General features: G+C 50.3%; 3 protein-coding genes across 6 annotated transcripts; 2 read left to right on the top strand and 1 right to left on the bottom strand.

Annotated features, from left to right (window-relative positions):
* Positions 1-101: 101 nt before the first annotated feature.
* Positions 102-3,750, top strand: FGF19 (fibroblast growth factor 19). Its single transcript, XM_084772025.1, has 3 exons — positions 102-417; positions 612-715; positions 3,406-3,750. The coding sequence occupies exons 1-3, from the start codon at positions 171-173 to the stop codon at positions 3,700-3,702; spliced, it is 648 nt and encodes a 215-aa protein (XP_084628151.1). The 5' UTR covers positions 102-170; the 3' UTR covers positions 3,703-3,750.
* A 17,750-nt stretch (positions 3,751-21,500) lies between these two features.
* Positions 21,501-28,620, top strand: LTO1 (LTO1 maturation factor of ABCE1). 3 transcript variants are annotated; one of them, XM_084773131.1, is made up of 5 exons: positions 21,501-21,696; positions 22,756-22,861; positions 24,187-24,257; positions 26,308-26,421; positions 26,755-28,620. In XM_084773131.1, exons 1-5 carry the CDS (start codon positions 21,605-21,607, stop codon positions 26,792-26,794), a joined length of 423 nt encoding a protein of 140 aa, XP_084629257.1. In that variant the 5' UTR covers positions 21,501-21,604; the 3' UTR covers positions 26,795-28,620. The 3 variants fall into 3 exon arrangements, with proteins under 3 accessions (XP_084629257.1, XP_084629256.1, XP_084629255.1); XM_084773130.1 differs by having other exon boundaries at positions 21,502-21,696; positions 26,311-26,425; XM_084773129.1 differs by having other exon boundaries at positions 21,503-21,696; positions 26,308-26,425.
* Positions 28,621-37,785: 9,165 nt separating this feature from the next.
* Positions 37,786-48,151, bottom strand: CCND1 (cyclin D1). 2 transcript variants are annotated; one of them, XM_084757150.1, is made up of 5 exons: positions 47,762-48,151; positions 46,131-46,346; positions 45,520-45,679; positions 42,010-42,158; positions 37,786-40,729 (listed from the first exon to the last, which is right to left on the bottom strand). In XM_084757150.1, the coding sequence occupies exons 1-5, from the start codon at positions 47,957-47,959 to the stop codon at positions 40,517-40,519; spliced, it is 936 nt and encodes a 311-aa protein (XP_084613276.1). In that variant the 5' UTR covers positions 47,960-48,151; the 3' UTR covers positions 37,786-40,516. The 2 variants fall into 2 exon arrangements, with proteins under 2 accessions (XP_084613276.1, XP_084613277.1); XM_084757151.1 differs by having other exon boundaries at positions 37,786-40,663; positions 47,762-48,146.
* Positions 48,152-69,223: the final 21,072 nt, after the last annotated feature.

Here is a 69,223-nt window from a genome sequence, read left to right as displayed (position 1 = left end):
AGCCATCACGCCGTCGGAGCAGCAGCGCTGCGCGCCCCGCGCCGCAAGCGCCCAGCTAACTGGTAGGCTACTGCTACTCCGCGCCGGCCCTACGCCTGCCACTCGCGTCCCCGCTGCATCGCGTTCTCCGCGCCCCCTTTGTAGCCGCGCCTCACACCTCCCGAGGTACCATGTGGAGGACGCAGAAAGGACGTGCGGTGGCCCGAGCCGTGGTCTTGGCCACTATGTGCCTGGCCGTGGCTGGGCGTCCCCTGATCCGGCGATCTCTGTCCGATGAAGGGCCGCTCTATATCTACGGCTGGAGCAAAACCATCCGCGTGCAGTACCTGTATGTGGCTGGTCCCCACATCTCCAACTGCTTCCTGTATGTCCGGAGCGATGGATTTGTGGGCTGCGAGGACGACCAGAATAAAAGAAGTGAGTGTCCGCCAGCGCGTCCCCTTGGGTCGCTCAAGCCCCCAGGAACTCGCGGGCGTGCCTTATGGGGGGTGGTTAACACCCCAACATCCGGACTCCCAGACTGGAGTTGGGGAGGGGCCAGGCAATGTGGCCCTGCGGTACCCACGTGTTGCGGGGTCCGGGCTACAGATTTTTCCTTCTCTTGCTCACAGGTTTGCTGGAGTTTCGCTCTGTGTCTCTGAAGACGATTGCCATCAAGGACGTCAGCAGCGTGCGGCACCTCTGCATGGGCCCGGACGGCAAGATACGGGGACTGGTGAGTGTCTTCCACGAGGCGGGATGCTCCCGGGCCGCGCTGGGTCTGTGTTGGGTCTTTTCACCTCTTATTTAAGCCAAAAGGAACTTCGAGGGCAAGGTAGCCAGTGCTTGTTAAGTTAATGTTACTCGGCGCTCTCCGTGCGGAAAGTGATGGCCCCAGGCTGCAAGCGGGAGAATGGGGCCAGCGGAGCGTACCTAATCCTTCCAAAGGCTGGCTCCGCTAGCTGCTGAGTCTCTTTCAGCTTTCGGCCCCTTTGATACTGAACAGGAAAACCCACCTCCGCCCTTTTCATCTCCAACCTTTGCGTGTGTGGTCCTCTATTTCCCTTCTCTCCCTCAAGTAAAAGAAAGAAAAGAAAGGTAGTGTTTTCGGTCAGTTTCTATGTCCTGGAACACGGTGTGATGTAATATTAGGTACGTTAGAACCTCCCCAATAGTTCTCACCAGCTTGGGAGCTGGGGGAATGGGGGTGAGGCAGACTGGCCAGGTTCGGGTAACCCTGAAATCGGTAGGCTGGACAAAGGCTGGGAGTTCAAAGAAGCCTTCATCCCTCCCTCCAGCAATACAAGCGTAGGCTGTGTGAGGTCCTTTGGCCATGGCCTCCCATGCAGGCCTGGGCTCCTGTGAGGAGCCCGGCGCTGGGGACAGGGGGTGTTCCTTGTGGGGAAGGATGGCTGCCGGGCTCAAGTTTTTTTGTTTTGTTTTGTTTTTTGTTTTGTTTTCTTTAAGAGTCTCAAAATTGCTTTGTGTCTCTGAAGACGATTTATCTACAAAGAAATGGGGTTCAGAGAAAGGAGGGGGCTGCAGAGGAACCAGTTTACAAAGAAGGGGGTCCGGTCCTCTGCCTGTCTGAAAGCTGATACCTTAGGTCGGAGCAGCTCTCCTGCCACAGTGTGTGGGAGGGAGAGCCCCAGCCCCATTCTAACCTAATTGAAGGCCTACAGGAGCTTTGCCGCTCAATTCCAGTGCTGCCCCGGATCTAGTGAGCACAGTCTATCATAAACTATTCCTGACTTTTTTTTTTTTTTAAATAGAAGCTCCATAGCCTACCTTTCCTATATGAAGAAAGGGTGACCAGTTCTCCCTAAGAATTCTCCCAGAGAAATACATCCTGTGTTTATGTACAGTTCACATTTTTCAGGGAGCATGGGCCCTGGTGGCTGTGTCCCAGTGCCATCAGCCAAGCCAGGAGCTGTGGGTTCTTGGAATTGGCCTGTTATCAGAGCCTTATCTGCCATCACTCTTCTACCTGCGGTTCAGTGACCTCTGCCGGCTTAGGCAGAAACAAGGCTGTGTCTACTGAACCACGCAGGCTTTCCCAAAGGGATGTACCTCGAGTTTAGGGGCTAGGAATGTTTTGTTACTGGGGATGGGGATCAGGGACATCTCCCTGCAGCACACATTTCCGGCCACCCACAGGGTGCGGTATTGGTCCTGGGCGTGGGGGAGGGGCTGCGGATTATCTGGAGGATCCCGGCCGGCTGCCCTCGAGGGGGCTTCTCTTCTCACAATAGTAGGAGACTAAACCACCTCAGCATTAGAAAAGCTTCTTGTGCGGGTTCTGGTGACCCAGGCCTGTAGGATTTGTAGCAGGAGGATCTGGAGTTCGAGGCCAGCCTGGGGTACACAGTTGAAAGAAAGAAAGAAAGGAAGGAAGGAAGGAAGAAAGAAAGAAAGAAAGAAAGAAAGAAAGAAAGAAAAGCTTCTTGTGCTGGCCATCCAGACAGGAACCGATCTCTTTACCCCCAAGGCTGCAGTTACTACCTGGAAAATGAAATCTAACTGGGAGCAGAGTTTGGAAAGCTGATAAATAACGATCAGAATTTGTTTTTGTTTTTTTGAGACACGGTTTCTCTATGTTATCGTGGCTGTCCTGGAGTCACTTTGTAGACCAGGCTGGCCTCGAACTCACAGCGATCTGCCTGCCTCTGCCTCCCGAGTGCTAGGATTAAAGGTGTGTGCCACCACGCCCGGCTAATGATCAGATTTTATTGTCACTTGAAAAAGCGAAGGAGACTCGCACGTTGCCAGTGGCTGCATGGATATTGCTCAGCCTAACTGGGGTGGATAATTGGTACAAACTAGTCATGTTGGCATACACCTGCCAGCCCAACCCTCTGGTAGTTGAGGCAGGAGGATTGCTGTGGTTGTCAAGGGAACAATAGTTGCCTAGCATGCTCAGGGCCCTGGGTTCAACTGAGCACTGTGTAAAACTAGCACAGGGGTGCTGCTTGTCACCACCCCACACTTGGGACTGGAGGGCGGGAGGGATCGGGAGTTCAACGTCAGCGTAGAATACATGAGACTGATTCAAAATAGAGATCTGGGCCTGACGTGGTTATGGGTGGCATTAAGCTCTGCACTCAGGAGGCAGAGGCAGGTGGATCTTTGAGTTCGAGGCCAGCCTAGTCTAGGCTAGCCAGGGATACATATAGTCAGATTGTCTCAAGAGAAAATGCTGGGATGCTTCTGGGGTGAGCTAACAGAGACCGTCCCATGTAGCCCAGGCTGGCCTCAAATTCCTGATCTCTTGCCTCCACCTCTCAAGTTATGGGATAGTTGCGCACCACCACGCCTGGCTTTCTATGTGCTTAACGGCCATTGATAGGAAAGCACACTGCTGGCAGCCACGGGCGTGGGACATACCACAGCGCTCACGCTCACAGCCTCTTGTTTCTTTCTCCAAAGGTTCGTTACTCGGAGGAAGACTGTACCTTCAGCGAGGAACTGGACTGTTTAGGCTTCAATCAGTACAAGTCCCCGAAGCACCACCTCCATGTCGTCCTCATCAGGGACGAGGCCGGCCAGCAGCGCCAGGACCAGAAGCCCTCAAACTTTATTCCTGTGCTTCCCCAGTACTTCCACGAAGCCAAGGCCCAGCTGGAGTCTCAGTTGCTCTCTTGGAACCTGAAAACTGACAACATGGATCCGTTTGGGATGATGGGCGGCTCAGAGGTGGTGAAGAGCCCCAGCTTCCAGAGTTAAATGGGTTCTGATAGTATGGAGAAAACCCCAAGATCCCATGAACTTCCCATTAGAAACTTGTACATATTCTTTTTTTTTTTTTTTTCTTCATTTTTTGAGACAGGATTTTTCTTGTATCCCTGGCTGTCTTAGACCAGGCTGGCCTGGAACTCAACAGAGATCTGCCTGCCTCTGCCTCTGCCTCCCAAACGCTGGGATTACAGGCGTGTGCCACCACCACCCGGCTGCCTTGTATATATTCTTAGGTCTCCTATGGACCACATATGTTTTTAGTGGGTAGGCTTGACCCTGAACCCAAGTTGACCACCTGCCTGGCTGCCAGCCCAGCCCCATTGACTTTGGAGGCTGCCGACATGTGGCTAGGTTACCCCACTTCTGTTCCAATACCTCTACTAATGGGGAACTCACGCCTGTGAAACATTCTTAATTTTGAGTCAAATGGCAAATTTCATCTACAGGAGGTGGGCTCTGAGGTATACGTTGACTGTCAGGACTTTATGGGGGCTCTCAATTTGTCCCCCAAGTGCCTCCTGGCCAGAACTGATGGGGCTATAAACTTGGAAAAAGGGCAGCCCAGAAAACCTTGGGAGCCTTGCAGGATAGTTTTGGGATTAAGAATTCCAGGTGACAATTTAGCTACCCCAACTCCCCCAATCCCCATTACGGATGTCAGATACTAGGCTCATGAGTGGACTGATTCCTCAGCTGAGTGGGTAGCCAAGGAGCCGTTTGTGCCCCAGCAGCTTATTTTAGTCACGTGACTCCAGAATTCGAGGGTCTGAATCCACCTACTTCACACTCTTCCCAGAGTTCACCCGGCCTCTCTAAGCCCAGAGCAAGTAGCTCATGGGCCACCCACTTGTGTCCCGCTGCCAGTGTCAACCTGCACCCCTCATTTGCAAGCATGCAACAAGATTAGGAAACCCCAAATTTGGCAGTGACAGCAAGGGAAAAGAATCCTTTTCCCTGGCACTTCTTGGCAGCGTGATATTTATAAGTAATTTATTTTGTATACATCTCTTATTTTCTTACTTTATTTATGCCCCAGATCATATTTATGTACAGGACATTTGTTTTCTACATTAAAAAAGGAGTTGGGTTTGTATCAAAACTTGTTGTGTTCCAAGTGAGATGCAGAAGCTTCCACAGGACTATCCTAGACAGGGGGTCTGGTGCCTTTGTTATCATTTAAGTCAGAAAAGCTCCACCATCAGTTTTTGCCATTTGGGGACATGCAGGTTGGTGAGGGGAGAAGGTGGGAAAGGGCTTGTTCAGAAATTACTCCCTTCTCCCTTTTGTATGTCTTTATGCGGCCAAGTTTCTCTTATTACACAGCTCTGGCCACTGAGGCGGCTTCGAACACACAGAGCTCCACCTGCCTCTGTCCCCTTAGTGCTGGGATTAGAGGCATGCGCCACTAGGCCCACATTCAAAAAAAAAAAAAAAAAAAAAAGATCTTATGTCTTGAAGAATGAGGATGTCACCAGAATGCAAAATTCTCAGCATCTAGTATCCAATGCAGGGGTAGCCTGGCTTTTCGGATGTGTCCTGATGCCTGTCTGTTCTGCCTCTCTGGGAAAGCCAAAGCTTGCTTAAACTTTTGGGTGAATTCCTCTGTAATGTAGGAACCAGGACTTTACCAGCTATCCATTGCCCCCAGCAGCCGGGCAGGCTAAGAAAATAAGTGTGACTGGCTGTGGTCAAATGGATCAAGGGCGCAGCTCTGGGGGAGGGGGGCGGGAGGGGACACGATTTGGCCATGTGTCCTAGGCTGGTGGATCCAAGAACAATGGCTGTCAGAGTCAATTCAGATTGCTGGAGGAGGGGCAGGAGCAGGGGGGCTCGGGGAGGGGGGCAGCCAAGGGTCTTGGCCAACACTGACCATTAGGGACTGTGAGAAGATGGGGGTGGGTGGGTGAGGGGCTTCCCCAAAAGAAACAAGGGCTCAGACCTTTTCCCTCTTACCTCTTTTGGATTAGGAACTGACTTTGGAAAAGTTTCCAAGACCAGAAAGGAGAAAGGGGAGGCGCGGGGTGGGGGTAGGGACTGAGTGCCCTGTGGAATTGGAATCAGATGGAAATGGGCCTGGCTGTGACATTGCTGAGGTGTGTGTCTTGCCCTGGTCCCCATTTCCTGCCAGACGGCGTCTGATATCCCCGGAGTCCCACAGTAGATGTGCCTTTTGGTATGCTAATATCTTTCTGAGCTGCAGTCCCCCCAACCCCTAAGCCTGGATGAGCGCCACCCACCCAGACTTCAGGGAGGCCTGAAGGTCCGGTGTTGATTTGATCAGCAGCGCCAAGGCCTGTGACCTGATATGTCATACCTAGTCCTTGAAGTCTCCATTAGCACCAGGCTCAGAAAGACTTCTGAACCTGCAGAGAAGCACAGAGCCCTCCCCAGCCTGACCCCCTGCATCTGCCCTTCCGCCTGCCCCTCCTTTGCAGCTGGAGCCCAGGTAGAGCATGCCTCGATCCCAGCCCTTGGGAGGTAGGTGTAGGCAGAGCTCTTGAGTCTGAGACCAGCCTGGTCTACAAAGTGAGCTCCAGGACAGCCAAAGATATGTAGAGAAACCCTATTTCAAACAAACAAATAAAAATAAACACACTGTCTGCTGGTCGGTAGATCAAATTAGTGGCAACCCAGGAAGAGGAGTCATGGTTGGGTACCGGAACTTGTAGTCAGTGGGGCCAAAGCCTAGGAGGAATACAGGGATACAGAGAGCCTCAGCAGCAGCTGCTGCCCAGGGCAGGTGTGGCAGAACTGAGGTGGGGTCCCTGCTGCGGTCATCGGCACAGTAAATAGACAGGGAAAACCGAGGCTGTGCCTTTTTCTCACTCAGACTTCGACTCCCCTCTCCGACAGTCAAGGCCATGTTAATAGGGACCTGGGCCGTGTGTGTGTGTGTGTGTGTGTGTGTGTGTGTGTGTGTGTGTGTGTGTGTGTGTGTGTGTGTGCGCGCGCGCCAAGATGTGAGTGACCGACACTGTCTCCTGTGTGTAGCCATGGATGTCCTGGAATTAGCTCGATAGACCAGGCTTGCCTTGAACCCAGAGAGATCCACCTACCTAATGAGTATGCCACCACCGCTCGGCATCTTGGTGCTTGCTTATGACTTTCTTCACAGAGATTTTTCACGTTTCCATTTGTTTGAAGGGATTTCATCACTGCTTATCAGGCATCCCTGTTGCGAATACTCATATTCCTTGGTTGTTTTTCTGAGATAGGGACCTTCTTCCCGGGCCTCCTGAGTGCTGGGATGACAGCTGTGTGCCACCAGGCAACACTGTGTCGTTCCCCTTTTCCTTCCCCCCCAGCTTCCCCCACCACTTCACACTTGCTCACTTGCTCTCGGCCCCAGCCCTCCCCCCACGCTTCCACGAAGAACCACAGGATGGGGTCTGCAGATAGCAGTACATGGGTTGTGTTTGGTGTCCAGCTTGATAAAACAGACTTGAAGAGGGGGGGGCGGAGGTAGTTTTAAAGTTTTTTGGGGGGGGGTGGGATGAAAATTGAGATAGGGTCTCATTGTAACTCAAGCTGACCTGGAACTTGCTGTGTACCCTAGAACTGACTGTCACCCTCCTGCCTCATTCTCCCAAGCTGGGATTATCTCAGATACCATGTCTGGATTTAAATACTTTAAAACAGAAAGACTCATTTACTTTTATTTTATGTATATGGGTGTTTTGCCTGCAGCACACCACATGCACATGGTGGGGTGCCTACGGAAGCCAGAAGCGGCCATCAGATCCCCTAAAGTTATAGATGGTTGAGAGCCATTCTGTGGGTGCTGGGAATTGAACCTGGGTTCCCTGCAAAAGCAGCAAGTGCTTTTAAGCATGGAGCCATGTCTTTAGTGCCTGGATTTAAACTTTTTTTTTTTTAAATTATCTATTTATTTGTATACAGTGCTCTGCCTGTGTGTATACCTGCATGCCGAAAGAGGGCATCAGATCACATTATAGATGGTTGTGAGCCACCATGTGGTTGCTGGGAATTGAACTCAGGACCTCTGGAAGAGGAGGTAGTGTTCTTAATCTCTCCAGCCCCTGGATTTAAACTTTTAAAGTTGATGTTAGTGATAGGACCCAGGACCTCGGGAAGCTCTCTTCAGACAAGCTCCGCCTCATGCTGGCCTCCACTCTCTAGCCATCTGCTACAACAGAAGCATTGCAGCGACGGACAGCACTGCCTGTCCTCAGCCTCAGGAGATGTGCTGTGTAGAGACTAGGACATGGACATGGACACTATGTGATGTTAGTTTGGTGAGCCGGTAAGGTCATATTTACTTATTTATTTAAACGAAACAAAATCTCGGGACTGCAGAGATGCCCCAGCAGTTAAGAGCATTGGTTGCTTTTGCAGAGAGCAAGTTATATTCCCAGTATCCGAACTCCAGTTCCAGAGGACTAGAGGCCTCTGGCTCACTCAAAACAACTGCACATAAATGCGCATACCTACACACACACACACACACACACACACACACACACACAGAGTAAAAATAAATGCAATAAATAAACAAATTTTGTGGTTGTGTTGGGGAATCAAACCTGGGACCTCAAGGGCTTTGCTTCCGAGCTGCAGTGCCCACCTAAGAGAGCAAGATCTGTCTCTGTCAGTACCATACAGAGAAGTATTTGAGGCTGAGGAACCAAAGCAGGGGGCATTCGCATCTTAGCCATGGAGGATTCAGTCTCCACACCTACGAGTCTGCCTACAGACACAGAGGAGTGAGTTGCTTTCGTCTGGAGACAGCTCACTCACTGTGCAGCCCTGGCTGTCCTGGAGATCACTTGTGTAGACCAGGCTGGTCTAGCACTCACAGAGAACTGCCTGCCTCTGTCTCCTGAGTGCTGGGATTATAGACATGCAGGACGGGATGCGGGTTTTTGATGTTGCTGTCTGGGCTGGAGATGGAACCTAGATCCTCATGAGCCTGTATGTGCTCATGGCTGAGCTGTGAGTTGTAGCCGCTGCCGCCGGCACGCCTTCTTCCTGCCTGCCTCCTGGAGGATGCTGCAAAGGCTGGCTGCACCTGTAGCCCTCCCCTGGGTTCGTGCGTGGCAATGTGGAGCAGAACCTTAAGACCTGGAGTGGGTACAGGAAGTGGGAGTGGCTTGGGAGCAAAGCTCAGCTCCTTGGGGACACAGAAGTTCAAGGCTAGCCTCTCATGGTGGGCGTCCAGCCTCACAGGTACAGTCTCCGAGCAGGAAGAGCAGAGCAGATCATGTCTACATGAAAGGATGGCCGTAAACATCCATCATATGCACCATCCAGCGCAGAGAACATTGTCAAGATAAGGCGTAAGATACAGAGCAGGCACGGACAGGGTCAACGGTGGACCACGAGCTGAGCGAGCAAGAGGCTTTGGGCTCCATTGGGGTACCTTGTTAAAAAAGAAAGGAAGGAAGGAAGGCGGGTGGTGGCGCAATGCCTTTAATCCCAGCACTCAGGAGGCAGAGGCAAGCAGAACTCTGTGAGTTCGAGGCCAGCCTGGAGTGAGCTAGATCAGCCAAGGCTACACAGAACAGCCCTGTCTCAAAAAACCAAAAAAAAAAAAAAAAAAAGAAAGAGAAAAAAGAAAAAGAAAAAAAGGAAGGAAAGAAGAAGCAAGTAGTTGCCTCTATAACCCTGTTTTGCAATTCTTTTTTCAAAACCTCATTTATGTATTTATTTTTGGTTTTTCGAGCCAGGGTCTTTCTGCGCTAGCCTTGGCTGTTCTGGACTCACTTTGTAGATCAGGCTGCCCTCAAACTCAGTGATCCACCTGCCTCTGCCTCTGAGTGCTGGGATTAAAGGCCTGTGCCACCACGCCTGGTTATTTATTTATTTTTATACACTACTCTGTCGGCATGTGAGCCAGCAGGCCAGAAGAGGGCATCAGATCACAGATGGTTATGAGCCACCATGTACTTGCTGGGAATTGAACTCCGGACTTTCAGAAGAACAGCCAATGCTCTTAACCTCTGAGCCATCTTTTCAGCCCTCAAAAACCTTCTCAAAGGAGCTGGGGAGGGGGTATTGTAGGAAAAGGAGCCAAGTGGAGAGCATCATGTTAAATGAAACAAGACAGACTGGCTAGTAAGATGGCACCAAGAGTAAAGGGCTGGTCACCAGCCAGACAACAGTTCTATCCTTGGCCTTCACAGGGTGGAAGAGGAGGACCTGGTTCTTGAAAGCGGTCCTCTGACTTCCGTGTGTGCACACATACAAAATACATACATATAACGTTTAAGAACAGAACCAGACTCAGAAAGGCAAACACTGTGGGTCCTCTCTCATGCACAAAATTTAGATTTAAATGTGTGTATGTGGAGGCTGGAGAGACGGCTCAGCAGTTAAGAGCACTGGCTGTTCTCCCAGAGGACCCAGGTTCAGTTTCTGGGATCCACATGGCAGCTTATAACATTAACTCCAATTCTAGGGGATCTTATAATCTCTTTTGGTCTCCCCAGGCATTGCATGCATAGGATGGACATACAAACATGCAGGCAAAACACCCGTACACTTACTTTTTAAAAAAATATTTTAAAGAAATAAGAAAGATTTTGTGTATGTATTTATGAGGGTATATGTCTGTGTGTCAAAAAGCTAGACATGGGTCATGAGAGGAGAGGAAAAGACCTCAGAGGAGCAGGAGAAAGAAGGAAATTGAGTTCATGTGACCTGAAAAAGGGAGAGAGCTGGCTGGGGCGATGGCTAACACCATCGTTAGTGGTTAAAGCACTTGTCTGGGGCACGGGGACTCGATCTCAGTACCCACATAACTGGGGTAAGTGTGGCACCTGCCTGTAATCCCAGTCTCTGAAGAAAGAGACAGAGAACTCCTCAGAACAAGGCAACAGTTAGGGAGGCCATCCACTTGGTGAGCCAGAGTTTAAGTAAGAGACTGACCCAAAAAGTAAGTGGAAGAATAGTGAACGCTCCCAACATCAGCCTTAGGTCTTCATATCACATGTACACACACACACACACACATACACACACACACACACACACACACACACACACACACACACACACACGAGACAGACAGACAAAGACAGACAGAAACAGACACACACACATACACATGGGAGAGAGAGAGAGAGAGAGAGAGAGAGAGAGAGAGAGACAGACAGACAGACAGACAGACAGACAGACAGACAGACAGAGACAGACAGACAGAAACACACATGAGAGAGAGACAGAGAGAGAGAGAGAGAGAGAGAGAGAGAGAGAGACAAAGAGAGAGAAATGGAGAGACAGACAGACAGAGACAGAAACTGAAGGAGGGACTAAATGGGAACCAGCCAGAGAGAGTGCTGGAAGAGCATCGGGGGAGGAGTAACAACGAGCAGACTAGAAAGACAAATATATATGAAAATGCAGTATAATAAAGTGGCCAGGAGTGGTGACACAAGCTTTAATGCCAGGCCTGGGAGGCACAGGCAGGTGGATCTCTCTGTGAGTTCTATACCAGGCTGGGCTCTATCTCAAAACGAATTAAAAAATAAGTAGGACATAATAAAGAAATACCTCTGGTGTGACATAATTTTGTTTTTCGAGACAGGGTCTCTCTGTGTAGCCTTGGCTGTCCTGGACTCACTGTGTAGACCAGGCTGGCCTCGAACTCACAGCAATCTGCCTGCCTCTGCCTCCCAAGTGCTGGGAATAAAGGCGTGCACCACTAAATAAAAGAGGGGAGCTGGAGCGTAGCTAAGTAGCAAAGTCATAGGAAAGAGTGGTCAGTATTCCTAAGGCCTTGGGATGGATTCCCAGAAGTGTCCCCCAAAACATATGTGTAGAAGTGGGCTGAGTTGTGTTCCACCAAAACTCCTCTGCAGTGTGTGAGTTAAATCTAGTACAGCTTAGGCTGTGCTGTGCCGGGGACAAGCAGGCAAGCAGGCAGGAAGAGGGAGAATGCCTGCATGAAGCCCTGTGTCCAACCCCAGCACCACACAACCCAGCATGGTGGCAATCCTAGCACTGACTCAGGGCAGTTCAAGGTCACCCTTGGCTATGTAAAGAGTTAAGGCCTGAAGGAAAGCGTGTGTGTGTGTGTGTGTGTGTGTGTGTGTGTGTGTGTGTGTGTGTGTGTGAGAGAGAGAGAGAGAGAGAGAGAGAGAGAGAGAGAGAGAGAGAGAGAGAGAGAGACAGAGAGAGACAGAGAGAGACAGAGAGACAGAGAGACAGAGAGACAGAGAGAGACAGAGACAGAGAGAGACAGAGACAGAGAGAGACAGAGACGAGGTGGATCACATAGAGTGTAATGGTAAAGATAATTGCTGCCCCACAAATCTGATGAACTGAGCTCAATCCTAGGAATGCACATGGCAGAAGGACAGAACAAATTGTCCTCTGACCGACACATACATGCATGCATGCACCATGACACATGCACTCACACAGCCAATAAATAAATGTAATTTAGATGCTGAAGAGATGGCTCAGAAGTTGAGTTCATATTGCCCTGACAGAGGACCACAGTTCAGATCTCAGCAGGGAGCTCACAGTGGTCTGTAACTGGAGCTCCGGGGGATTCCATGCCTCTGGCCTTTGTTGGCACCTACACTCATGTGAACACACACACACACACACACACACACACACACACACACACACACACTTTTTTTCACACACACACACTTAAAAATAAAAATACCTTCAATGCCAGCACCAAAGAGGCAGTGGTAGACGGAGATACGTGTGAAAGTGGCCTGTTCAGATCTGTATAGTGACTTCCAGGCCAGCCAAGGCCACATGATGAGAGCCTGCCCCGCCCTCCTCCCCAGCAGCCATAGAAAGAACCTGGTGTGGTGGCACATGCCTTTAATTCCAGTACTTAGACTACAGAGGCAGGAGGATGTCTGTAACTTCAAGCCCTGCCTGTTGTTAATTATTGTCAGGCCTATAATTATTATTATGGCAGTATAACCCACTAGCAATCAATCAAGACACAGACATTTGTTATATTTTAAAATTGCCTTAGTTAACCTGGAAGAGGGCAGATATTAATACTCTAAACTACTTCCCATAGTGCGCAAGTATTGGATTCCTGCCCCAATCCCATGCCATCTGCTTCCAATAATTTCTATCAAGCTACCTCCCAGCCATAATCCCAAATACTTACTAGTGTTCTTCATCTGGGCCAAATCCTCCATCCATGCTGGCCATGTGCTTCTCCTACACCTAACCCATGGCTGCCTTCGTTCTTCTCTTTTCCTCCCCTCCAGACTCTCTTCTTCTCCAGATTCTCTCTGTCCCGCCCCCCCCAGCCACGCCTATCTCATTTGCCCTGCCCAAATGTGAAGGCCTTTTATTGGTCAAACAGGTTAGGCTTTCAGGCAAGGTGGGTCACAGAGACAGCAAGTAGTAATTAGCATCAAAATACATCAAATCAACCTCCAACAATTCTCCTTTTCTAAGTAAAAAGAAAAGGTCATTCTTTTTTATATACAGTAAGAACAATTATAAAAATTATAAAAACCAATAGGTAAGACTTACATACATAATGTCTAATCAAAAGGTATTTGGCAACCTTGAAGAAAATATTACCTGTTTTATCTTGGTGAGTCTAAAGTTTTGAACTAAATCAACATATACCAAAGTTCAAATCTATTAACCTAAAAGTATCTATCTAGACCTAAAAGTATCTTCTTAACTCTTAAAAAAACTAAGCTTAATTTTAAAACTATCTGGTCTTCAATCCCATCAGAGACTTGAGAAGGAATAAAGTTAACTACCTGAGTAAACAGGAAGTGCTTCCAAAATGGGAAAAAAAAAAGTGTGCTGCCTGAACAGTCACCCAAAACTCTCTACAACCTTGGAGCATCATCTTCAGCATAACGTCCAAAGCGCAAGCGCGCCCTCTGGTGGTCATGATCAGAACTCACCCCACGAGACAGAAGAGCGGCATATGAGGACTTGCCTTGAAAGGTCAAGAGCCCCAAAAGAGCATGGGGTCGGGACCTGCAAGCTGTGGGTTGACCCGAAGCGAATCCAATCTATGCTGGGCCCTTAGAGCAGTTTGATTTGTGTTGGCAACCGCTTTTGCTCACCCACAGCTGCAGAGAACGCCCAGGAAACGGGTTCTCCGAAGGCCCTAGGACATGTTCTGAGCCCAGGCGACTGACAAAAGAGTGCTCAGTCGTTTCCACACTCCCAGAGTGGAACGCACCAAGAGTTTACTGTGCTGGTTGCTCACCTGTCACCATTGCACTCAGAAGGTTTACTTGGGAACATTAGGACTTCAAGGTTAGCCTTGGCTACTTCATGAGTTTGAGACTAGCCTAGCCTACATAAGACCAAGAGAAGGGTCTCGGAGGAGACACCTCAGCAGAGGTAAGACATTAGCCACCCGAGGGAGGGGACTGTGATCAGGATGTAGGAGGGGGGTGAGGGGTGGGGGTGGGGGTGGGGGAAGACACTAGCCACCAGTCCTGATGACCTGAGCTGGATTCATGGGCCTTACATGGTGGAGTATATGAACACACTCCATGGACCCCGCCCCCAATAAATAAATTTAAAAAGAAAAATTTAAAGCAAGCAAACAAGAAAAAAATAACCCAAGCAAAAATAGCCCTTCCAAAGAAAGCAAAAAAAAAAAAAAAAAAACTAAAGGGAAAAAAAATTTTTTTTTACTATTTAGAATACTTATTCATATAACCAGAGATAAATACAGATGCTGATGTCACTTAGTGCACACCAGGCACCCACAATACAAAAGCTCACAGGTCAGTGCCTAGGCCAGCCTGCCCCTTATAGGAGCAAAAGAGAAGGCTGGCCACCGGTCCCCTTCTATTGCAAGCTCTGGAAAGGTTCTCAACATGTGGGTTTGGACCTCCTTGGAAGGTCGAGCTACCCTTCCACAGGGGTCACCTAAGACCTTATATTAAGATTCATAACAGTAGCAAAAATTACAGCTATGAAGTAGCAATGAAATAATTTTATGGTTGGGGTCACCACAACGTAAGGTACTGTATTAAAGGGTCGCAGCAATAGGAAGGTTTGGAATTACTGGTTCTCACAGTGTACAGCTCCGTGGTAGGGCTGTATTGGCTAATGTTCAGTCATGCTTTCTGCAAATCTACGAAAGCGGCAGCTTTGGAGAAGTCGGCTTTTTTTTTTTCTCCTTTTTCTTCCTGTTTTCTATAGGATTTTGTTCTGACACCTCTGGTAGACAGACCCATGGGCTGTTTAATTGGGCTAGGACAGTTAGCCTAGCCCGCTCCTCTTACCACAACAAAGCAGCAGTCCCTCACCTCCTTCCTCCTCCCTCCCTCCTGTTTTTGTTTTCTCACGTAGTCCAGGCTACCCTTAAACTCAGCCGGTCTCCAAGGATGGCCGCTAGCTCCTGACCCTCCTACTTGCACCTGCCAAGGGCTGGGATCACAGGCTTTACCACAACAGGCGGCCCTCGCCTCTCTTCTTAGACTTGAGAAGCCACACACTGCCAAGGTTTAAAGGGAGAACTGCTGCAATGTTAAGGAATACACGTGCAGGACGCCGGCTGGCCCCCCACTATCCCGAACTCCATTTCCCAAGCTCCCTTGCTGTTTGGGTGGTCACGTGACCAACTCTGGCCAGTAGGCTGTGGGCAGAGGCTTTACTGGGTCCGCCCCCACTTCGCTGGCTCTGTTTCTGCTGCTTGCCCCAAGATGGCACCCTTGTCCCTGGTGGGGAAGTAGAACCTCGGATCCTCACTGACATCCCACGGGGTGTATTACCTACTTCAGAGGCCCAGCCTCCACGGGTCGGCATAGCTTGGAGGTGAAGCGTCCCCCAAGAGCTCTCATGTTGGGACTACTTCCCCGTTTGGTAGAGCTGTCTTAGAAGGTGTGACCTTAGGGATGAGGTCCCTAGAGGCAGCCTTCGAAGAATATGAGTTCCCGGTCTGGTTCTCTGTTTCCTGGTCCCCAGGATGTGAGGAGCTACTGCAAGCTATTCTCTTAAAGCAGGAGCTGCCAAACTAACCCTACCTTATTTCTGTCACAGCACCAAGTCATGATGCCCCGAGGTTGCATAGCAGGTCCAGACTTCTGAAGTCCCTCTGTTTCTGTGTAAGCAGGGGCTTGATCTCCCCAGGGCTCTTCTTCAGCCAGGCAGGTGTTCAGGAATACCCGTGAGTGTTGCAAGGAGTTCCCCAGCAGGCAGGTAGAAAGTGGTACTTACTGGCAGGCTTTCTACGAAGTCCTTTGGCAAGTTGTAGTAAGGGGGCTTACGTGGAAAGCCCAAATGGGTCTGGACCCTTGAATACCCTCCCAGTTGCCTCTCCTACCAATTATGCTGTCATTAGGACTAGAGATACGAGCTTACTCCTGTAAAGTGAATGGCTATTTAATGGATTTCTGTTAAGAAGTTAAATATCAGCGGGGCGTGGTGGCACACGCCCTAATCCCAGCACTCGGGAGGCAGAGGCAGGTGCATCGCTGTGAGTTCGAGGCCAGCCTGGTCTAAAAAGCAAGTCCAGGACAGCCAAAGCTACACAGAGAAACCCTGTATCAAAAATAAAATAAAATAAAATAAAATAAAATACCCTCCCTTCCCCGGCCCAGTATATAAGCCTTTCTTGCTCACACAAGAGTAAAGAATACACTTTTATGAATGTCAAGATCCAAAGCACACGTAAGGAAAAACATCCTGTTACCCAGTGCTACTGTGTGACCCCCTTTTCACACCCACCTTATAACCTATTTATACTTCCAGGGTCTCTTGATTACTCACACCTATAACCTCAGCACTCCAGAAGCTGAGGCAGGAGAATTGCCTTGAGTTTGAGGCCAGCCCAGGCCGCAGAGACCTTGCCTCAAAACAAACAAGAAAACAACAATAAATATAAGCTAGTGAGCGGATTTCAATATTGAACTCGGAGAAATGTGCTTTCTACTTGGGTTGTATTGCCTTGACTTTTCTCTGAACCAGAGACCTTTTATGAGAATAAACACTTAAAAAGTGTTTAGTCTACCAACCAACGACCATGCACGGAGAGGACCTAGACCCCCTGCTCAGATGTGCTCCGTAGGCAGCACAGTCTCCATGTGAACCCCATAATATGGGGAGTAGGGGGTACGTCTAACATGGACCCTGTTGCCCACTCATTGATAACTTCCCCTTGACTGGGCGGCCATAGTAGTTCACAGAGGAAGAGGATGCAGGCAGTCCAGGTGAGCCTTGATAGGCTGTGGTCAGATGGTAGGAGAGGAGGGCTGCTCCTTTCTGAGGACTAGGTGAAAGGGGTGGGGTGGGGGGAGAGGGAAGGAAGTGGAGACCAGGAGGAGATGAGGGAGGTGGCTATAATCTGATGTAAAGTGAATACATTTAAAAAAATTTTTTAAAAAGTAATTTTAAAAGGAGTTCAATCTTAGTGTGATAGATTTCTAGAAGCTAATTTGCCACCTCGTTTTCTACATTTTGTCAAAAGTGAAATATTAATAATAATCTCATGCCAGTAATACTGGGGATTGAACCAGGAGCCTTGTGTATGCTAGGTAAGTGCTCTGCCACTGAGCCATATCCTCAGCCCAATGAGAATGTTCTGAAACTGCTGGCCTAAATATGATGCACACAGCTCTCCAGACAGCTAAAAACAGACCTTCGGGGTTGCTTGACCCCGCCCAATCGTTCTCATGCTACCTGTTCAGCGTTATCACTTGGGCTGTGATTCTCCGATGTTAGAGAAGCGGCTGACACAACTGGTTCCTCCAAACCCCGACATCAGCAAGAGTGTTTCCCATCCGATTTTAACGTGCTCAGTTGCTAAAATGAACGTTGAATTTGAAACTTAGCACAAGAACTTTGAAGTCGATAATACTTGCACTTTAAAAGTGTTACCGGTTCTGGCTCTTCGGAAGCACCTCACTTTGGCTGAGCTGGGCACTGAACCCAGGGCCTTGCCTTTGCTAGGCAAGCTCTCTGCCACTGAGCCATGCCCCCAGCCCCCCCTCTCCTGCTTTTAAGGTTCCATTTTTAAAGTCTAGACCTTATTGAGAATAAAGCAATCTGCAAACATGGCATTGAAAATTCAAGTCAGTGGAATGGGTCTCTTTCCTCCTGATGTTTCAAAACAGATTTAGGATGGAAACCTAGGAGGGCAAGGACTCAGAATCAATAGTCTGGGCTTCTGTGACATAAATGAGTTTCCCCATCCTTCACAGAATTATTTTTAAAAATAATACTAAGTTATATTTTCTATAGAATCCTAGCCACAGGCTTTATCTGAAAGTGGTCTCCTCTTCTTCCTTCTCACCCATAACTATTTTCCTAGCCCAAAAGCTACACTTAAAAAAATTTCAGCTATTAATTGCTATCCTGAGGATTGTGCTTTATTTTATTATTTTATTTTGTTTTTGAGACAGGGTTTTCTCTGTGTAGCCTTGACTGTCCTGGACTCACTTTGTAGACCAGGCTGGCCTTGAACTCACATCGATCTGCCTGCCTCTGCCTCCTGAGTGCTGGGATTAAAGGCATGCACTGGCTATGGTTGTATTTTAAACACACAATAATAAGTCAATTGTTCTGGGAACATGTTAAAAGAATAATGTTGTGTACATTTGGAGGGGGGTGTTATAAATTTATGGGGAAAAAGCAGAGAGGAAATGCAACAATATTAACAAAAAGAATTTGGTGATCAGAGGGCTGGAGAAATACATTATTTTGCTTGCTTGTTTCCCATTCTCCGCATTACAAGTGTTCGGTGACTTTGTTTGGTCATGAAGAAAAGTAAAAATGTAAAAGACATTTAGGAAATAGCACAGAACCTATTTCAGTTCATCTTCAAAATATACATGTTAATGGGGGTTTTAACACTCAGCAGTAACTGATGGGCACTGTACAGACACAGATGTTCCAAGAACACATAGGAAGGAATCCAAATATTATTGAGATTCCCAAATTTTCTCATCTTTGGGCTGCAGAGATGGCTCAGCTGTTTAAAGGATGGGCTCACAATATAACATTTTCTCATCTTTACTGTGTTAACTTAAGTGAGTCTCTAAGCGCCTGAGTGCGCTATTCTCCATATCTGTCACCAAATCCAGCCCAATTTTACAAGTCTCATGACAGGGTTCATTATAGGATGTAAAAATCTCCACTCTTCTCTGACTGCTTCCTTCAAACAAAAATCCAAAAAATAAAAAAAATTAAAAAATAAAATGAAACAACCAGGTCAAAGGGACAGACTTTCAAACTGACCTTCCTGTCTTTTAAAACCATCTGACCAAAAGGCAGCTTAAATTGATCCATCTGTGAACAATGAAAGTTCCCTGTAACTCTACCAAAACAGAGAGGGCTGGGAGGGGGGCGTTTTAAACATCTCAGAAGGCATCTGCTGCCTCTGGCTGCTCTTTCCCAGCATCCCTTCTGTTCCCCGTGGGACTCTCACAATTTAAGGGCCAGACACCCGTTGCTCAGTTGTGTGACATCCAAAAGACCCACTAGCCTGTTATTTTTCCCTATTAGGATGAATTTATTTATTCATTTATCTATTTCTAAACATTTTTATGCCGGGCAATGGTGGCGCACACCTTTAATCCCAGCACTCGGGAGGCAGAGGCAGGTGGATCTTTGTGAGTTTAAGGCCAGCCCGGTCTACAAAGAGAGTCCAGAACAGTGAAGGCTACATAGAGAGAGACCCTGTCTCAAAAAACCAAAAAGAAAAAAAGAAAAAAAAAAGGGTTTACAGTGCTGCTTAGGTGTTCACCTGTCCGCTCACCATTCAAGAGGAGGAGGCAGGGGGCCCAGGAGTTCAAGATCAGCCTCAGTTTCATAAAGAGTTTGAGGCCAGCCTGGCATACAGAGGATGCTGTTTCAAATTCACTCCACTCACTGAAGAGTGCCTCTTCTACCGAGGAATGCCCCAGCTAGGCTTCTTAGCATCCTTTTCTTTCTTATGGTTAACTCATTACTCTGTGTGAAATTATTCTGATAAGCAGTCCGCGGGACACAGAGGACTTGTGTTTCAGGAAAAACTTTCCCATCATGGGTAATGGTTAATGCTCCATTCTTCCCTGAGTTTGTGAATCTATTTTTATCATGTGGAGGTTTGCTCCTTGCTTGTCCCTTCTCTAACCAATAGCCCACTAAGATTATCACGAGACAAGCTTTTTTTTCTATCAGATATGGCAGCTTTTACTTTCAAAAAACCACCCTGTGTTAAAAAAAAAAAAGAATTAAAAAAGCATGAAAAACCAAAACAAACAAACAAGAAAACAAAAAAGCAAAACAAAAACAAAAACACCTCCCTGAGCTGGGTGTGGTATCGCACACCTTTAGTCCCAGCACTCGGAAGGCAGAAGCAGGCCGATCTCTGAGTTTGAGGCCAGCTTGGTCTACAAATCGAGTCCAGGACAGCCAGGGCTGTTACACAGAGAAACCCTGTCTTGAAAAACCAAACCCAAACCCAAAACAACAACAACAAAACAAAAACAAAAACAAAAAAACCACCACCCTGTTTCAGTTAAGGATTCATTGGTATTGATAAAACTGAGAACTGGAGGTAGAATCCCAGTTAGTTATGGAGCTAGTTTTGTTGTTGGGTTTTTTGGTTCTTAATGGTTTTTGTTTTTGTTGTTTGCTTGTTTTTTTGGTGTTCATTTGTTCAGCCCTCCAATCCAGTACAATGACGTATCTCTCTGGTTTCCTTCACACAGAAGCTGCTTAGCTTGTTAGCATTTGTTATCCAAGAAACTTACTGTGGCCCCCACAAGGCTTCGTTTCCAGCAGCATTCGGGCTCAGGCTACGGCTGGTGGATCCTTTCCAATGCTCTTTTAGATGTCCTTGGCTGTCAAGACCGGCATTATACCTGCAATAGTGGCATCCTTGACCCCTGGGCATCTAATCTTCCTGTCATTAAGAACTGATTTTGCCTTTCCCTTTATTTATGTGCACAAGAGGGCTCCTAGTATCGCACATGTTCTTCTCGACAGTTTGGAATACTCTTTAAATTCTTCAGGGGGTATTTCTGAAGGAAATGATGAGAGAACTAACTTCAATTCCCGCTTTTTGGAGAGTGCCTTTGGGATTGGAGCACTTGGACAAAGCGGCTCCTCCTGCCGGCAAGCCCATCTGATACTTGACTGTGTATGAAATACTTCAGTTTTGCTTTAAATACTGGCAGCAAGAGCTAACGTTCGGGGTTGGGGATTTAGCTCAGTGGTAGAGCGCTTGCCTAGCAAGCGCAAGGCCCTGGGTTCGGTCCTCAGCTCTGGAAAAAAAAAAAAAAAAAAAAAAGACAAAATAACAAAAAGACCAAAAAAAAACAAGGTAACTGGCACACACAACCTTTTTCATTTTCAAAGACCCCCAAGGACCCCCCAAGGGCATTTTCATTGCCTGGGGCAATATTTATTATTTGCCCTTTAGGATGTGGCAGTACCAAATCGGTTCCAGTCCGCAGGGAGGCTCCCGTGAAACATACAGATGCGGTGATTGACAGCCGGGTGACAGCAAAGGATGCAGGAAGCCCCACCCTCCTCCACGCAGGCAGCAGCTGGGGCCTTTCCTCCACTTTCGGGGAACGCCCCTTTGCCAGGTCTTTGGTAACTTTTCTCATTTCTTTAAGACCCGCGTTTGTGAATTCTGCCCCATATGTTTGGATTTTGAAAATAAAAGCAGGGTTCGCCTGGGTCCCACGCTCAGCCCAGAAGATGTTCCCCTCGCGACCAGCCCCACCCACCGGGGAGCGGGAGGTACCAGGGAGGAGGAGCGGGACTTTGCTCTGGCCAGCCCTGCCCACCGCATAATCTGCGCGTGCGCAGTAAAGTGAGCGGAGTGGGTTTTTTTGTTTTTTGTTTTTGGCTTCTTTAGCTTGCCGTATTTACCCGCCCTGCTCCGCGCGGCATACAAGGAAGTGGCTTCTTCCGGCTGAGAAGCCGGCGTTTGTGTCCGTATCTTCGCCACCAGCGATTACTACACAGAATGGCAGGAGTACGAGGGTCCGGAGAGAGTCGGGACACCGCTATGACCGTGGAGCAGGACATGTTCGATGCCGTCGTGATGGCTGATGAGAGGTGAGCAGAAGCCCGGCTCCGCCCCGCCCCAGCAGCTGCTCGGCCGAGCTCCGCTGTCCTCGGGGATACCCGCCTTCGCCATCTGCGAGCTGCCACTTCTTCTTGTCCTTTAATTGCCGCACATACGGCAGTATTCATGGACCCGCTGATGGATATGTCGGGCAGGCCCTTTTGGCTGCGGAAAGTCCCAGGGGAACGCCTGGGCGGGGCAGTGGTCCAGGGCTTCTTGGCCTCTCTGGGCAGGCTGCTCGTTGTGGGTGGGAACCTTCCCGGGTGAATGCTCGAGCCCGGCTGAGGGAGTGGGTCCTGACAGACGAAGAGGCACAGGCGCTCCCCAGATCCCCCACCTCCCAAGTGGGGAGCCTCACAGAGACTTAACGGAACATTCCTTCCACGATAAGGGTTGAATCCTCAGAGAGAGCATCCCAATAGTGGCATACTCTAATGATCTTGAGGGCAGTTTCTGTCTCTCTACAGAGGTGTGAAGAATCCTGGGTCTTTGGAGTGTTGTAGAAGGACAGCTTGAGTTATGATGGCACGTAGGCTCCGCTGCACCTACCTTGTAGATTCCTAGTGCATCCCAAGCTTGCTTGAATTTGTATGTTTACCTTTTTCCTTGTGGATTCTGGTAGCCTGCCGAGTTTGGAAGTTACTCATGTTAGAGATGGTCTATAAAGTTAGAGATGAAGGAACTTGGGCCGCTAGGCATCGGGGCTGTAGCTCCGTTGGTAGAATGCTTGCCATGCATGAAGCCCTCCAGTTTCTCTTGGAGGTGGTTGCTCACACCTACGATCTCAGCATTCAAGAGGTGGAGGGAGAGGTGTTGAGCCGGAAGTCAGCCTGGGCTACAATAGTAAGATCCCATCTCAAAAATGGAGATGGGCCACAGTAATGGGCGCCAGGGACAAGAGGAGCTAGGCCTAGAACGTGCATTTGATGACTTGGGTTTTAAGCTTTTCCTACTATAGTCCGTTGTGTCCTCTGGGATCTGGTTAATAGAAGGCAGGGAGACTTCTGCAGGAAAACTAGTGCCTGATGAAGTGTGTTTCTCTATCCCAGATTCCATGGGGAGGGATATCAGGAAGGCTATGAAGAAGGCAGTAGCTTGGGAATCATTGAAGGAAGGCAATATGGCATGTTACATGGAGCCAAAATTGGATCTGAGGTAAGTGGGAGGGTCACTTAGAAGTGACGTCAAGAGTTGGGCGTGGTGGCGCACGCCTTTAATCCCAGTACTTGGGAGGCAGAGGCAGGCAGATCGCTGTGAGTTCGAGGCCAGCCTGGTCTACAAAGTGAGTTCAGGACAGCCAAGGCTAAAACAGAGAAACCCTGTCTCGGACCGCCCCCCCCCCCAAAAAAAAGAAGTGACTTCAAGCCAAGTGGTGGTGTACACCTTTAATCCCAGCACTTGGGAGGCAGAGGCAGGTGGATCACTGGGAGTTTGAGGCCAGCCTGGGATACAAAGTGAGTCCAGAACAGCCAGGATTACACAGAGAAACCCTGTCTGGGGGGTGGGGGAAGTGACTTCATAGATGAGTGTGGTGGCCCATACCTGTGATCCCAACACTCAGAAGGCTGAGGCAGAAGTTCTAGGCCAGCCTTGCCTAGATAGTAAGATCCTGTCTCAAAAATAGGGCGGGGAAGTAGCTCAACAACAGAGCACGCACCCAACAGTGCCCAGAGGATAAGAACAAAGGCATGGATCCTTTTCCTCTGCAATTGATCCCAGAGCATCTGACCTCTTCCCACGGCAAGGCCTTTGGTGGGAATCTATAGCCCAGCCAGAACGTTCTTAGCACAGAGTCACCAGAGCTTGCTATGGGAGTATTACAGCATCTCAGTCCTCACCCTGAGTGTGCCATGTTTACAGTGAAATTCCATATGCCCCACAGTTTTCCTCCCCTTGCCTTTTCCTTGCTTAGCTCCTTCTTCCATATCACTGAGGGGGTCATGGTGGTATCAGATACCTGATGCCACAAAGCAGGTCCCTACAGACTGACGGACCTGAAACAGCCATCTTTTGGTTATGCCACACAGTACCCTCATGTGTCAGTAGGGCTCCAGTCTTATTTGAAGGCTTGGCTTAGGTAGCACACTATGTAACTGGTACCCTCTGCTTAGTTGTCTTCACGACATCCCAGAACAAGTAGCCAATGAAAGCAAGGCCGAAGTGGCGTTGCTTTTTCTATCCAATCTCAGAAACTAGACCCAGAGGCTAAGCACCCTGCTTTCCTGTTGTGTACACACGAACCATGGACAAGGGCCAGGAGCAGCTCATAGATGTACACAGAGGATGAGCATCACCGATCTTATCTCGGGGTCCAACACTGTTTAGTTTCCATTGCCTAAAACTCATAGGTTCTAGAGAATAGCCAAAGAAGCAGTGTGGAAGGCCACTTCCACCCAGCCCTGTGCTTTGAGATCTTGGTAATTGGTGTGGCGTGGCTGAGCGCTTACCACCTTCACTCTGGGCTGTTTTTCAATTCACAGATTGGGTGCTACCGGGGTTTTGCTCTTGCATGGAAATGTCTTCTACACGGTGGCGCTGGTGACAAAGACAGGTGAGGCTGGGGCTCCCTCTCTCCTTCCCCCCCCACCTTATTTTCCCTCCCAACCTCTCATCAGCACAGGGTCAGCTCTGAGTGATCCTAACATGCACAACTACCTGAGTTCTGAGTACTGAGTCTCGTCTGTGATACAGAAATAACAGTTGGCCACCTCAAGGTACCCGGTGAGCACTGGATGACGGTACACCTCAGGTAATGTCAGGTGGAGCCTACCCCGATGTCCGTTTCTCACCTGGGCTTCAGATAAACATGCTGCAACGGTGTCCGTGGCATGAGGCCTCAGAAATGCTGGCTCTCTAGCCAGCATGGTGGCCCAGGACTGTCCAGGACAGTCAGGGCTACACCAAGAAGCTTGGTCTCGAAAAACCAAAAACCAAAAAAAAAAAAAAAAAGGAAATAGAAGAAAGAAAGAAAGGAAGGAAGGAAGGAAGAAATGCTGCCTAGCCAGGTGTGGTGGTGAACATCTTCCATCACAGCTAGAGGCAGGCAAGTCTCTCTGAGTTCAAGGATAGCCTGGTCTACATGGTGTGTTCCAAAAGAACAGGACAAAGCCAGGCAGTGGTGGCACATGCTTTTAATCCCAGCACTTGGGAGGCAGAGGCAGGCGGATCACTGTGAGTTCGAGGCCAGCCTGGTCTACAAAACGAGTCCAGGATAGTTAAGGCTACACAGAGAAACCCTGTCTCAAAAAAGAAAAACAAAAACAAAGCAACAACCCCCCCCAAAACAAAACAAAACAAGAAACAAAACCTAAAAGAAAAGGACAAAAAGAAAAAGAAAAGAAAAAAAAGAAATGATGACTCTATTACCTACAGTGTCTCATAGCCAACCAGAACACGTTCTTTTGTTTTTGTTTTTGAGACAAGGGTTCACACTATGGCCCAGACTGGCCTCCAACTCACCGCCATCCTTCTGCCTCAGGCTCCTGCATGCTGGGCTCCCAGACAAGTACTAGCACGGGCAGCCAGAATTCAACCTTTTTTGGCACACACAGCCCCTAGGGAGTGTCACTGCTCTTTGACCTGTGTTGCCTTTGGTAGCTTGTCTTGCTGTGCTCTGCCTGCCTTGGCTCAATGACCTGCCCCATCTGCCTGCCCAAGGCTGGGAGGGACCCTGAACTGAAAGGCACATTGCCCCTGTGTGCACAGGCTTAGGGTTGGGCTAGCATTGTGTGGTTTTCCTACACCTGCTGGCTTGGCCTGGCACAGGAGGGCCTGGAGGACGGTACTAACCAAGGAAGCCAGGAGGATGGCAGCTCCCTGCCTGTGGCACACTCTTTGAGTGTCTAGGACCCATACCATGTTCAAAAGTAAGACCAAGGCTTGTGATTAAGTATGGGGTTCTGGGATCTCCTCTTTGAATGTCCATCACGTGATTTACTCCCCCTTCCCTTCCCCTTTAGTTTTGTTTTTTTCAAGATAGGGTCCCTCTATGTAGCTTTGGCTGTCCTGGACTCGCTTTGTAGACTAGACTAGCCTCAAACTCACATTGATCTGCCTGCCTTTGCCTCCCTGAGTGCTAGGATTAAAGGCGTGCATCACCTCGTCCAGCTCTGGCATCTCCTCTTTTTTAAAATTTGAGACAGGGTCTGTCTATTTAGTCCTGGCTGTCCTGGAACTCATTATGTAGACCAGGCTGGCCTCAAACTCAAAAGAGCTTTTCCTGCCTCTGTCTCCCAAGTACTGGGACTAAAGGCGTGTTCCATCAAGCCTGGCTCTCTACTGGTTTCTTTACTGTGAGCTGGTGGCAGCAAGGAGACTGGGCAGCCTGATCCATTAGGAATTCTGTTGGCTGCTCATGCCACCACTGGGTGGCAGTCACAGCTGAGCCTGGCTGCCATCCTTTTCCAGTGGTCCCTCTAGCTCCGAGCCTACAAGTTCCCCAGATGGAGTAAGAGGCCCCTGGTGAGCCATTGCTCCACAGCAGGTGGTGGCCAGCACTGCCCAGAGCCGGGAGGCACGCTTAGCTGCCCACTGCTCTGAAGATGCAATGGAGTGGGGCCTATAGTCTTCCCGCGTGACAGCCTTTCCCCCATGCATTCCAGCAGGAAGATGAAGGTGGTGGAGGCGCTGATTGCACTGCTGCAGTGCTTCCCCTATGATGACCCCACTTACGAGAAGCTCCAAGAAGACCTGGACAGAATCAGAGGGAAATTCAGGCAGGTTTGTGCTCCGAAGCCTCTGTCGGTGGGATGTGCCTGAGTGTGCTGTGAGGGCAGGGCTGGTGCAAGCCCTAGCGTTCACGCGATGGCAGTGTTGGGCAGTGTGTGCCCAGGTATAGACCCAGAGGAACTCGCTTCCCTGCCCCTTGATAGGGCCTGAAAAGGGGCTGGGGGTGGTGTGGCAACGACATTGCCTTTGGGCTCATGCTGGGATAGGGAAGCTGCAGCTAGCGGAGGCGTGTCCTCACCCTGAGCTGAAGTGCAGGAGGCGTGTCCTCACCCTGAGCTGAAGTGCAGGAGGTGTAAGACGTGGTCTCTCGGTGCTTTCAGCTGTGCTCACTGCTCAACGTGCAGCCGGACTTCAAGATGAGCGCAGGAGGCTCTGGACTTACGTTCTGACGACTCACAGAGGAGCACATGTCTGCGCATCAAGAGTGATTAAAGGCGAGCCTGAGAGACACCCGTTGTTCTGTGGGACGACAAGTTTGGCCTCTTCCCTGAGGCTTTGCCTAGGTAGCTTGCAGAGAGGTCTGACCATCCTGCCTTCTGCACAGTGGCAGCACACTCAAGAGACTGCTTGCCACTGGCCAGAGTGAGTGGCTTTGTCATTCCAGAGGTCCTGGGTAGGGTTACCCTGAGGTTAGGACTGAGAGAAGCAGGCTGGTATGAAGTCAGTTAGTGGGAAGCCATGGCACGTTCCTGCATTTCGCTCCATCCCTCTGGTAGCCCCAGAGGTGGAGACTTACCGACTAAAGAGGTGATAACATAGAACTATCTAGTCTGAGGGCCTGGCAGCAGAGCTGGCTGCCATCCCAGATTTGTGTCCTGCAGTGCCACATGGTGCCTCTGCCTCCAGCATGTGTAGTCGTTGCCTATACCACTAGGACCCAGATTCCTGCAGTGTGCACGGGACTCGGGCTCCATTGGCCTTGGTTTGCCTCTGCATGCCCTGCTGAGAATGCAAGGCTAGCCTGATACTGAGGAAGCCGAGGCATGGCCTTCATGCTGCCCCCAAACAGGTGTGGGATGAGCTGTACACATTAAAAAGTGGCAACAGAATCAGAAGGAGTGATGCACGCCTTCAATCCTAGCATCGAGAGGCAGAGGCAGAGGCAGAGGCTGAGGCTGAGGCTGAGGCTGAGGCAGGTGAATCTCTGAGTTTGAGGCCAGCCTGGTCTACAGACTGAGTTCCAGGACAGCCACGGCTACACAGAGAAACCCTGTCTCAAAAACTAAAACCAAAACCAAAAACAAGTGGCAATGGGGAACTACTGGGCACCAAAGCAGGACTAGATCATGGTCACCACTGTGACAGCCTAGGGACTTGCCTGTGTGACACTGTACTTCCAAGCAGCTTGTGTTGTCTTGCATGATATTTACAGGCAGGTATAAGGTGAGCTGGCATGAGTGGGCTCAGTGCTGCCATGCATTTCACAGGTGTGGACACATTTGACAGCATGTGTTGATATGTCCTCCTTTGGGTGGCCCCACTGTACCCTGGCTGTCTGTACTCCAGTTCCAGAGCTTGACATGAAGAGGTCACCATGGATGCATGCCACTTGGAGTTTTGGGTTCTTTTTTAATTTTAATTTTCTTAGAGACAGTCTCACTACATAGTCTAAGCTGGCCTCAAAGGGTGATCCCCCTGCCTTAGCCTCCTGAGCGCTGGGATCTCAGGCCTGCGGCCCTAGGACAGTATTTTTCACATCATTCTGCGTCATCTTTGTAGAGCTGGAGCTCTCCCTCTGTGCATCAGCCCAGTCGAGTCAGAGGGAGGAGTGGTGCCTGGAGCCCAGGGCACTGAGCATCTGGCTTCCTGAGCCTGGTGTGGCCTCTCACATGTCCAGCACCGATCTCCCAGCTGCTCCCGGGTTGGGTACTCTCCAGTGTGTTCTCTGGGCATTGGGCGCAAAGGGCTGTGACTGCTGTTTTGATCATGTTTTACTTTTCTTTGTTTTGGTTTTGTTTTTTTGTTTTTGTTTTTTTGTTTTGTTTTGTTTTGTTTTGAGACAGGGTTTCTCTGTGTAACAGCTCTAGCTGTCCTGGAACTCGCTCTGTAGTCCAGGTTGGCCTTGAACTCATGGAGATCTGCCTGCCTCTGCCTCCCAAGTGCTGGGATTAAAGGTGTGTGCTGCCACCACCACCCGGCCCATATTTTACTTTTCTGTTTGGGAAGAATAAATAGTATATTTTAAAGCAGCAGTCTGTCTGGGCTCGTTTGTAGTGACAGCTGTTGCAGTCCTCCAGTGCCGAGATGCTGCAGTGGGCCTGGTGGGCCTGTTGCATTCTGCCTTGGATTTGATACCACAGGTAGCAGTTACTTGTTTTTAAATTATCTGTATTATTGTTACCTCAGCACACCCAGCTAGCAATCAATCAAGATACAGACACTTGTTATATTTTAACACTGCCTTAGTTAACCTAGGGCAGGGCAGACATCAATCCTCTAAACTACTTCCCATAGTGGGGCAGGCATGGGATCCCTGTCCCAATCCCGTGCCATCTGCTTCTAATAACTTCTTTCAAGCTACCTCCCACCCATAATCCCAAATACTTGATAATGTTCTTCATCTGGGCCAAATCTCCGTCCACGCCAGCCACGTGCTTCTGTTACTAGTTCCGCTCTTGCCTCTAGCCCTCGCCCTCTCATTTCCCTGTTTCTTCTTCCTACTCCTCTCACTTTATGCGCATCAGGTGTCAGAGCCCCCACCCACCAGCAGAGCCTGACACCTTCATGCTCCTGCACATGGCCTTGACCTCTGCCTACTTGCCTGACACCTTCATGCTCCTGTATGTGGCCTTGACCTCTGCCCACTTGACCCTTTCTCGAAGTCTACGTCTAGTCTCCAGGACGCTGTGGTCACCCCAAAAGGTCTTCTGGATCACAGTATAGACAGAGTGCCTAGGACCATTCTGTCATGGAATTGCGCCACCTCCTCCCACCACTGAGATGGTTGTATCTGCTATGAAAGGTGACATAAGTCACGAGAAGGATGCTACTGCTCTTGGATGCTGTCCCATGGAACTGCCATCGGCAACCGCAGGCAGCAGTGGTGAAGCTGGACCTGATGGTGGCAGTCAGGCACCAGTGAAACCTGTGTCCTTGATATCACCTGAGCTGCTGGCCAATCCTGCCTCCTCAGACCATGTCCTGTGAGCTATAAGTGTCCTTACTACCAGACCGGTTTCTGTCACCCATCCCCGCCCCTGTTCTGGCTGGCTCTCTGGCACAGCAACCTTCCTGTGTCATCCGTTGTGAGCATCACTTTGTCATATGCCAGGGATTGGAGGTCTGAGGCAGAAGTGTCTTGGCTGGCTCCTCTTCCAGCCCAGCTTGCTGCCTGCATGAGAGCGTGGCAGTATTTAGAACCATCCAGGAGACACACCGCTGGGCACAGCTGAGATGATGTTTCCAGGGAGGCTTGGCTGAGGAGGGAAGGACCCACCTTGAATGTACTGTGTCCCATGAACTGGGATCCTGGATTGAAGAAAAAGAAAGCTGGCTGAGCACCAACGTTCATCTCTCTCTGCTTCCTGATTGTGCATATGCTGTGACTGTCTGCCTCGGGCTCCTGTTGCCATGCCTCTCACCATGAGAACTCACCTTATAAACTGTGGACAGAATAGACCCCCCCACCCCCCCACCCCCCACCCCCCACCCTACTTTGCCCCTTAAGTAGCGAGAAAAATAACTAAATACAGGGCCTCAGGCTTGCAGAGATACAGTGGTGTGACCCCTAATAGGAAGTCTGTCTGTGACTAGGGCCAATTTCAGTCTGAGGCTAAATACTAAATGAAGTACTGTGCAAAGCTAGTGTTAGTAAGGATTTAAAAAAAAATAAAGATTATGGTTAGGTGGGGGTGGTGGTCCATGCCTTTAATCCCAGCACTCAGGAGGCAGAGGCAGGGGGATCTCTGAGTTTGAGGCCAACATGGCCTACAGAGAGGTTTCAGGACAGCCAGGGAAACCCTGTCTTGGAAAAAAAAGTGTGTATATATTAACATATATTTTACATTACATATAATTTATATATAATTACATCTTATTTTTGTATACAATGTAATTACATTATATATAATTGATATATATATATATATATATATATATATATATATATATATATATATTGCATTTTATGTGCATGAGTTTTTTACTTCCACCACAGGGGGGCAGTACCTGCAGAGATCAGAAGAAGGCATCAGGTCCCTTAGACCTGGAGTTAGGTATGGTTGTGAGCCACCATGTCGTGCTCAGGGCTGAAGCTGAGTCCTCTGCAAGAGCAGCAAGTACTCTTATGCTTGTCCATTTTCCAGCCCTGTTGGTAGTGAAGTTCGGTTTTGTAGGATTGTAGGGACGAGTGAGACCAAACATTTTGCCTGGAGTTTGCTCTCAGCCCACAGTGACTAAGTGGAACACCCCATACCCTAAGTCAAGGCCACAGCTTATTTTCTCTTTATTTTGTATTCACCCCAAACCTTTTCTCCCTCTTCCTCAAAGTAAAATGATGACGATGATGATGAGGGGGCTGGACGAAGGAGCTGGAAGTTCTGTTTGCCAAGTCCTGACTTTTCCTCATGCCGCTAAGTCTACATGTGCAAGACAGCGACACAGGCTGGCAGGGTGGCTGCTGCTGGTCCCAGTAAGGGGCCAATTCTAGACTGGACACAGCACAGTGGGGAGAGAGTAGTTTGTGCCAGCTGCTCCAGCCTGCTTTCTTGTTCAGCTGAGCCTGTGGCAGGTCTTGGATCTAGCAGATCCAGGAAAACACGGACTTATAAAGAAGAAACCTGTGTCGAAGGAGCAGTGACTGAAGAGGGTGTCAGATGTCCCAGCCCCTGTGTGGGCCTTTCATGATGGATGCCACCTTCTGAGAACACAGAGGTAGGGGAACACTCAATTGCCTGAGGAGGTGGCAGAGAGACTTCTGTGAAGGGAGGCTCCCATGTCAGCTTTGGGGTTCAACCTACAGATGACCAGTGTGTACTGACTGCGGAGATCACCACACTGTCCATGGTCGTCCCAGTCTTTATGAACAGAGCCAGGAATTGGCATCTCAAGAAACTGAAGTCACAAGGCAGGCAGTCAGAGAAAATGAGGTGTTGTGGAACCCCCGAGTCCTGGCGACCAGGAACCAGCCCCCAAAGGTCAGTGGCCTGTGGCACTAGTTGACCCCACCACCATCTTACGGCAGTGTGGAGATGTAGGGTAGGTCTCTGTAACTAGTCACAGAGATAACCACACCCCGTAGGAGACGGCAGGGTGGGCCCCAGGATTCCAGCCGTTGCTTCTGGCTGTCCCCAGCAGCAGAAGTCTTAGGAGCTAGAAAGTTGACAGGAAGTAGGGCTCCGTTACTCAGCGCCCATGAGATCGTCATCTCTGATGGGGTGGGACTTTGTGGTGATGTAGCTGACATCTGACTTTGGCAGAACTGGACCTTGGTCTGTCATTGGGCCCCATCTGGGGTAAATAAGGTTTTGATCACATCTCCCAGGAGTTAGGGTGACCTCAGGTTAGTGTTCTAAGCAGGGAAGTCACTTTTTGCCTTTCTGTCATCAGCTTCCCAGTGGTGCTTTCCACAAGGTCCTGTCCGCCCTGGCCTGCAGAGCTAGGGTCCTGTCCCTATGCTCCATGCACGGGGTCCTATTCTTTTCTGGAGAGCATGCATCTGGGAACCCAAAGGTCTGAAGACTTGGGAGTGCTGGTCCCATTCTCCAGCTAGAGCGTTACTGCTGCCGGCGAGTGTGTACCCCTGAAAGCAGAGCCTCTGAACCTGCAAGCTCAGAGGCCTGCCACCCACCGACTGATCTGCTTTGGAGTAGCGTCTTAGCCGTCTTGCCCAGCTAGGAGTTTGTGGTTGAACCTTGAGCAGGGAAGGTCTGCTCAAGCATGGCTGGGCCTTTGCTATCAGCTTGAAAGTCCTGGAAGCAAATGGCTTCTTATTTCAAAAAAATAAAAATAAATAAAAAAGGAAGTGGACCCTGAGGAGGAGGTCATGAGAAGCTGCAGCCTTTAGACCCAAGGCAGCCTGCAAACAGGGAGGCCAGATGAGCAACACTGAGGCTTGACAGGAACCACCAGAAATGGAGTGGCCCAGCCATACACAGCTTTGCCCCTTAGGCCCCTGAACAGAGCCCCCTGTTGCTTAAGCCATGTCATTTAGCATTTGTCAGGGCTGTCCCAGACGCCAATGCCAGTTCCCTCTCCCTGTCAGAGTTGCCATTTTTCTACTTTACAGGGTAAAAGATCTGGGCACACAATCCACACCCAGCCCGGCACTGCAGGTTCTTCCTGAGAAATCAGCGTTAGCTTCCCTAGTTTCCACTGCCTCTGCCGGCAGGTGACAGGAGTGCCATACTTCAGAGAATGACCAGGAGGCCCTGTCTTAGGTTTCATAGCCCTGCATCTGAGTGGCAGGGAGGGGTCTGCTACAGACAGCTGCCCACGCTTCCCCTCCGTGCCTGCTGCTGGGGAGGGAGGTGATGGTCTCTTCAGGTTGGTGTGGTCATCTGCAGCTCTGGGATATGCACAGTGTGCCCTGGGAGAGGGACCTAGCAGAGATCAGAGGTCTCTCCAAGTCTTCCCAGCCTGCTTTGCATAAGGCAGGGGTAATCTAACACCCAGCTTCTTAAACTGTGGGTCCCAACTCTGTGTGGGGTCATAAAAAAGTAGGAACAGGAAAAGATATCTGAACATGCAGTGAGCAAAAAGTTAATATTTTAGAAATCGTATGTACTGGACATGGTGACATACACCTTTAATCCCAGTACCCAGGAGGCAGAGGAAGAAAAATCTCTGAATCTGAGGTCAGCCTGGTCTACATGGTGATTTTCAGGTCGTTCAAAGTTACATAGTGAGATCCTGTCTAAAAATAAAATACATCAAATGCTTAATGAATGGACCCCAGGGATGTTTCTAGAAACGCTTACCTATGTTGCACCCCGTAACTTCACTGCAGCCTCACTTCTGCACACTCTACAGCATGGGGTTATTTCATTTGTGCCAGTGCACACCACCTGAAACACCTTAATTCAGACTACAGTCGTAGAAAGTGCTGTGCTCATGCTGTACACATGGTGGTTTCCTTATAGCTAGCTAAGGCCGGTGTGTCAGGCCTCAACATGTGTCAAATGGGTTATATTGTATTAGAATGTCTGATTTTATTTTATTTTTTTTGAAAAGAAATCATGCATACTTTATTATCCAGAAAAAATATATACTCAAATATTAAGGCCTGGGACATTGGGTTAACAAACTGAAGGAAGGCACAAAATGAGCATCTAAATAGAAAGAATAAGGTAAATGGGAAGACCCAAATGTCACTGTAAAATATGTAACCTAGAGTCCATTTAGAGGAGTCCAAGCATTTGCACTCCACCTAACACATAGTCTTATACTAAAATCTAATATTGTCACTTTCTTCAAAATGTGATCTTCTGTCTTCCACACATACTTAGCTTCCATCTACCCGAGGAAATGAGCTAAGTGATCCCCTCAATAACTAAAACTGTTAAAAATCTTCTAAGAGTATATTGTTTCCTCTGTACATTGCAAATATAACTACATATTTAAGGAAATGGTTAGAGGATAGTTTGTGGGCTCAGTGGAGTTTACACACATACACACAATGTAAACACAAACACAGGAACACAATTGTTTGGATATGATCATTTAGAACTATTTGGAAAAGAAATCTTTGTGATATTCTGTGAGGCTCATGGACCATGCCTCCAGGGTAATTAGCACAGACCTTCTGAGATGAAGTAGAATGTCTGATTTTAAAAGTTGACTTTATTTTCATTAAAAACTGTTCAGTGAAATTTGCCTTGGGATGAAGACAGAATTCACAACAGTTTCTGCACTGGCGCTAAGCACATTTTTATACTATGTATGTATGTATGTATGTATGTATGTATGTATGTATGTATGTATGTATGTGAAGTGGTACTCTCATCATTGGCCATTATAAAATCAAAATGTTTGACCAGCTCTAAAAAAAATGTTGACTATTCAGCCAAGATTTCTTCCTTTTAAAAAATTTAACTTTCTGTGTATACTTCTTTTGCCTTCATGTATGTCTGTGTACAGTGCATATGCCTGGTGCCCACAGAGGTTTGAAGTACAGCAATGAGCTGCCATGTGGGTGCTGGGAACCAAGCCTGGATATTCTGGAAGAGCAGCCAGTGCTGTGATTCCCAAGCCATCCTTCAGCCCCCCTAAAGGATTACATTGACTAGGTTAATTGAGATGGGACCATCCACTCCCAGCATGGGAAGCAGCATCCTACAGGCTGGGGCCTGGGCTATCTAAAAAGGAGCAAGTGGGCTGAGCACCCATGTTTGTCTCTTTCTGCCTTCCATATGGATGCAATGTGAGCAACTACCCTGAGCTGCTGTTGCCATGCCATCCCACCACGATGGACCTTTACCTGTGAGCCAGATAAACCTTTCCCCTTAAGTTGCTGTTGTCTGGTATTTATCACAGTGACAGGGAAAAGAACTGAGGCAGGTGTCCCAAAAGGCCCAGGTGTTAGAGACTTGGCCTAGCGGCTCAGGGCAGAACAAGGCCAGGAAGAATGCCCCGAGCACTGGGCTGGGAGGCCATCCCCACACAGATGGCCTCAAGGGTGAGGCCTCTCAGTTTTAAAGTGGCTCCCAGCTGACAGGCTGTCTTGGCTGTCCCTTGGGGACAATTCAAAGATTTAATGGATGCCACATTCTGAGAGGCTGCAGGCCCAGTGAGGCCCCTTCTGTCTTCTCTCTCCCCATCCTCCTCGTGTGCCCTAAGTAACAATGCCTCTGGATCTGGGCCCCAAGGCTTGCCGCCCTGAGCTGCCTGCCCACCATCCCCACCACCCCCAGGCTATTGTCGGCTGGCCCTGTGGTGTGGCGATGGTCTATGGGGCCCTGCCGGCTAACGGACTGGGAACGGATTAGAGGTCCTGCACTTGCTTTGCCCTCTTGCCCAACCATTTGATCAAAGACATTCCTGAGATGACAGCCCTGAGCAAGAGAGCCAGCTCAGCTCAGCCAGGAGTACAGCATCCCACCAGCCCTCTGCTGTGCCCGTGTGGGGGTCCTTGTGTACAAGCCTGTCCACCTCATATTAACTAGCCGGTGCACCCCACACCAGACACACACAGGCTGTCACATCAGCCCATGTACAGGTTTGCCTGGCAAGCATTCCTGGCAGTGTCAGCTCCTAGCACTGGCCTTTTGTGGCCTGCACAGCCTTGCCACCAAACACAGAGGCCAGGTCCCAATAAACATCGATTGCCTCCTGGGTTACCATGGCAAGGGCTCTGGGACACTGCAGGGGGGACACACAGTCCTATTTTTCTGCCTTGTGTTCCACCCCTGGGAGTCCTCAGCCCCCAATGCTGACATTTTGTGGGTCCGGGCAGCCTAGATCCTCTATAGGGTTAGTGAAGGCCTGCTTTCTAGGACAAAATGCTGCAGTTGGGCTGGCACGTGGGCAACAAGCTAACTTCATCACACTTAGCCCTATGGTGTGACGTCAGGAAGGGAAGGCCACGTACAGTCACATGTGTAATGTCATGCAGAAGCTCCTCAGGGGTCACACTCACTTTAAGCCCCGTAGGGACAAGCAGAAATGAAGGTTGGGGCAGGTCCAGGGAGCTGAGGCTTAGAGAGGCCAGGCAGGTTCAAAACCTTGGTTCAGCTGAGAGAGGTGGGATGGTTCAGCAGGGTGGGGGCTGCCGGCTCGAGAGAAGCCTGGCCGGGATGCATAGCAAGGCCCCGTGGAGCTGGTGAGGACCAGCCTTTGGGCTTCTTGAAGAGACAGTTGAGTGTGTTTGCTCTCTGAGTCTGTCTCTGAGGGCCCTCAAAGAGCTACTGTACCATCACCCTATGAACAGGAGTGTCTACACATCCCAGCTCCCCCTTCTAGTGTTAACAGTTAAATTTGAGGGTTAGAATCTGGAGTGGCCAGTGGCATCAGGGGGTTCACTGCTGAGCCAAGGAAAGAGGCTTGGGCATCAGCAATAGCTGGCCATCACAGACCGCTAGATGTCCCTGTAGAGACTGCACCATGGTGTGAGTCTACACGGTTGATGATGATGCTTGCCCATTGCACTTGGGTGTCCTTCCATGACCAGCTTTGGTAGGCAGTGGTCGAAAGCAGCAGCCGCCGCCACAGCAGCCGCAGCTGCCGCCGCAGCAGCCGCTGCCACCTTCATCTGAGAGTGTATGCTCAGCCCCTTGCTGTTTGTGTCTGAACTCCTAGGACCACTCTGCTGCCCTTGCTGCCTACCTGCTTCATCCCAGCATATCCTGTTGTGTCTCTCCTATACCATTTTCCCCATCAGCCCATCAGCCCATGACAAGCCTGCCCCCCAGTACTTCTAAGATCCAAGGGGAAAGCATTTTTCCACCTCAGTGCCCTTTGGACTTTTCCTGGGATGCTGAAGGCCCCATACCCATTCTCCCGGACATTGCGTGGCTGTAGGCAGAGGCAGTCTGCCAATTCCTGGGTCCCCAGCCCTATAACAGCCTTTGACATTTATATGGAGCTAGACTGCCTTTCTGGATCCTGCCCTCAGGCAACTTCGTCCAAGATGGGGACTATGCCTTCATAAGGCACCAGAAGCGACACTGGAGTCTCTTCTGGCTCGGTGCTTTCTTAAACTCCCATGGGGTAGGTCATCTGGCAGGGGCCTCCTTTGCCTTTGTGTCACTGTGGGCCTCTCTCCTCACCAAGTCTCTTTCTGCTTTCATCATTCAGGCCAGATGGTGTTGCCTACATTCCACCCCCGCCGCCACCTTCCAGAAGGGCAGGGGCCACCCTGGTACCAAAACAGCCAACCAAATGCCACCTTGTAGAAGGTGATGCCTAAAACAGACCTGGGTCATACCACCTGTACCCCCAGGGTTTGGAAACAGTGCCAGTCATGAGCAACTGCCACCTAGGTCTCCAGGAACTGTGTGAAAGGCCACCTTGGGCCTTGGCCTTAACACTAAGCATTGCTCTCTGGGCGCTTGGCAGCACCTAAGTACAGTGATTCACCCAGAGCAAACAAGCATTTGCGCCAGATGAGGGGCAGTGAACGCGGGCTCTGTTGATCTTCTGTCTGCAAATAAGCAGTAGGGCAAGCTGGCAGCGACAGAGACCCAGAGCCGCTTCTGATCAGTGGCTGCCGCTGGCCTCCCTGACGCCAGAGGCTCCCACCCTGGTCTTACCTGTCGACACCCTTCCCTTTGGGAATCCCGGGTGGCCAGAGATGCCACCAAACACCCTAGGGTGCTGAGGACAGTCTGGGTCTCACTTAGCTATAACATCAAGATGGCAAGCCCCCACCTCCATTCCTGTCTCGAGGGGCCCAGAAAATACAGGCAACATCAAGCTGGGATTTTACCAATTTTATTTCTAGACTTTTTGTCCTTTTTTTTTTTTCCTGGACCATGCTGGTCACATGTCCGTGCTGGGAAGCGCCATGGTGTGTCAACCAGAGATACATAAAGCCAACCTGGCCACCAGCCAGAGCCCCTCAAAGCCTTTCACATCACAGGGCAGACTCCATGGACCCATCACCAGCCTTTGGCCTTTTGGCCAAACCCTCACACATTACCATGGACACAGCGGCCCTCAAGGGTCCTGCCTGGTTCAGACTCCTCAGCTAGGCTGGTTGTGACCGTGGAGGTGACCATTTTGGTTTGGCAGCTTGCTAGGGAACTTGGGGGCCTGCAGCACTGCAGCTGGCTTCGCCAAGGCCAAGTCTTTAAATTAGCACAATGCTGTAGTTAACACAAAACAAGACAGAACACTAGAACCTAAGAGATTAAATGATGGCACCGGAGATGCAGAACAAATCCCTCCGGGCCCAGCAGCATGGTGACGTGCACAACAGGCCGCTACAAAAATAACAATATTGATAACTAACAAAGAACAGTACAGTTGCCCCGACTGACTGCTGTGATGCTATGTCCCAGATCAAATGAAGGGCCCAGCACGACAGGTGCAGGGGGATGAATGATTCCCCCATCAGGGTCCAGGAGGCAGACTGCCCGCCCGCCCGCCAGGCCCGGCATGGCTAGGTGAAACATGAGGTATTGTGAACAGGAACCTGTTTTTTTTTGGAATACAGCGGTTATCACATTAAGCCAAAATTGATCACAACTAAAAGAAAAGAAAACAAAACAAAAGTACAAAAAAAGGGCATCTGTAAATACACTCTATGAGGAAATTAAAACTTGAACATGGCAGTTTATGACATCATAAAAAACAAAACAAAATTGACTCTCCAATAGCAGCGAAAACAACGTGAAAGATACAAAGCGACGCAAAATCTGGTTCCGAGCGTCTGGGATGCTGGGAGTCATCGGTAGCAGCGCTCTGTGAAAGGAGCCACAACCTGTCCCCTGTGTGGTCCCTCCCCTCCCACTTCTCTCCTCACATCCTCTCTCCAGTCTTCTGCTCGCTACCTCCCTTCAACACTTCCTAAATAGGAAGACACAGAGCCAAGGCGTGCAAATTACCTACTGTTGCTGACTTGGGGGGCGGTGGCAAGAACGTGCCAGAATCAAACTCATTTGGAGTCCCCTAATTCTCCTCAGTTTGGATGGCTCTCCAATGGGGCCATTTGGGTTGGGAAAGTTAAGCGGACCAAATCCATATCTTTGTGTGGTTTTGGAGACCCCCACCCCAAATAAAGACCAATCTCTTAGACTTGGCACCAAACCTTTGCCAGCAAGGGCAGAAGGTGTGCGTCTGAATCAAAGGGTATCACGTTGCCTTAGGAGTCACACTGGCCATGGGCAGCCTTCCCAATAAATACTCTTCTGTAGCTGTTAAGTATAAATTAGACATTTTAGTGTTTAAAGCCTCCTGTGTGAAAGACTTAAGAGTCACCCCGAATCTCCTCTCTGTCCAGGTAACGTCACACGGTTCCTACTTCCAAACACCAGCTGCCACCAAAGCATCCTTTGCACTCAACTTCTCTGTGGGACAGATCCTGGCGGTGCGAGAACAGAGCTCTCTCTTTCTGACCCCATGCTACCAGCCCTACACACCTGTTGTGCGACCATCCAACCAAGTGTGTAGACATCCCCCAGCCATTCCATTAGAACCCCCGACATACGCGCGCGCGCGCGCGCACACACACACACCAGCCACACTGCCTCCAGCTAGCTGACCAAAAGTGCTTTGAAATGGAATGGTTCTGGAACATGGAGAAGGAAAACACAACAAAACAGAACAAACCACACACATGAAAGAAAAGCTGTGGGTTTAACCTGATGTGAGTGGGCTGCAGGGCCGTCAGGCAAAAACCAGCATCTCTTTAAACAGGAACTACAAAACAGGAAGATTACAAAAATAGAATATATTATGTCACTATCTTATCCCCTCTCTACTGGAGCACACTGCGTAGAGTGGGGTACTACGGCTGTGTTGCTGGCACTCTGTGAACCTGCAGGTTGGAGAGGGCAGAGGGCACATAAGATGAGCCCTGGAGGTGCCACACGCTATGAGACCGCTAGAGGTCGCACCAACCATCAATATGGTGAAGAGGTCCGCCCACCCCTGGGATAAAGCACGTTTCAGGTAACTGAGGTGACTGCACTGAGCAAGCAGGGGAGTGAGGCTGAGGGCTGTGCCAAAGCTGTGCCTTTTCAGCAAAGCAGAGTACATTTCTCTATCTAATAGCTCTCATCTACTTTAACAACGGTTTCCTGTATTCTTTTCCATCTTTTTTAAAGCAGTATTTCTCAAGCTTTTTTTTTTTTTCTTAAACACGTAAAATAATCAAAATCCTTCTGGAGACTTCCTGTGTGTTAATCCTATTCTTAGAACAGACAAGCACATTAATAGAAAACTAGTTGATTACTGGGGTACAGAATCCTATTTATAGCACCCCCCTCCTCCCTACAACTCAGGGCGATGCAAATCCTCTCTCTCTCTCTTGCTTTCAGGTATTTTTTTTTCTCTTTCACTTAAGTCAGAAAGGAGAAAGATTAAAGAAAAACAACCAACAAAGAGAACAAAACTTTCCCTTCTGGTAACAAAATGTCCCCAAGAGGGACCTAGTCAGGAGCACCCGGGCTGGCTCCTTGGTGGCAGCCGCCTGCCTGGTGGCCCTCAGATGTCCACGTCTCGCACGTCGGTGGGTGTGCAGGCCAGATCAGCCTCCTCCTCGGTGACCTTGGGGTCGGTGCTCTGCTGGGCCTGGCGCAGGCTGGACTCCAGAAGAGCTTCAATCTGCTCCTGGCAGGCACGGAGGCAGTCCTGGAGAGGCGGGCGGAGATGGAGGGGGTCCTTGTTTAGCCAGAGGCTGGTGGCCAGGGCCTTGACCTGCGAGGCAGGCTTTGCTAAGGGCAAGGCTTGAAGAAAATCCCCCAAGCCATCCCCCAATCTAATGAGCGGCGAGAAAGCTGCAAGGCGCTAGAGAGCAAGAGGGCCACAGGACAGCTGGCTATTATCTATGGGACACCCACCTGCTTGTCCACCCTAGGTCTACCCAGCAGATGGTCCTCCCCAGGCCTCTCACAGCCCTACATGGTATTACTCCCCACCCCCAATTCAAAACAGGGAAGGCCTGGAAACTCCTTTTTGAATGCACACTCTGTAGGTGGATCCAGGAAGACCCCAGCCTTCCATGAGCATCAGTGACAGGTTCTGCACGGCTGAGGAAGGCACCTCTCTAGGTTCCCCCACAAAGAGCATCTACGTCTCCCTCACAGCCATCGTCCCAGGGTGGTCTCCAAGGGAAGTCAGCCTCAGTGTCACCACTGGTGGAGCCTGGAATCCTGCTTAGATGGGACGAAGCTACATTCCCCTTCGTTTGATGAATATCATGGCTGAGGAGGGTGGCAGGGTAAATGGTCCCATTTAACAGATGTGGAAAGTGAGGCTCAGGTTTGGACCCACAGACACCCTTCCCTCTCTAAAGCCTGGGGGCTCCCACCTACCCACAGACCCTATTCTCAGTTCTCAGGAGCCCCAGATGCTCGGGGGGAAGGGGTCTGCATGCTTAACCACAATTGAGAGGTGCAGGAATTGGGGGGGGGTGTCCCTGTGGCTGATGCCATGCAGGACAGGGCAGCTGTCACACCTGGGGGCCTTCCACATGCCAGTGGCTCTGACCGCCATTGAACCTCCAGCTCAAGTTCAAACCAGAACTGGACTTTTGCCTGTCCTGTCTACGCCAGCTTGCAACGTCCTCGAGGACACCTTTATGGCCAGAGCTCCAAACACGGTCAGCCCGACACAAACCCCACACACAAAGAAAGTTCTAGAATGTGCAGAAGGTCTATACAGGAGTCCTTTGTGGACTCAACCACTCAAGACTATGCTGAGGGAGATGTGGTCCTGTTGTTGCCAGGCCAGGCCAGGCCAGGCCCTCGGCCTCACATGCCACCACCTCATACTTGTAACAGGAGCACTGCCACCACACCACAGTCCTCACACCTTTAGGATCCATGGTGTCTGGATGACCCCCAAATCTCAAGCTTGGGAAGAGGCTGGTAGGGACCCAGGTTTGGGTCCTGCTCACAGTATCTTGACAATGCAACCCACCAAAGTTCCCTAGCCCTTGCAGCTGTAGGTTCCTTTGATGAGACTCACTCACTCACCGGGTCACACTTGATTACTCTGGAAAGAAAGTGCGTTGTGCGGTAGCAGGAGAGAAAGTTGTTGGGGCTGCCCAGGTTCAGGCCTTGCATTGCAGCTACCACACTCCCAGCAGCTACCATGGAGGGCGGGTTGGAAATGAACTTCACGTCTGCAGCAGAAAGGGACAGAGGTGGCTGTGAGCAGGGATGGCCTCAGGCCTCGGATTCAACTCCTACCCCCAGCTCTTGGCCCAGCCTCAGGCGGTCCTCCCGAGCCTTCCCATGCCTGCAGCTCCCTTGGCGACCCCTAGGTGGCGCCAGATACACACAGTGCTGCAGCCTTGAGCCGGCAGCACTAGAGAGGTTCATGAGGGCTGTCAGCAACGCCTTGCCTCAAGCTTAAAAAAAAAAAGCTGAGCAGCAGACACTCTGCCGGGCATGCACACAAAGCCCTGGGTTCAATCCCCAGCACCTCAAGCAAACGCCGAGGGAGGAGGATTGGTCATGGCTGCTTTGCTCCTCAGAGTTGAAGGTGCTTTACACCTGCACTGGAGCAGTTGAGGCAGGAGGCAAGGAAGCTCACAATCTATTCCACAGCCAGCCTGGTAACACACCAAGGACCAGAGACAGTTGGTCACAACTCAGAAAGACAGCAGGAAGCTGCAGGGGTGACAGGACCAGGTCCTTCGAAAGCTAGGCTAGAGTCCACAGAAGGGATGCTCCCCTCTAGGACAGACTCTCAGAACCTTCCACAGAGCCATTTCTCTAGTTTTAAAACGCTGCCCTGCATCCTTTCTGTGTTGCTCTCCTGGTTCACTGGTCCCAGGTTAGGGAAGAGGACACATGATTCCAGATCAGGTAAACTGAGTGGGAGTATAGCCCCAGGCCAGGGTCCCTTTGGGGGGCTGCAGAATCTTGGGGAATGTCTCCTAAGCACAGGCCCCACTGGGAAGTAACCCCCAGCATAGTATTTCACCCACTGTTAAATGTTGGAGTCACATTCTCTCACAGTACTGCAGTGGGGTGTCATTTTAGGACTTCATCTGGGGTCACTAGGTTGCCCCCTCTTGCACCCAAAGGACTCAGCATCCCGAAGTTGCATGTCACACTGATAGAATGCCTCTCTGTACAACCCCACCACCTAAGATGAGCCCACAAGCTGCTTTCCTGTCACACCCAGCAAAGACATAGTGACAGGGACAGCAACTGACTCAGCTTGTAAATTAGGGGTTCCAGGCCAGAGGAGTGTCGGCTCTCAGCATCCCATTTTGTGTCACCCAGAGGCTGGGATCAAGGAGAGGGCCCAAGTGCTCAGTGAGCTCTGTGCAGACTACCCTAATAGAACATACAGCTTTGGCAGCCACACAGAACTGAAGACAGGACCACCCGGTAGCAAAGGGCTTAGCTCAGGCCAGTGAGTCCAGTGAACTGAAACCTTGGTGCGGAGTCAAGTTCAAATCACAGCCACCCCTTGTGCAGGGAGCGAGAGCAGCTGGCACGTGGCCTGGAGTCCCAGCCCCTTCCGAAGCTTTTCTCCCCCGCCCCTCCCATGTGCAGTGGCAAGATCCGTTATGTCCTGTAAGGAGCCCTAACACCTGCTTCTTCACACTGCCTTGTTGCTGCTGGCATAGCTGTCACCCGGCTCAGTGGCATGGCTGACACTTACCAACACCCTTCATTAAGCTCAGTTTCCCATTGTCTGTATCCACACAAGGGTGCACTCTGGCCACCTGTGCATGCCTGTGTAACAACCCCAAGCCTAGGCTAGCACACTGTTCACACAGCCGGGAACCCATGTCTAGGGGGATATCCGGAAGGGAAAAGTCATAGCCCCATCTCCTGTGAGGGGAAATCATGCCGTGTGGATGGAAGCTCTGTTCTGTTTCATTCACCATGATGTTAAGTTGGCCTCTTCCCAAAGTGGCCTCCTGTGACAAAGGAGCTGGTTGCTCCTGCAGAGGGACAAAGCCTCCAGCTCCCAGAACACTGGCCTACTGCAGTTTACCAAGCTGTCCTCCACCTCCACCTGTCTTTTAGGGGCTCTTAATGCACCCTATCATAGACAAAGGCCATACAGAAAGCTGGGAGAGCTGGGTCCTGCCACATAAAGATGCTTATTAAGGCTTATTGGCTTCCCTGGGGGTGCATTCCGGGGTCCCAGGAGGGGTACTTTGCTGCTGGAACCATCCTGGGGGAGGCTGTGCCACCACATCCCTCATGTTATCTCTGGGAAACTCTGTTGCTTCTCCGAAGCCACTTTCAGCTCCATAAAAGGCTGCCTAGAGCTTGCAAGGGCTCTGCTCTCCCCAGAGGAACCCCAGCCAGATGCCTCCCTGCCCGCTTGCCAGCAGGGCCGCCCCCGCCCCTTAGATCCTTCCAGGCTACTGGTGGCCTTGGCACTCCCATCTTCCACCTCCCTTGCTTGGTACACCTCTGGGGGAGGTGCTGGCACCCTTAGGAGGTTGTTGGGAGGCCAGGATCCCCAAATCCTCACACCAACAGCTGTTCAGAAACAACAGCCATGGAGACTGTCAGACAAGAGACGATGTCACGGAGATGGCAGCTGGGGGTGGGGGAGAAGGACATTACGTGTCCCTCTTACATCACAGGTCACCCAGCCTGAGCTGCAAACAGCTGTAGCATCTGAGGTCTGATCAGGACCACTGGGGAAGGGGGTCCTCAGCAGGTGGGAGAGAACGCAGGTCCTCCTCAGCATTGCTAAGCCTCCTGGGCAGGGTTCCCAGTTAGAGGCGGGGAAAGAGCGGTCAGATGTCGTGGTGCAGAACCACCCAGGGGCAGAAGGGTGTGTGTGTGTGTGTGTGTGTGTGTGTGTGTGTGTGTGTGTGTGTGTGTGTTCCTGCATGGTTGTTCACCCTGAGTTAAGTCACACTGTCTACCTGCAGTCTGGGACCTTGGAGGAGCCATAGGAAGATTCTTGTCTCTTGGTTTCCAAGCATTCCTCCCAGGGCTCAGGCAAAAAGAACTGGCCTGCAGCACCCCTGGTGGGGCCACTAAGTGCCTGAGCTGGCCACCCTGCACTGGGCTGTACTGTATCACGTGGGACTGGGACATGGCCATTTGCCTAACCCTTGTAGGCACCCCTGGCAGGTGACTGGCTTGGGAGAAGCTAGGAGGTGTGTGTGTGTGTGTGTGTGTGTGTGTGTGTGTGTGTGTGTGTGTGTAGCTGGGCATCCATGGGAACACAGGCAGGGCAGGAGGTAGGTGGGGACAGGAGCAGAGGCAAAACCCTTTTCAGAAATCATGCACTGGCCACACCACTACCTGGCAGTGCAAAGGTTGGCCCAAGGAGGCTTGGTCATCCTGTTAAAGGTCTCTACCCTAGCGGAGAAGGTGCCACCCAGTACCATCTACCCCCAACAAGCGCCCTGCACCCTGGGCTCAAAACGAAGAGGGGACCCTTCTAGGCTGTTCTATACATGGTACGGAAGACAGATGGGCAAGGAAAGGCATCAGCCTGGGAACTGAAAGGAGTCAGATCTCCCCGGGGAGGAGTGGGGGTGGGGGCCCTACCTGTGGCACAGAGGGCCACAAAGGTCTGTGCGTGCTTGCGGATGATCTGCTTGTTTTCATCTGCCTCTGGCATTTTGGAGAGGAAATGTTCGATGAAATCGTGGGGGGTCATGGCGGCCAGGTTCCATTTGAGCTTGTTCACTAGAAGCAGTTCCATTTGCTGAAGAAAATGGGGGGGACAAGGAGGGCAATCTGGTTGGGGGAGGGTCTAAAGAGTGGGGACAACCCAGGACCCCATATAGATAAACGACAAAAACGTGCATGTAGAAAGGACTACCAAGCTGCGAGACAAAAAGACCTCCCACCGCCAGCGCTGACCCCCGCGCGTCGCTAGGGGGCGCACCCCGTCCACATTTCAGAGCGCCTTCACTGCAGACATGGTGGGCAGTCCTGGAAAGTGGCGGGGAAGTGGGGGGGGGGGGAGGGCGGGCGTAGAGGTGGAATGGGTTTAGGATTCTGCCCACTGACACTTTGGTGTCGTGCAGTGTGGGTGCCTTCCATGGGGCAAGAGATCCGTCCGTGGATGGATGGGTCTCTTGCCACTTGCAGCTCCCACCACCTGGGGGTTGCGCAGCTAATGAGGGATTTCGGATTGTGGGGTCTGCGGTTACCAGCAGCTCCTCAGGCTGGATAGAGTTGTCAGTGTAGATGCACAACTTCTCCGCAGTCAGAGGAATGGTCTCCTTCATCTTGGAAGCCACGAACATGCAGGTGGCACCCAGCAGCTGCAGGCGGCTCTTCTTCAGGGGCTCCAGCGACAGGAAGCGGTCCAGGTAGTTCATGGCCAACGGGAAGACCTCCTCTTCGCACTTCTGCTCCTCGCAGACCTGCGGGGACACGGACCGTGACCGTTAACGGGGGAAGGGGTCGCTTTATGTGACCCCGCACCCTTTTCCTAGATTGCACAGAGTAAAAGGGTGGAGAGGTCTCCGAGAGGGGTCGCGGTGGCTAACTCCCCAGGATGCGCTCCTGCCCCGCGGATGCCTAGTGACCACCCACCCTGAAACTGAAAGGGAAAGTCCCTGGGCTGCTAGCGTGGCGGGGTGCGGCAGCGGTGGCCGCGGAGACCCTGACCTTTATTAAAATTAGGAGGCCACAAGCTAGGGAATCCCACCGCAGGGCTGGCGGGGCCGCCGGGGGCTGGGCGCCGCTCGCGCGCACGCGAGACACAAAGGTGGCGTCCGAGGCCGCCGCGCCGCATTTCCCAGACGTCATCTTTTCAAAAAATATTTAAAAATATTAAAAAAATAGCTAGGTAGCTAAAAACGGCCCGAAAATAACCATTGACCGACTCTTGATCCAAGCCGAGGGTCAGCAGCTCGGTGCACATTGTGGGGTGAGCCCCAGTAACTAAAACTCCGGGGGCCCCCCTTTTGCTGGGTGCGGGCGCCGTTTGCCTCTGCAAGGGCACCAAGACTCATTTTTAAAAATTATTTAAAAATATTTTGGGGCCTCTGAGCCTCCTACTGAACATGTGAAAATGTGCCTTGCCCCTAGCCCTCTGCTTGAGCTGAGCAGGTTCTTCCAAGTGCAGACCCTCGCGGGCGACGGTCAATCTCTAGTGACTAGGGGGCCACGCGACCTTGCAGCCTGGCGTTCTCTCTGGGCCAGGTAGTTTGTGCAGGGTGTCCAGGGGTCGGCTGATTGAACAAAGAGTCCCCCCAAAATATCCCTCGGACTGTCCAATTTAGTGACTCCCGGCCGTCACGAGGCTCCTCGTGCCCGTCCCAGTGCCCCTGCTGCCGCTCCCCGCCCTGCCCCCAATAATTAATAAACACTTTTGCTTTGCAATAAAGGAGCAAAGATGGCGCATAATACTGGCACGAGCGGCCCTTGCATACGTGTCCACGGATATTAATTTAAAAATCAAATCTATGCCCCCTCCCCCCCTCAGCTGGAGCTACGTGCAGAGGCTGCCCCCGCCGAGGCGCTGCAGGAATGGGGCGCAAGCGGGGGCCACAAAAGGAACCCAGCCCGCAGCCTCTGTGGTGTCCCTGACATCGTCCTCCCTTGAAGGCACTCCTCCCCGACTGCCCCCCACCAGGAAAAGGAATCCCCATTTCCCCAACTCCCATACCTTCCTCGTTCAAAAAGACCCGAAGTATCTATTTATTTTGAGAATCCCAAGTCCTAGAGACACACCCGGAAAACTCCGTGTCGGAAGGGAAGACATGGGCGGAAGGTATGGGTGGGGGCATCAAGTTGCCAGGGGGTCCCAAGCTAGCAGCCTGTAGCCCCTCACCTCCAGCATCCAGGTGGCCACGATTTTCCGCATGGACGGCACAATCTCCCTCTGCACGCACTTGAAGTAAGACACCGAGGGCGCGCAGGTCTCCTCCGTCTTGAGCATGGCTCGCAGTACTCGGTCGTTGAGGAGGTTCGTGTCCGGGTACGCGCGGCGGATGGTCTCCACTTCGCAGCACAGGAGCTGGTGTTCCATGGCGCGGCCGCCTGGGGAGGGCTGTGGTCTCGGTTGGGCTCCGGTGGCTGCTGCTGGCGCGCGCTGCCTTGCGCTGCCTTGCCTTGGTCTCTGGAGTGCGCGGAGTCGGCTGCTGTCTGCTACTGCGCCGACAGCCCTCTGGAGGCTGTAGGACTTTGCAACTTCAACAAAACTCCGCTGTAGTCCGTGTGACGTTACTGTTGTTAAGCAGAGATCAAAGCCGGGCAGAGAAAGGGAGGGAGGGGGGAGGGCCGGGGCGGGCGCAGGGGGAGGGGGCTCGGGAGCAGGGAGCAGCGAGCAGAGAGGGGGACAAGCCCAAAGCCTGCGCCCCCCTCGTAGATATGCAAATCGCCCTGACTGCTTCTGTCCAAGCTGGGAAAGAGCGGTGCATGGGGGTTGGGGGGGGGTCGTCTTCTTTCCCCAAGTGGGTCCCCCGAGACCTGTGGAGGTGGGGTGGCAGCGGCTCTGGACAGGACAGCTAGGGGGGAAGACCAGGCCACACGCAAGCCAGGGAAGAATGAATGGAGGGGGGCGTCCTGGGGGTGCAAGGACACCCCTATATTCCAGCCGGGAGAATGGGCTCGTTTCCGAGGACGCCACGAGTGCACCCACGGGCGGACCGATTGCCTAGAAATCCCGGCGTCCCCATCTTCTTTCAATTTCATTAACACGTGTAAAAATCAGGAACTGTATAACACGCGAAGATGCCGGACGAGCCCTAAACTCAAGTGCAGGCTCCGTCCTGGAGCACTGGGGGTCGTTGCAAAGGGCCAGAGGGATTTCTCTGAACTTTAAATGGTCTGCAGCCTAGCATGTGCTCGCTTAAAAGTAAAATAAAATAAAATAAAACCCCCCAAATCCCAGCAACAGCTTAAGATGGTGGCCATTATTTTCTTCATCTATTCCTCTTCGCTGGGGGTGGGATCTGCGGTTTGCCTTCCTCCAGTAACCGGGGTTCATCCTGGCCAGGGTCTGCCAGTATCCCCACCACCTCCGCCACTGCGGACGATTTATCCTAGAAAAATAAACCTTTGAAGGCTGAGACCCGATGAGCTCTTTCCCAATTTATTTATTTATTTATTTATTTACTTATTTATTTATTTAAGAAAACTAAATCGCAGCACGTATTAGTCGCTCTTCCAGAAACCGGACCACCGGAAACTTTGCGATTGGCTTCTTTGGGGGTGTGGCCGCCCCTCCACCTTTAGAACTGCAGCTGGGGGTGCATCCGTTGAGTTCCTGGGGCGTGGGGGTGGGCTAGTGGGAATCAAGACAAATGTGTGCACCAGTAAGGGGATACTTAAAGAAAACCTATAGATGTTTGTGAAATCCGAGTGGATTCCTAAGCGTCTCTAAAATTTAGAGTTAAATAAAGTAGTTTTTAGAATGAAGCGGCCTCACCACCCTAGTCCATTCTTTACGCCCTAATCTTTAAAAAGTGCTCACAATACCCAACCCCAAGTTAGGCTAACTAGTCACATATTTTCCCCGGAACGGTTTCGTGTCCCTAAGACTGAACGGAAAAACTGGGAAAGGAGCGCAGGGCGTCTAGGCGGCACCCTTTCACCTTCGGAGCTTATTTCTCCAGCTCCCCCTCCCCCCCACATTGGGGTCCCTAATGTCCAGGTCCTGTGGGACTATGATTCCACTGCAGCTACGAAGGTGGTGGGTGGCCCGGGCAGTGAGCCCACGCTGGTTCTGGTCACAGGCCCCGCCAAACCTGGGAACCTTAGCCTAAGCACGAGGGCGGCCCGGCTGCCTTTTCATTCATAAAATCCCAACCGGGCGGCAGTACACATGATTTATGGGACAGCGCGCTATCACCCGCGGCTGATTGCCTGCGAGCCGAGCTGGCTAGCCTAGCCAGGGAGCGCCACCGAGGGCAGCGGGGCATAAAGGGGCTCGCCCACCCGGCAGCACGAGCTGGCGACCCGCAGCCAGCACCCCCCACCACCACCACCGCGGGAAAGACCAGGAAACTGGAATTAGCATGAGCCAATCCGGACGCAGCGCTGTTACTAGGCGGACCGGGCAGATCTCCACGAGGAACTTCGTTGATCTCCGCACTCAGGGACGGGCGCAAAAGTGCAAGTCTGGTTGGCGGGCGTGCAGAGCCGTCCAGGAACCCGTGGGGGAGGCGCAGGAATTTGGGGCCCGACGCGGAGTGCCCATCCCCCATCCGGGGAACCCCGCTCGTCCAGCTCCTGAGCCCTGGAAGGGGATCTTTCCGGGACAACTGCTTTAAGAATCTCAGAGAAAGACCTTTGGATTTTTATTTTCCAGCGGAAAAAGTAACTAAACACACACACACACACACACACACACACACACACACACTTTTGCAATTTTAACTTTACATTGGCTTAAAACGCACACACCTTTAAGCAGGAACTGCACGCTCTGGGCTAAGTGTTCTGAGCTTATTTGTCGGTGACCTTTTGGAGACAAAAGGCCACTCGTCTAATAGAGAGGGGACCACGTTATTTGGAAAGAAAATCTCAATGTTAACTTTAATCCCCTTTCCTATTTCCTGCCTTCTCGATTCCCCCTCCCCCAGCTAAGGCCAGGGTTCCAGAGAGAGGGGGAGAGAGAGCGCTGGCTCCGTCGTAGTCTTGTGTTTGCTACTGTCCCTGGCTGTGGGAACTTCATTGAGAGGGGGAAGGGAGCGCGTTCATTGAGGAACCCGCTACTCGGCGCGGGGCTCCGGCGGGGTGCGGGGCCAGACGGCAACCCTAGGCCTCCCGCAGCAGCCCCTCCCGGAGAGGACGGGCGGTGAGCGAACGCACCTAGGCGGGGTCACCTGCAGACGCATACCTGGCGGCAACTTGAAAGGACTTGGCTGGTTCTGTTCCAGTTAGCTAGCCATTGTTAACTTAGCCTTTAAGTCGCCCGGGAAAACACTTCCGAATATGGGCCCCAAGGTTCCGGAGGTACTGCGGCTTACCTCTACGCACCCCGCAGGCGTTTTGGGGCGCGCATGGTAGCCCACGTGCTACGCGCTTGCTCCACCTAGGTTACCCTGAATTGATTCCAGGCACCTTTAAGCAAAGCACGGGTGTCTATGTTCAGCTCATGTGTATTTCTGAGACAGCCCCATCCCAGCTCCCGGAGCGTGCATTTCCAAGTTAGTTTCAGTCCCCCAACCCCAACTCCCGGATAGCATGCGCGCGCCATGCGATGAGGGACCCCGAGGGTAGAGAAGCAACTTTAGAGAGGGCTGTCTGCTCGGTCTCCTGCAATGAACGCAACACAGATGCTCTGAGTAGTAAGAACCCTAGAGTACTTCCGGGGTTTGTCGACTTTACGGCTCTGGCCCACAGCGGGTCGCAGACTGAAAGATGGGGGACGGGGAAACGGACATTCGGGCCAGGATGTGCCACCGGTGGTCAGGCAGCACCACGTGGCCCAATAGAGGGGGAGTGAATCCTCGTGTGATCCCACGGCGCAGCTGCTGGAAATGGGGGCACCCGGCCTTCGTCCGTCTGCACCCCGAAAGCGGTCAGGGTGCAGAGCCCCTCTGATTTGCTTCCTCAAAACCCAGGTGTCTCCATTCTTAATCCAGGCCAGTGGGGACTCTTAGGGGTTCCAGATCTTGGCGGGGGGCCCAAACAGGAAAGGCAAACAGCCCCGGGTTCTGGAAAAGGTCCTGTATCCTCACGTGCTGAGCCCTCCCCGGGGTCCTTGCTCCCTGTGGTGCTTAGTGGTAGGACGCGCGGACAGACCCCTGGCTGGCTTCTGCGGCCCCACAAACGCGCTCCAGGAGCCCTGGGGTCACGGCACAGGGCTCGCGAGGCCGCACCGCGCATTCCGCGCATTCCCGCCGGCCGGTGTTTCGCCGCCACGTGGTCGTCCTGAGCGCCGCGCTTACCGTAAAGTTTGGAGGCGACGCGCAGCAGAGAGACTCACGAGCGCCTGAGGACGCTCCCCAAGGTAAGGTGTGGAATTGCGTTTCTATAGAGGCGCTGAGCCGGCGGGGCCTCGTTGAGTAGGAACTGTCCTTCCAAGTTTATAAGAACTATGCTGCTTTGGCTCCACTGCTATGTGTAATAAGGTGGCTGACTGACCGCTTAAGGAACTGGACTGGTCATTGACAGCGGTAGAAGCCGGAAAGGAGCTACAGCCGTAGCTCCTGAAAGCTGAATTTTCATCATTATTGCAAGTCAGCTGTGGCTCAGGTCAGGGCCCTGTTGTCAGGAGGCTCATCTGGAGGGTGCATGACAAACAGAGAAATGTCCACAAACCCGCTATAACTGCTTTTTCAAAATAAGTAAGGTTTTTGTTCGTTTGTGTTTGTTTTCAAGACAGGGTTTCTCAGTGTAGCCTTGGCTGTCGTGGCCCCACTTTGTAGACCAGGCTGGCCTCGAACTCACAGAGAGCTGCCTGCCTTTGCCTCCCGAGTGCTAGGATTAAAAGAGTGGGCCACCACGCCGGGCTAAAATCAGTAAGGTTTAAAAAAGAGAGTTGGCTCAGTGCTTCAGAGTGCTTGCTTGTTTTCCAGAAGAGCAGAATCAGTTTCTGGAACTATCAGGCATCTACCATCAACCTGCCGTACGTACTCTTGTGGACTCTGAGGGTACCGTCACTCACACATGCACATGGACACAAATACTAATAAACAAACACATAAATAGAATTTAAAGGTAAAGATTTAGTTCACTTAGGGATGACAGGTTTTGGCCTTAACCAATGGGATGTCTGTCTCCACCACATGAAGTTCAGACAGTAGTTAGGCACTTTGTAATGGTTAGTTTTACTTGTCACCTTGACTCAACCTTGAATCACGTAGCTAGAAAGTCTCAAGAAGGCCAGTGAACATGGCTGTAGGCAATTGGGTTGCCTTAGTTGATGTGGGAAGACCAAATGTGAAAATGGGTGGCACATTCCCTAGGCTTGGGCCCTAGACTGATTAAGATCGAGAAAGGTAAAAACAAACAAACAAAATCAAGCATAAACAAACAAAACAAAGCAAAAAACTCAATAGCTGGGCATTGTGGTGCTGGTCTTTAATCCCAGCACTAGGGAGGCAGAGGCAGGAAGATCTCTGTGAGTTCAAGGCCAGCCTAATCTACAAAGTGAGTTCAGGACAGCCAGGACTACACACAGAAACCCCGTCTTTAAGAAAGAAAGAAAAAAAAAATGACAAAGGTAACCGAGCAACCATACATTTATTTGTTTATATTTTATGTGCATTGGTGTTTGCCCACTTGCACGGCTGTGTGAAGGTGTCAGAGCCCCTGGAACTGGAGTTATAGACAGTCGTTAGCTGCAACGTAGGTGCTGGGAATTGAACCTGGATCAGAGCAGCCAGTGCTGTTAACTGCAGAACCATCTCTCCAAGGCCACCCACGCCTTCAGTTCTCTCTGCTCTGGGATGTGATGTGACCAGCTGCTCCTGGTTCCTGCCACATTGACTTTCCTGCAGTAATGGGCTGCCAACCTGGTCATCTGAGCTAAAATAAGCCCTTGCTCCCCTCAGCTGCTTTTCCCCTGACATTTGGTCACAGAAGTAGAAATGAAGCTAGGACAGGCCTCATGGGAACTTGTCTGATTTGTAACATCTCAGAGTCCTGGAGAGGCCAGAGATTTTGAGGCCTTTTCTGGGACGTCACTCAACCCCTGCTCTGACACATGATCTCTTTGCCATCAGGAGCAGGGTAGAAGGTGCTGGTTGACCTTAGGAGCTCCATGACCCCTGTGTGCCCCGGTGTGGCTCTACTTCAGATGGGGTCGGCACCTGCCTGTCTAACAGCCTCGTACCTGTTCCAGTGGGGTGGAGGAAAAGACCTCCACCTTCCAGCTTTACCCAACAGATACTGACATTGCAGGCGTTAATGGGTCGGGAAACTGGAGAGCAGAGGAGCGAGATGGCAGGGTGGCCGTCCACATAGACCTGGGCACGGGCGTCTGTAATCCCAGCCCTTGCAGGGGAAGATGGGGTGCAGAGATTGGAGAGTCCGCAGAAGCTCATAGGCCCGCTCACTGCTTTAAATACCAGAGCTTGTGAGGCAGAAGCAAGAGGATCCAAGTTCAGGTTTAGCCTGGTCTGTGCACTGTCTTCTTGGCCAGTCAAGTTATCACACACACACAAAAAAGTCGGGCATGATGGCACACGTTTTAATCCCAGCACTCAGGAGGCAGAGGCAGGTGGATCTCTGTGAGTTCGAAGCCAGGCTTGTCTACAACCAGAGCTGTTGCACAGAGAAACTCTGTCTTGAAAAACCAAACAAAAATAAAAACAAACAAACAAACCCAAGCAAACCTAAAACCAAAACAAAGCAACCACAAAACAAAAAAACCAAGGTTAAAACCAAAGAGATGCTGTTACAAAGTGAGAAGTGAAGCAGACACCCACTGTGGTCCTCTGATAATTACACAGGAACTGTGCATACCAACACACACACACACACACACACACACACACACACACACACACACACACGAAGGAAAACCCAGGCATGGTGCCATGCATCTGTCACCCCAGCACTAAGGACACTGGAGCAGGAGGATGCTATATTTGGGGCCAGCCTGAGCTACCTGTGAAAGGGGAAAAGAAAAGTCACTTTAGAGCAGGCCACTTCTTTTCAGGATGTCTGGAAGTTGGAAAACATTTCTGCAACTACACAGAACAGTAATCCCTGGCAGCAATAAGCTGTCTCCACCTGTGATGGTTTCCCCTGCCAGGCCGTGGCCAAGAGTAATTAAGGTGATGTGCATAGGACAGTTAGCACAGTGCTGGCCAGTGGCGAGGGGCTGCTCTGTGCGTTCATTCTCGAGTTTGCTGTTGTGCACAGGGAAGGCTGTAGTGCGTGCCTGTGGTATGTGGAATTAATTAAACATTTTTTGGTTTATATTCAGAAAGAGAATTGTTAAAATGACTTCATGATGAATGAATCAAGGGTGGAATTTAAATCACAGAAGGAACTTTCAAATTGAAAAAAAAAAAGAGCTGCAGCCGCATGAATCTTTCGTTATCCTGTTTTGCTGTCTTCGGAAGCCTTAAAAGGCAGAGTAGAGCTGTACTTATTTCAGGGTTTTGGTTGGTTTGTTTGTTTTTTGTTTTTCCAAATAGGATTTCTCTGTGTAGCCTTGGCTGTCCTGGACTGGCTTTGTAGACCAGGCTGGCCTCAAACTCACAGTAATCCACCTGCCTCTGCCTCCTGAGTGCTGAGATTAAAGGCTGCATCACCGTGCCAGGCTTCAGTTTTGTTTTTGTTTTTGTTTTTTTTGTTGTTGTTGTTGTTTTGTTTTTTTGTTTTGTTGTTGTTGTTTTTTTTTTTTAGAGAGAGAATCTTAGTAGCCCAGGCTGGCCTTGAACTCCTGATCCTGTACATAACCTCCCAGCCCCCTCATTCCCCAGAGTGGAGTAGAGTTCTGTTCTGGACTGAAATCCTCAAACTGTGAATTCAGATATCCTCTGTTCTTTATAAGATGATTACCGTGAGTATCTCATTATAGCAAGGGAAAGCTAACACATCTTCAGAGACAATGTGTGTTCCCCTCATCTTTTACTAGCCTTCCTCCTCCTCCTCCTCTCCTATGGGTCCGGGTCTCATAAGGAGTTGGAGCCCCTCATTCTTCTGTCTCCAGTTTCCGGAGGCTGGAAGTGCAGGGTGGACCCCCATGCCTCATCCACTCAGTACTGGGTATGGAACCCAAGGCCACGTGTGTGTGCTGGGTGAGCACTTACCCATTGAGCTACAGCCTAGACCCACACTCATCTTGGGTTTTTGGTTTTGTTTGTTTGTTTTGGCCAAGAGTTTAAGCAGGGAGCTGGCGAAGGGAAGAACCAGAAAAGTTCTAGCGTAGAATTCAGCAGTGCAGCATACCCAGGGTGACTATTACAGGGCTATGGGACAGGGGACAGGTGGGACCTGATTTGACTGTGTCTGGGTCAGGGATTATAGACTGTCCCACCTGCCTGGTTCCTACCTGTTTTCTGTATCTTTCCCTCTTTTTCCTCATAGCCACCACCTCTGGTGTCATTGTCGCAAGAAGACCAGGGCACCATATTCAATGCTTTGACAAGCAACGTTGTTCTTGCCATGGAGTCAAAGCCCAAATTTGGAAAAGATACTCCAGACCTGTCCCTTGTCTGAAAAGCAGGGAGAAGCCTAATAGGTGCTGCCATGAAAGACAGGGCTGGGGTCAGTCACAGCAGCAGCAAGTAATGAATAAGGTGCAATGTAGGCTTAGTTTAAAAAAAAAAACTTTATTTAGGATCCTTAAACATTTCTACTTCCCTTCCAACCCACAAATCCAAGGTAGGGGAGAGAGAAGGTTAGTAACGAAGGGGGTTGTACACCTCTTTCGATGTAGTTCCTTGGGGGGAGTCTGGTCTTTGTCGTCAGGATACCAGCCGACCAGCAAACAGCAAACAACAGCAGTGGCTCCACGACATAGTAGAAACAGCAAGACTCTGCCAAATCGGCACGAGTCAGAAGAAGCGGCAAGACCAAAGGAGAAGTTCTCCGGAGCGTTCCTCTCTGCAAAGTGAAATGTAGAAAAGTGAAGACCAACAAAGCAATGTGAGCCATTGCAAAGTGTAGTGATGCAAAAACACTGCCCGTGGACTTCTGTTTATGCCTTCTCAGAGTCCACACAAGGATGTTTTCCAGCTGACAAAATCCAAGCCCCTCGAACGAGACAGCTTCCAGCAAAAACATCACCCACCCTCCCACAAGTCTGTTTTTAGCTAACAAAGGCCATGAGTCTGTTTTCAGTGATAGAAAAACATTCCCACATCCCACACTTTGGACCAAAACAAAAAACATATTCACATGACAGAACTGGGTTTTTAAAGAAACCAGAAACTTCCACTTCAGTCCAACAAATGTTAGTACTAAGCTGTAGGAATTAGTGTGCCAGTGTGTTTACGTGTGTGTGTGTGTGTGTGTGTGTGTGTGTGTGTGTGTGTGTGTGTGTACTAGTGTGTGCAGTGCTTGCAAAGGTAAGAAAGGGTTTCAGATTCCCTAGAACTCAGGTTGCAGATGTTGTCAGCTACCATCTGGGTACTGCCACATCTTTTTTTTTTTTTTTTTTTTGACACAGCATTTCTCACTGGGATGGAGCTAGGCTAGGCTGGCTAACCAGCAAGTCTTAAGGGCTTCTGCTGTCTCCACAGCGATTACGGGCAGTTGCCACAACACACACCTGGCTTTATTCATTTTATTGTTTTCTGAGATGAGGTTTCTCTTTAATTTATATTTTGGTTTTTCGAGACAGGGCTTCTCTGTGTAGCCTTGGCTGTCCTAGACTCACTTTGTAGACCAGGCTGGCCTTGAACTCACAGTGATCTGCCTGCCTCTGCCTCCAGAGGGCTGGGATTAAAGGTTTGCGCCACCATGCCCAGCTGGGGTTTCTCTTTGTAGACCTGGCTGTCCTGGAACTCTCTGTGTAGACCAGGCTCGCTTCAAACTCACAGAGATCCACCTCCTCTTCCTCTCCAGTGCTTATATGAAAGATGTGCACCAGACAACCCACCTTTTGTTTTAATTTTTGAGACAGGGTCTCACTGTGTAGTCTTGTAAAAGTTAAGTAGAGTTCTTTTTACTAACCATTCTAGCTCCCAAGTAATGACTTGGAGAGCTATTACATTGTGAATGAACCTTAGAGCACTAAGCTGGGCAGATACTCATTTATTCTAACCTGTCTTCACTGGTCTGGACTATTTCCCAGCCACATGTCCCTGTTGTCTGCTTTATCTTTGTCCTCATGGTGACCTCCTCATAATCTCCTCCTCAGTCTTCTCCTCCCCAACTTCTTTCTCTGGTCCCTCCCTGAGACTCCTTGACAAGGATCAGAAGCCCTAACTCTCCTGCCAAGCTGGATGGATGTGTAGATGTGTGTGAATTGCTGGCTAGCTTTATGCCAACTTGACACAAGCTAGAGTCACTAGAGAGAAGAGAACCCCAACTGAGAAAATGCCTCAATAAGATTGGGTTATACGCAGGCCTGTAGGGTATTTTCTTAATTAGTGATGGGTGTGGGAGAATCTGGCCCATTGTGGGTGGGGCCACTTCTGGACTGGTGGACCCAGGTTCTATAAAAAAAGCAGGCTGAGCAGGCCCTGGGGGAGTAAGTCAGTAAGCAGCACTCCTCCACGGTCCCTGTGTCAGTTCCTGCCTTCAGGTTCCTGCCCTGTTTGAGTTCCTGTCTTGATTTCCTTCTATGATTGACTAGATGTGGAACTGTAAATGAAATACAGCTTTTCTTCCCCAACTTGTGTTTTTCCATAGTGTTGCATGACAACAATATACATACATACATACATACATACATACATACATACATACATACATACATACATACAGCCTCCTGAGTCTGTTCTGTGTTGCTTGAGATTCATCTATATTTATGTTTCTAACCATTTGTTATCGGATAACCAATCAAAAGGCTCATTCATTCCTGGGGAAGACTGATTCTCCCCCTTTGAGCAGTTATTAATTGCCTGTAGCTCTTCATCTAGCTAGATTTCCCCCATCCATGTTGGCATGTCAGCTGGTGTTGTCATTGTTCGGGTCTCGTTTAAGCAGCCACACTGTTGAGAGTTGGAGGGTGTAGCTTCCGTGATGTAGGCTGAGGACACAGCCTTGGAGTTGACTTCCTGGTCCTCAGGATTGTGTCCTCCGGGTCTTACTGTCTTCCCATGGTGGCTCCCGACCCTTCAGCTTGGGTGTTGTGTTGTAGCTGTGTTAGTTGAGGCTGGGTACCCCAGTGGTTTTCAGCCTTTTGGCTGATTGCGGTTTCCTGTAATGATCTCCATTGATCCGGTGAGAGCCCAGGATCTGGGCACTGTTTTAAGGCACAACACTTTGGGACAATTTGTCAGGCAACAGATAACTCACAGAGGAGGGGGGGTGGCCTCACATGAGCCTTTCTGCACACTTCACTTTCCTGTGCTCCTGCTCATAGTCTGCTGACCAGCACGTATGTCACCTGGGATCAAATCCCAGCCATGCTGCAACCTGCCATGCCACCGTAATGAGACCGGTTTTCCTCATGCTGCTTGCTCCTTTCTGAAGGGGGTGGAAGTGCTGAGAGGGTGCGTTATTTTTTAAGGATGTCCTTTCTTGCTTCCTGGCACAGGACCTGGGCATCCCTGGGACATAGAGCTGCCACCTATCTTCTGTGTCTCCTGTACCTGGCAACTTGTCCTATGATGCCACATCCTGCTTGCATGTTCCTTGGCTCCCCAAAGGTCCCCTGAAGACACATCAACACCACTCATACATGTCTGAAGCCCTCTTCATGCCTGTCAGCTACCCTCTGCACTAAACTGCTGTCCTGTGCCTCTTTCCAGCTTTCACCTTCTCCCAGCATTGCACAGGGAACTTTGGGCCTGGCTGCTGGCTGCGCTTTTCCAAGCAAGTCTGTTAATAGTGCACTTCTCGTGTTCCTTCCTTTGTTGGGGCTCCTACTCTCTGCCCTACAGGACAGCTGCTTTATGGAGGGGCTGTGTCCTCTCCTGGACCATCCCCATTCTAGCCTTCAAGGGATGAGGAGGGATTCAAAACAGGAAGGTTCCCTTTGGAAAGGGACTAGCTGGGAGTGTAGAAGCCAGAACAGTGTGTGTGTGTGTGTGTGTGTGTGTGTGTGTGTGTGTGTGTGTGTGTGCGTGCCTGTGTCTGTGTGTCTGTCTGTCATCTGTCTGTCTGACTGTCTGTCTTAACCATGAAGGCCCAGGTTTCAAGGACTGCAGCAGGACAGGTCCTGCATTGGAATGGCTTGTCACTGTTCTTGCCCGTTTAGTTGCCATGGTCCCTATACCATGGAACCCTGACCCGCTGTCCGCAGACCTCCTCAGAGGTACACTTAAAGGAACATTAGAGGGAGGTCACAAGGGCTCTGCAGGGCTGGCAGAACGCACGCAGCTCTGTTGAGTGGGGTACTGAGCTCTGAGCAAGGCCAGTGAGTGTTTGTGGGTTGTGCAGCAGAAGGCCTCTCATTGAGGGGGCAATTTTGTGGCTTTGGTCTACAATTTGGATGCGAGGGAGCAGGCACAGTTAATACAATAACCTTGTAAGCCTTATCCCTGCCAGCCGCCATTGAAGAACCGGTGTACACGCATTCCCTCAGTAGCCCTCCTCGGCCAAACTTGGAATTTCACAAGAGCATCTATGGGGCTGTTTACTCAGCTTTGAGTTGCAAATAATATTCCTGTTAGGTCTCTCTTTTCTTTTTTAAAAGAGAATTCATATATACATATGCATATGTATATATTAGTTTTATATAGGTGTATATATACATATATTCACACATGTACATATATATGTATATTGGTTTTAATTATGAGGCTGTGTGTGGGCATGTGCATGTGAGTGTAGTTGCCATAGAGACCAGAATGGGGCACAGGATTTCCTAGGGGCTGGGGATACAAACAGGTGTGAGCCTTCCTATATGGCAGCCGCAAACAGAACTTGGGTCCTCTATAAGAGCAGCAGGCACTCTTAACCACTGAGCCATCCTTCCAGCCCAGAATCTTATTTTTAAAGTTATATTTTTATTTACGTATTTGTGCATATGTGTGGTCCCGTACATGCCATGGAACATATGTGGAGGTTAGAGGAAAAACTCTTAGAAGTCAGTTCTCTCCTTCTGCCATGTGGGTCCCAGGGATTGAACTCAGGTCGTCAGCCTTGGCAGCAAGCGCTTTTGTCTGCTGAGCCATCTTGCTGGCTCTTGGGTTCCATTTTTGCCTAGCTTTGTTATCGGCTGTTGGCTGAGTCCTAGAACGCTAAAGTTTTGATGTCCTACCTGGGGTCTTGCAAACCTAAAGAAATTTGCAAGAAGGTAAAGGTGCGAAGGTGTCTTAGATTTGAGGAGTGGGGTTTTCCCTAGTTGGGGTGTTTGTCCCACAGCCAGGAGTGTCTTTGTATCACCAAAAACCAGGAGCATATGGGACCTGTTGGATTGGAAGTGCTGTGCCTTAGAGACTTGGTCCCCAGCTGACGGATGCAGTCACGGATGGGCCAGGAATTGCTGGCTTCATCCCCAGGCTCATAATCTGTTGGCTTTCCTAAGAAAGGGTGGAAATACCTAGATGTTGGTGGGTGTGTATTCAGATGCTGATTTCTGTGCCCCAGGATCTGCTTGCAGTTTGGACATGGGCACTGCCATTTCTATGATGAATCTCCTGTCTCAATGTTGTGCAAATATTGCTCTCCATCATCCCCTTTGGTTTATAAAGAATCTGATCAGCCTATAACTGGGCAAGAGAGGACACGAGGCCCGAGTTCCATACCCAGTCAGGGGGTGTCCTAGGACGCCGAGGCTAAGGGTCACAGAACACACTCCTTGAGAATGTCTTCCTCCCAGTGGAGGTACCTGGTCCTGACCCTAAGATCTAATCGAGATCAGCAGACAGAGATGACTTCAAGGACATCTCCGGACCACATGAGAACAGAGACCAGCAGCTTTGGCTAACAAAACAGAGATCCAGGAGCGATGGCTGCAGAAGAGGCAGATGGCTACTGTCTAGCCACACGGCTCCGTTCCCATTCAACTCCCAGTTGCGGCTTCGGTAAGCCTAAAACAACCCGTCCACCTACCTGGAACAGAGAAGGCACCTGCTCTCAAAGGCTTACATCTTTTTACTGGTGTTTTGAGATTCGGTCTCACGGTGTGTTCAGTGCTGGCTTGGAAATGGGGATCCTCCTGCCTCAGTTTCTCGGCTGTTTGAGAGTACCTTGTACCCCATCATATCCAGGTTTAATAGGTGGGGGTGGGGTGGGAGATCAGAGGGCACTTGTAGGAACCTATTCTTTCTTTTTACCAGGTAGGGTCCAGGGACAGAACTCAGATTGTCAGCCTTGCCTGCAGGCCCCTTTGCCCACCAAACCATGTCACCAGCCCCTGAGGTACTCTTCTTACTTACAACCTGACGGCCAGCAGGCTAATGGCTTCTTAGTGATGGATTCTGAGGTCACCCTAGTGGGGGAGGGGCACTGCTCCGTGCAGTTAGCACTCACAGCGCAGCTACATGTCAAAGCTCCGAGAAGAGAAATGTACCTGCTCGCCGTTAGGTTCCCCTTTGTCACCCCACGGATGTGCTCCAGAAACACTGCTCATGCCTCAGTGACCTGGGGACAACTCTTAAAACAAAACAAAAGGATGTAGAAGAGTGTGTAGAATAGTCTGTTCTTTGCCCAAGAGGGACAATAGTGACAACAAAGACTTTTGGGATACTCCATAGCAACAAAACTAGACTTTGCCAGGCACCATCCTCTCCTCATGGTCCCACAACCTGGGGTGTCCTTATTTTACTCCTCAGAGCTACTAAACAGGCTGTTCTTGAACTTGCTAGTGGCTGAAGATTGCTTTGAATTCCTGACCCTCCTGCCTCTGCCTTTTGGGTGCTGCAAGTACAAATGCGCATCGCCACAGCTTGGCTTACGCAGTGCTGGGAATTGAATGCAGAGTTTTTGTTCTGTCATGTTTGGTCAGTTCCTCCCCACTAAGTCATAAATATATACACCCAGCCTGTTCTGAGTTTTATTTCTCTCTCTCTCTCTCTCTCTCTCTCTCTCTCTCTCTCTCTCTCTCTCCCCCTCCTCTCTTTTTTTTTTTTTCGTGACAGGGTTTCTCTGTGTAGCCTCGGCTGTCCTAGACTTGCTTTGTAGACCAGGCTGGCCTTAAACTCACAGCGATCCACCTGCCTCTGCCTCCCGAGTGCTGGGATTAAAGACATGCGCCACCACGCTGGGCTGAGTTTTATTTCTCAAATTCCCGGTGACACTTTGTGTTTTCCAGTAAATAGTTTGTTATCTGAGTTTTCTGACCTGTAAATTGTTATCTTTCTTTTAAAAGAAAAGATTCGTTTGTTTTTATTTCATGTGTATGAATGTTTGTCTCCTTCTCTGTATGCGTGCCACGTGTGTGCAGTGCCCTCAGAGGCCAGAAGAGGACATTGGCTCCTTGGGACTGGGGGTACAGATGGTTGTGAGCTGCCATGGTAGGTGCTGAGACCTGAACCATCGAGCCATCCCTGCAGCCCCAAGGCTTGCAGAGGTGATGGTGGAACTTCAAGTGTGTGGCTCACTTGCTGTTTATTTGTATGAGTGACTCTTGTCCCAGTCTGTCTCTCCCTGTGTTTTTTTTTTTTTTGAAGCACAGGATTAGGTAAGAATTTATAGTAGTTTTTTCACATGTTCAAACCCTTTTCCCCCTCCATTCAGTTTGTGTGATTGTCATCCATTTCCTTTACACAAATGGAAAAAGTACAGTTCTGTTTTCTTTTCTTTCTTTCTTTCTTTTTTTGTTTTGTTTGTTTTGGTTTAGTTTGGTTTTTTGAGACAGGGTTTCTCTGTGTAGCCTTGGTTGTCCTGGAACTCACTCTGTAGAGCAGGCTGCCCTCAAACTCAGGTATCCACCTGCTTCTGTTTCCTGAGCACGGAGAGTCAAGGCATGAGCCACCATGTCTGGCCATTTCTGTTTTCTTGAGGTTAGCTTGGGCTGTGTGAGACCTTATCACAAACAAGCAAACAGAAAAGAAAGGAGCAGAAATTACATGTGTCCCAGAACCCTTTACTAGACACCAAACTTATTAAAACTCAGTCCAGCCTTTTCAAAGGATCAGTCAAAGGCAGAAAGCTGAGCCCCTTCCTGACTGTTCATTAGAAAGACATTACTAGCCTTGTGGTAGCACACCCCTTTAATCCCAGCAGCTAGCTCGGAGACAGAGGCAGGCGAATCTTGTAAGCCTGGTCTACAAATTGAGTCCTAGGACAACCAGAACTTCACAGAGAAACCATCTAAAAAACAAAACAAAACAAAAAGGAAAGAGAGAAAGAAAGACTTTACTAAGGGCTGGAGAAATGGTTTAGTAGGTAAAAGTCCATCCCATAAGCCGCATGACCTGACCTGACCCCTGGAAGTCACAAGGCAGGAGGAGAGGATCCACTCCCAAGAGTTCTGAACACTACACATGCACCATAGCATGCATATGCAGGCACACACACAAATAGGATGAGTATTTTTGTTATTTTTTTGACTTTTGAGACAAAGTCTCAATATGTAGCCTTATCTGGCCTGGATCTTGACCAGGCTGGACTTGAACTCAAAATAAACTTGCCTGGCTCTGCCTCCGGCGTGCTGGGATTAAGACATGAACCACCACGACCCAGCTGGGGGATTGCCTTGATCACATTAATTGATGTGGGAAGACAAAACCCTCTATGGGCAGCGTCATTCCCTGGGCAGGGACTCCTGGACTACTTAAGAATGGAGAAATCGACCTGAGTACAAGCAAGCAAGAGAGTATGCCTGCATATTCCTTTTTCTTACACTCTCCATTGTGGATGTGGTGTGACTAGCTCTTTGAAGTCCCTGCCTTGACTTCCCCACCATGATGGACTTAACCTGGAATTGTAAGTTGCTTTTGATCAAGGCAGAATGCACAGGAATGCAAGTGGCCTTAGAGGTGTGAGAGAGCAGGTATAGTGGACTGTGGCCTCAGAGTCGGCTGAGGTAGAGAGGACAGTTCAGATGAGGCCAGAAGCATTTATTGTAGCGAGGTAGACGGCTGATGAGATTCTGGAACGTTCTGTGTTTGCGGTCTTCTTTCATCTGAGGATCTGAAAACATTGCATAATTACAATTTGCAGAGGCCCCCTGCAGTGGGTCTAATCAGATCCAGGTTGATTCTGTTTGAGGTCCGTTAAAATGAACAACTACCCTGGTCCTGGGATTCTAGCTTTGCTCTGATCAACTCCAGCTGGCTCAGTCTCTCTCTCTCTCTGTCTCTCTCTCTCTGTCTCTCTGTCTCTCTCTGTCTCTATGTCTGTCTGTCTGTCTGTCTCTCTGTGGGTGTGTGGTGTGTGTCTGCCTCTGTCTCTGCCTTTCTCTCTCTCCATTTATTTATTTGTGGTTGCATGTAGCACTGTTGCTCCTGTGGGGGTTGGGAGACAACTTGTAGATTCGATTCTCTTTCCACCAAATGGGTCCCTAGGATTGAATCCGGTTCTTCAGGCCTGGCAGCAAGTGCTTTTTACCTACTGAGCCATCTTACTGGTCCTGATCCAGCCTGTTTTAGCATCTTTGGGTCAGAGAGAGACCCAAGCAGCATTTCAATAAACTTAATTTGGAAAGCCTGTGACATAGGGGATTCTTGAGTGATCCTGGACTACTGTTGTATCACGGTCTTTTATCCACATCAAGTAGCCAGTGTGTGTGTGTGTGTGTATGATGTGTGCACATCATATGTATATGTGTGTGTGATGTATGCACATCATATCTGTATATGTGTATGTGATGCATGCACATCATATGTATGTGTGTGTGATGTATGCATATCATGTGCCTGTATGTGTGTGATGTATTCACACCATATGTATATGTGTGTGTGATGTATGCACATCATATCTGTATATGTGATGTATGCACATCATGTGTATGTGTGTGTGATGTATGCACATCATGTGTATGTGTGATGTATGCACATGATGTGTATGTGTGTGTGTAATGTATGCACATCATGTGTATATGTGTGTGTGATGTACGCATATCATGTGTATGTGTGTGTGATGTATGCATATCATGTGTATGCATGTGTGATGTATGCACATCATATGTATATGTGTGTGCATCTCTTCCTCGCTGCAATAAATGCGAAGGCTAGAGGAAGCCACCGGTTGTTCTGCTCTATCACTACCCACCTTGTTCTTTTGAGGAAGCGTCTCTCACTGAACTTAGAGCTAGGCTGCAGCCAGCAAGCCCCAGCCATTCTCCTTTGTCTGCCCTCACCACCTCTGGGATTTTACTCACAAGGCCACACCTGGCTTTTTAAGTGGTACTGGGGATTTGAACTCAGGCCTGCATGCTTTTACAGCAAGCACTCTTATCCACTGAGCTATCTCCTCAGCCCCCAAGAATTTTTTTTTAAAACATGATTTTATGAAAAGCCATTGTATGGAAATACTGAAAAGAAGGTGATTGATCTCATAAAATACAAACTGCACCTCCCCCATGGTCCACACCATCCAGGGAGGAAAAGCGCCACTGGTGAGCTGTGATATCCCAGAGGTCCGTAACTTGTCTTTCATCTTACATTAATCAGGAGCCATCTTCTGAGGCAGTCATCCCGGGAGGAGGGAGCTTCTATTGTGTATGCACAGAACACTTTTGATGTCTTCGAAGGGACTTCTAAGTCCTAGGAGGGAGAAGCCCATACAAAACTCCCTTTGTCCTTGCCACCTGGGCTGCAAGGAATCTCAGGATGGGCCCTGTGCTCCAATACTGAATGTGACAGGCTCTATCCCCACAGTTTATGCTAAGCAGGCCAGGTCTGCAGAGGAGGGTGGGACCAGTGCCTGGTGCATTAGCTATCTGCTGTAGATACCAACACAGAACTTTCTGGCCTGATAAACCCACCCTGTCGATAGACAAGCACCTGCACTTTATTTGCCGAGCAGGCTACAGCAGCCATAGGAAGCCCTTGATAAACCCACACCCTGTTCTAATGGCCGCTCCAGGGCGAGGTGGCCTACAGTGCCCCACCCCTCACATTCTTTCCCCTTGGCTAATTCATAAAAGATCTATTTCATTGAAGAAAACAAACAAAACAAAACATAAAACAAAAAACCAACAACCCAGTATCCTGGCCAATTGGGACACTCATATACTGGTAACCAGACTCAGCTTGATGTCAGGGGTCCTGGATAAAGGGACAGCTCCAGCAGGCAGACAGCTGTGCCTCTGAGGGGTCTTAAGGAGGCAGAGGAGGTAAAGGAGAATTCACAGTTTGGTTTCATCAATAACCTTTTTGGGGAGACTTTGGTCAGTGTCTCTGTGGTGGAGAGAAATCTAATCTCAGGCTCTGTCTCCAGAGCAGTTCAAGTGGGGTCGGCGCTGGAGCCCCAGGGTGACTCTGCCCTGAACTAAGTCCATTTAGGATGTAATCTGAACTGCCAACAAACACCTGGGAGTAGATGGTGGCCTGCCCAAGAGTTGAAGAATTCTTCTCAGGTCAGTGTTCGGCTCAGTGCCTGGACTGACAGTTGACTGTTCTGCTATGGAATGCGGTGATGATAAATTTGACCGCAATGCTCTCTTGGGAGCTCAGGACTGCCCCCAAACCAACAGGAAACAAGGAGGGATGGTGTGGATCTATGGGAATAGTAGAAGAATGTTCCAGAAAAATTTGTGAGGAAAGATAGAAGAGTGTTTCAGGGATGTGATTGATCCTGCCTTAGAGTAGCCAGAAAACACTGCGTTGTAGGTGCCAGTCTGGCTGGACCACGGAGGATGCGCACATTTTTCATGGTGGAGGGGTGTGCCAACTCACTTGGCACATCATGATGGGGACCCCAACAACAGGCATCATCAACTCATGTCCCAGAGCCTAGAGGTCTGACATGAAGATGTCACGGTGTTCTTGAGTTATTCAGGATGCAGAGCCTGAGGAGAGGGTCTGGGTCCGGGTCCTCCATGGGATTTATTGAGGGCTTGGAAGTGTAGCTCTGTGCTAGAACACCTGTGCCAGGGCCTGTGTGCAATTTAAAAGTAACAGAGGCAGCGTTGATGGGGTAGGTATCAAGAAGGCCGTGAGGGGCCTTAGTCAGAGACTGGCCTCAACTGGCTCCGTGGGTTCTGGAGTGTGGTGTATGTATGTATTGTTTTGGTTTGGTTTGGTTTTTCGAGACAGAGTTTCTCTCTGTAGCCTTGGCTGTCTTGGACTCCCTTTGTAGACCAGGCTGGCCTTGAACTCACAGCGATCCACCTGCCTCTACCTCCCAAGTGCTGGGATTAAAGGCGTGCTCAAGGCCTTTCTTACTCTAGGTCAGTCTGTCACTCTGTGGCTCTCCCATTTTGGACTCCCCAGGTGGTGTTCTGGGTCAGATAGTTCCCGTGGAGTTGGTGGCAATTCAAGGTGGGGGGGGTGGTGGGTGCCAAAACAAGAGGCTGGGGGTTCACCGGGAAGCTGGAAAGAGTGTTGGACTTTGTGTCTGCAGTGGCTGGATGAGGGCTGCAGGTCTGGGAAAAGCGCTGTCTCCAGAGCCTCAAACACCGAGCCAGGGCTCTGCGTATGCTGAAACCCAGCTTGCTCTAACTCACACAAGACTGGCTTCTGGACCCACTCTGTGCTGCGCAGGGTGAGGGAAAACAAGTCCCCACCCTTCAGGACCTTCCTCTGCCCTCCTTGAAGCTGAGCAGGAGACAGACCCATCTATGGTCCCTCCCCTGAGTACTTGCCTCCAGGGGACTCACAGGTGGTGGAGAGTCAGTAAAAGGGATGATAGGACCAGGAAGGCTGGGTGGAGAATACCAGTCACCAAGTGGACAGCCACAGCCCTAGAGTGGACAGTGAATATCAAACATGGAGTGTTCCTTTGGAAGATGCATGGTTGCCTTCTCTGAGAGGAGCAGAGGTGGGAATACTTGGGGTGCAGAGCTGAAGGCATTTAGCTTCAGTGGGGTCTCTGTGTCTCATTCACTAGGGCCTGGAAGGTGAGTCACTTCGGCTACACACATGGCGCTGAAGGTACCAGTCCCAGCGCCATCCCAGCGTCCCAGCTCATCATGCCTGGAGCGTGCTTGGTACTTGTCTCTTGGTTGTGACAAGTTCTGCAAAAGGAACAATTTAAGGAAGGAGGGGGCAGTGTTGTGCTGGCTCGTGGTTTGAGGGTACACGGTCCATCATGATGGAAAGGCGTGGTGGCAGGAGTGTGAGGCAGCCGGTCACATTTACAGTCAGGAAGAAGAGAGGTGAATGCCGGTGCTCAACTCATTGTCTCTTTTTCATTCAGTCCAGACCCCCAGCCCACAGGATGCTGCTGCCCACATTCATGGTGGGTCTTCTCTCCCCTTCCCCGACCCCCAATCTAGAAACACAGAGGTGTGTCTCTTCAGTGATTCTGGAGCCTGCCAAGTTGACACCAGCAGAAACCATCACATATGCCGGATTTCGCAGCCCCTGAGTGGGTTGCCTGGCCCTGAGCCTGGAGAGGGGTGCCCCCCGCTCAAGCCACTGCGCTGCGTGGCAGTTACATGCAGGCATGGGAGCGGCCACAGTTATTGTGCCACAGGCACTGGCTTCAGGATGCTGAGTGGCTTGTTGGCAGATGACCACTTAGCCCATGGTCCCAGTGAGTCCATCCAGAGCTTGGGGGTGGAGGAGTGGGTGAGGGTGGGGAACTCAGCTCAGATCCCGTGGTGTTTTGATTCTGCATAGACGTGGAGGGTCCCAGCCGAGCCAACGAGCCTCTGTCGTCTTCTGGGCAGTCTGGGGACGGTTTTTATCTTGTCTCTTTCTCATATTTTATTTCAAGG

This window comes from Acomys minous (genome assembly GCF_964271855.1).
Source record: "Acomys minous genome assembly, chromosome: 2".
NCBI classification, from domain to species: domain Eukaryota; kingdom Metazoa; phylum Chordata; class Mammalia; order Rodentia; family Muridae; genus Acomys; species Acomys minous.
This window is presented reverse-complemented; position numbering and strand designations above follow the sequence as displayed.

What these genes read in the sequence shown, in the direction of transcription:
- FGF19 (XM_084772025.1), top strand. Translation starts at nt 171, where the DNA reads ATGTGGAGGACGCAGAAAGGACGTGCGGTGGCCCGAGCCGTGGTCTTG. An exon ending in GGACGACCAGAATAAAAGAA is followed by an intron (nt 418 to 611) that starts GTGAGTGTCCGC and finishes TCTTGCTCACAG; the next exon opens with GTTTGCTGGAGTTTCGCTCT. An exon ending in ACGGCAAGATACGGGGACTG is followed by an intron (nt 716 to 3,405) that starts GTGAGTGTCTTC and finishes CTTTCTCCAAAG; the next exon opens with GTTCGTTACTCGGAGGAAGA.
- LTO1 (XM_084773129.1), top strand. Translation starts at nt 21,605, where the DNA reads ATGGCAGGAGTACGAGGGTCCGGAGAGAGTCGGGACACCGCTATGACC. An exon ending in GAGCCAAAATTGGATCTGAG is followed by an intron (nt 22,862 to 24,186) that starts GTAAGTGGGAGG and finishes TTCAATTCACAG; the next exon opens with ATTGGGTGCTACCGGGGTTT. An exon ending in GGCGCTGGTGACAAAGACAG is followed by an intron (nt 24,258 to 26,307) that starts GTGAGGCTGGGG and finishes CATGCATTCCAG; the next exon opens with CAGGAAGATGAAGGTGGTGG.
- CCND1 (XM_084757150.1), bottom strand. Translation starts at nt 47,959, where the DNA reads ATGGAACACCAGCTCCTGTGCTGCGAAGTGGAGACCATCCGCCGCGCG. An exon ending in TCCAGCCTGAGGAGCTGCTG is followed by an intron (nt 45,680 to 46,130) that starts GTAACCGCAGAC and finishes CATTTTCTTCAG; the next exon opens with CAAATGGAACTGCTTCTAGT. An exon ending in TGTGGCCCTCTGTGCCACAG is followed by an intron (nt 42,159 to 45,519) that starts GTAGGGCCCCCA and finishes TTTCTGCTGCAG; the next exon opens with ACGTGAAGTTCATTTCCAAC.